The sequence below is a fragment of the Hemicordylus capensis genome, chromosome 5 (assembly GCF_027244095.1).
Source record: "Hemicordylus capensis ecotype Gifberg chromosome 5, rHemCap1.1.pri, whole genome shotgun sequence".
Classification (NCBI taxonomy): Eukaryota; Metazoa; Chordata; class Lepidosauria; order Squamata; family Cordylidae; genus Hemicordylus; species Hemicordylus capensis.
In genome coordinates, this window is record NC_069661.1 from 172,418,114 (window position 1) to 172,490,202 (window position 72,089).

At 42.3% G+C, this 72,089-nt stretch overlaps 2 protein-coding genes across 3 annotated transcripts; one reads left to right on the top strand and one right to left on the bottom strand.

The window, feature by feature from the left end:
* Window positions 1-1,238: 1,238 nt before the first annotated feature.
* On the bottom strand, window positions 1,239-43,917 carry TES (testin LIM domain protein). Its single transcript, XM_053256966.1, has 7 exons — window positions 43,459-43,917; window positions 26,746-26,831; window positions 18,431-18,683; window positions 16,877-17,212; window positions 14,540-14,755; window positions 12,466-12,624; window positions 1,239-3,440 (listed from the first exon to the last, which is right to left on the bottom strand). Exons 1-7 carry the CDS (start codon window positions 43,483-43,485, stop codon window positions 3,249-3,251), a joined length of 1,269 nt encoding a protein of 422 aa, XP_053112941.1. The 5' UTR covers window positions 43,486-43,917; the 3' UTR covers window positions 1,239-3,248.
* On the top strand, window positions 43,771-60,279 carry LOC128327750 (uncharacterized). Of its 2 annotated transcripts, XM_053256967.1 has the most exons (3): window positions 43,771-43,989; window positions 57,864-58,551; window positions 60,180-60,279. In XM_053256967.1, the coding sequence occupies exons 2-3, from the start codon at window positions 57,869-57,871 to the stop codon at window positions 60,247-60,249; spliced, it is 753 nt and encodes a 250-aa protein (XP_053112942.1). In that variant the 5' UTR covers window positions 43,771-43,989; window positions 57,864-57,868; the 3' UTR covers window positions 60,250-60,279. The 2 variants fall into 2 exon arrangements, with proteins under 2 accessions (XP_053112942.1, XP_053112943.1); XM_053256968.1 differs by lacking the exon at window positions 43,771-43,989 and having other exon boundaries at window positions 57,814-58,551.
* The last annotated feature ends 11,810 nt before the right edge of the window (window positions 60,280-72,089 follow it).

Here is a 72,089-nt window from a genome sequence, read left to right on the forward strand (position 1 = left end):
CCAATACTCTGAAGTACTGAACCAATACTGGACTATTACTCTGAAGATAATGCTGGAGTTTCTTAAATAGCAACATGAAGTCTGGATTCATGCAAAGTGAAATGATAAGAACATTTAATGTTTGAAAATTTGCAGGTTAGAAGAAATGTTTTAAAAAGTATAAATATCCCAAAATGTACAAAAAATTATAGAAACATCTTAACAGAAAACATACACACTAATACATACATAAAAGGCAACAAGGATTAACAAAGACAAAGCTTTTATAACAAGGATGTTTCCCTCAGAATTCCTCCTTGATGTGATGCTAAGTGTCAAATATAGCATCCTTTCAACAAGTGATTCTCTGTTGTTTTTGAGGGCAGGGCTAGAACCAATGGGTTGAAATGATAAGGAAGCAGTTTGGAAGATCAGGAAGAATTTCCAAATAGTCTGCTTTGTGCAGTGATGGGCTCTGCTTCTCTACAGGTTTTCAGACTAGAGACTGGATAGGGCCATCTGTCATAGATGCTGTAGCATTTCCTGTATTAAGCAGTGGGTTAGACTAGAGGGCCTCCTAGGTAACTTTCAGCTCTTATTAGAGAACATGACTCTCTCTCAATTTGAGTCAGACTCAGTAAAGTATTTCCAGTTTCAATGGATTCTTCTTCACTGGGGACAATCTAAATTCCACATTGTGACAACACACATGCATAGGAACTTCTAGATTCTTCTAACTGGGTAAAAACATGTCTTTTAAAGTAGTGGTATTAGAGGGAGAGGGAGAGAGAGAGATATTATACACACACACACACACCTACCTCTTTAAGAAAAACAATCTGCATATGCACAATATTATCCCAGTGGTGTGCTTTCCTGCAGTCACAGAAGAACATGGGAAATCCACAACACACATGCATTTCTTAAGGCATATTTTCGAGCCACTGACTCACAGCCATGAATTAACACCATTAATGCAGCATGTAAGCTAACCCACAAATAAGGAGTGTTTTGAATGCAAACCTCCAAGAACGGATCTATTTGTATTCATCCAAGGAGCAAAAATGTTATTAGACTCCTTTACACAGTTTCACCACTAAGTGCTTAAACTATGGCACAGCTTTCTTCACATCTGCATGCTGAAAGTTAAGAATTACTCAGATTGTTTTTTACTTTGAAGCTATCACCCCCTAGTGGAATAACACAATTATTACAATGACCAAGGCAAAAATCAAACATTCAGTTTAAAAGACAGAAAATGGTTTTCAAAAGTTTTATTTGAGAGGATTAATAGTAATATAGGTATACAGGACCTTTTAGTCTCAGAAGAGTGGAACTGAAAGTTTGCATAGTTTACAAAGCCAACAGCTTTTGCATTCATTTGCCATGTACCTTCTTACATTCATGGTTAAAGTACCAGCATGCCACTATTCTACTTCCTCAGTTACTCAATATATTGCCAGACCTCTAAAACCCCAGCAGTGTGCTGATTTGGGAGTATATTAAGAAAAACTAGTGCTGAAATTAATTTGCACCCTCCAGAACACAACACAATTTCTGACAGCAGAGATATCTATGCCAGATATAATTTGTAACAGTTTTAGCAATTTTTTTGTATTTATTTTACAGCTGATTCTATGGCAAGATGTGGTAGCAAGCATGACTTGTCCCCATAGCTAAGCAGGGTCTGCCCTGGTTGCATCTGAATGGGAGGCAAGTAGGCCAAGTAAGACTTCCAAGTCTTACTGCATTCCAAACAATGCAACCCACATTCCATGAAGCAGGAAGTAGGGGCTGAATTGCAAAACCCTATTGGTCAGGCTCAAATCTGCCAGGAGGATGGAGCACTTGACTACGGAGTCCACTTCTAGTGTGCAACACAATGATGGTGGGGGGTTAGGCCTTCTTGCAGCTTGCCGAGAGGCAAGGTAGGAGAGCCAAGAAATAGCAAGTCCACAAGAGCTTTCAAGGGATCAGGACACAGCCATGGGGGAAGCTGGAAATCTCATACGAGATTGCTGGGGATGCACAGTGCTATTTAGGGAGCAAAGGAGGAGAGAAGAGATGTGGGGAAAGCACCACTTTGGCTCAGGTGAGGAGCATATGAACAAGCTGTCCTCGATAACTACCACCAGGGTGGAAACAAACCCCCTCCATACTGAGGCTCTTGAGGGAGATAAAGAGAAGGGCCCCATGCTCACAATATGACACCCATTTCAAAAACTGTGCAGGAAGTGATTATTTACAGGGAGTGGAAACCATCTGCCAGCCTCTTGGATACTGCTCACCTGTATTAAAATCATTCGTATGAAGGGGTATTTGCAAATAAAAACATTCCCCATTGCCTATTATTGTGGACAACTGACAATAACTCAGCTGAGGGGTCAGCTGACTGACCTCACTAAGCAACAACCTTACTGGGAGAAGCCAGACAGAAAGAGGTTTTTGGATTCTGACATAACTTACATTTAATAAGCAGCTAGTCCCACTCCAAACACAAATTCAGATTTTTTTTTTAGCTTTGTATACAGTCTAATGAAGACCGAAAGTGCTTGTAGGCAAATATCAAAGGCTGAACCACCGCCTTTAGGACTTTTTGCCCAAGTGCTCGATGAAAGTAAAAAGGCTTCCACCTCATTATAAATCATCACTGTTCATAAGCAATGGGCTGATACAATGAACCTTAGGTTCATATTGTTCTGTTCAGATAGCAGTTGGAGATTCAAATAGAGTGCCAATTCACACCTTAAAAAAACAACAACACCAAACTCTCCACATGTAGAAAAATAGCACTAAGTGAGAAGGTTCCAGGTCAGCATACTTCCTGACATGCTAGTTTTTAAGATGTAGGGAGATTTTTAATGGGAGCACTGAATTAACCCTTGCTCCAATTTGAAGTGGTACAGTTCAGTAAGACATATATAATGTAGGGCTGTCAACAGTATGCTTTGCCCTGTATTTGAGGCTAAATTGTACCCAGCTAATATTTTATTCTAATTTGTACCATGAAAATAAAGATTGTAAGGTTCATGGAGTCTTCAAAATACATGATGAATATCGAGCCTCCTACACTTGAAAAAGGTTTTGCAACAAGTAATTGAAGTAGTACTAAAAACAACAAGCAATCAAGTTAGTAAAGTAAAAAAAAATCTTTGGAATTTGCCATTTAATACTTTCAATTGTGTTAAAAATTGGCGAACACCATATCTTTACAGTAGAAAAGCAGAGGACTTTGAAAGAAGCTCTGTTTCATCTGGGTCTCCTTCCAATTAGGACATCATCTTTTTCTTACATTCTACTGAACAGAAGACCATCCCTTCTACTGGCATAAACTTCTGGCCAATGAGACACTTGCTGCAACAGGAACACAGAAAGCACTCTGTTGAAGCATGCCAGTTGAAGTTGTTGTAGCTCACACGTTGAACTTCTGGGTCAATAGCATTGTGGCAACCTTGGCAGACCTAGTGAGTAAACAAGAAAACCAAATGATTTATTTCCAGTATTAGGAGACAGTGAAGTCTTTACATGTTCAACACAGGATTGTGTTAGGGTGGGAGCCATAGCATCACTTACCATAATGGCCCCACTGGTATTAAGTCAGTGCGTTCTAGAGTTAGGTCACGACTCAAGAGAGATGCTTCTGATTCATGCTTAGTAGGGATGTGCACGGAACTGGTTCCGAGGCCCTTTATGGGCCTCCGAACCTGTTCGACAGCGGGGTATGCAGCTTTAAGGGCGGGGAGGATGCACTCCCCACCCCCCGGTCGTGTTTCCCCCACCGGTGCTTGGTTTTCTAAATGCCCATTGGGGTGGCAGTGTACCTCCCTGCCGCCCCGTTCACTACATTTTCCCGATGTACCCAGAAGTAGAGAATGTGCCTGCATGCATGTGGACATTACACTTAGGCGCATCCGCTACTTCTGGATACATACATAAAATGTAGCGAAAGGGGTGGAAGGGAGGTATACTGCCACCCCGATGGGCGTCTAGAAAACAGACCGACAGCGGGGGGAACGGGGGGGGGGGAACGTACCCCCGTCTTAAAGCTGCATCCCCCCACCAGTTCCACGCACATCCCTAATGCTTAGCAGGGCATATAGCAAACTGCCATTTAAAAAAATTATTCCAAATGTAAAACTGCCACTTACTGTGTGACTTCTAGAACCCAGAGTCCTAGCAGACACCTGAAACTAGCTGCACGATTCTCCAGTTTTTGTCCTATGTGCTTTGCAACCCACTGGATCTATGCATGTCGCTTTGAAGTAGCTTGTAGGAAACTGAATAGAGTGAACAACTAGAGGAAGTTTACAAGGATTTGTAAACTGCTGGATTTGTAGCTTGCATTCTTGTCTTTATACATCTGCCATGCACATTTAATCTTGTGATCAGCTTCAAAAGCTGAGATTGACAGCCAATGCTGTTCTTTATTTCGCCTGTATATTGGTCCTGCTCTGTATTTGCTTCTGAAGTCAATCTAGATAGGCAAAATGGCTGGGGAATGAACCTTCCCTTGTTGGGAGGGAGTATGACACTGCATGCATAATATGCAAAGTATCATTTGTCCATGCTGCTTAAATGAGTGCCCAATATTACCAACATAACCTTTCATTAATTAAATTACTTGCTCATTTGCTTATTGGACTAATTTTGAAAATGACTTCCAAGTCCTGACAGCATATGAGGGCTCAGATGGATGAATATCTTGCACACAAAAACTAAATCCTGTTCATAGGAAACTAGGATGACTAGTTAGAGCCCCTCTTACCAACAGATTCTGTATGCAGAGAATTCTTTGCATGGGGGAATCATTCAATCATGTGAGCTCCCATCTGCAGCAATTTAGCTAACTCAGAAGTTAATCTCTTCTGTTTATGAGTACCAGGTCACTGAAATGCTTCATTCATCCGCTTAAAGTGCATATATTGCTCTGTCAGAAGTGCTTGGCTGTTGCTGTTGTGTGGCTAGTTAGTCAGATAGCTTATTATTTAATCAAGACTAAGACAATGAACATTCTAGGTCTTTAACCAACTTATGCAAGCAGTATAAATTCACTAGCCTTGTTGGCCATTAAGGTTATAAGGTTAATGCAATCAAAGAATCTCAAAGCATCTCAGAAAACCCAGCACTTCTATATCACCACCAGCCAAGTAGCTTTTCTGAAAACCATTAGACTGTGCTTCCTCTCTATTTTCATCTTTGGTTAATTCAGTGCAATGCACCAGTAAGTTCCTTATAAAAAGACACACTGAAGAAATACAAGGAAGCATTTCTAGACAGTTCATTTCAGAGAATGGTCAAAACAAAGCGGGTAACAAACTGCCACATTTGATAATAGCATAATTGATGGGAAAGGAGTTACAATTTAAGCGTTACAGCTAAAAAACAAAAAGCAAACCAAACAGACACAAAGTTGAGGAAAACCAAACAGTAAAAATACTTTGAAACCTACTAAGCAGCTTTCTTCTTTGTTTTCTGAAACACAAGTGTACTAAAAAAAACATCCTGTAGAACAAAGAAAATCCAGGAAACTGAGGAAGTCATTAACTTTGGGCTAATTGATGTGGACTGTAGATAAGCCTTTTTACATACAGACTAGCTCTTCCTTTTTCAATCTGTATTATTTACAGTATATATATTTTACATATAATGCACCCCCTCCCCTCTAAAAGGTGGCACTCAGGGCCCTTCACAAGAACCCCAAGCTGCTGCACAATACAGTAAAATACCAAAAACAGAAAGGTCAGTCTAGGAGACAGCAGAGGTGACATGATTCTAAGAGTTAAATAAGGAAAGCTGCCCCTGAAAGAGGTAGGGTTTCATACCCCAAATATTTTAGGCCCATTTCAATACATGGTTTTCTAACAAAGACTGTTTCTCCCTTCTCGCTGGTTTTTGCCCAAGCTCATACAATGCATATAATCTTGCTCTACAAGTAGATTTCCAACTTAGCCAGAACACTTAAAGCCAAACACTATCTTGAGAATTCATTCCCTCGTCCTACAGAAAGGTTTAGCAGGTCAAATGCAAGGTGAATGAATATTTATTTATTTATTATTATTTATTACATTTATAAACTGCCCCATCCAGAGGCTCTGGGCAGTGTACGACAACTTTTTTAAAAGACATAAAACCCACAATTCAAACACAATGCTAAAAACAATATAAAAACAATTCAAGAATGATTAAAACCATTCAACAACACTTTACAAGCCTTGGAAGGCCAGGGCAAACAAATAGGTTTTTAGGGCTCTCTTAAAGGCCTACAGTGAGCCTAAACTGTGGATATCTGCCAGGAGTGCATTCCATAGACCAGGAGCAGCTACAGAAAAGGCCTTGTTCCGAGTCGCCACCAGACGTACCGGAGGTAACTGGAGACAGACCTCTCCAGATGACCTCAACAAGCAATGAGGACCATACCCAAGAAGGCGCTCTCTAAGGTAACCCGGACCCAAGCCATTCAGAGCTTTAAAGGTAATAACCAGCACTTTGTATTTTGCCCAGAAACATATCGGCAGCCAGTGCAGCTGTTAAAAGACAGGCATAATATGGTCCCTATGGGTTGCCCCAGAGACCAATCTGATTGCCACATTATGAACTAACTGAAGTTTCTGAACTACGTACAAAGGCAGCTCCACATAGAGCACATTGCAGTGGTCAAGCCTGGAGGTTACCAGCTGAAACACCACTGTTTTGAGATTCAAGGAATGGACGCAGCTGTTGAATAAGCCGAAGCTGATAGAAAGCGCTCTCGGCCATAGCCTCCACCTGAGATACTGCTGCATACCTGTTCCTTCTGGGGGAGTGTAACCCCATCCAGCACAGGGAGATCTAACTCATCCCTTAAATTCCGATCCCCCACAATGAGCACCTCCGTCTTGCTTGGATTCAGCTTCAATTTGTTATTCCTTATCCAGCCCATTACTGCCTGTAGGCAGACATTTAGGGAGTAAATGCCATTTCATGATGATGATGATGATGATGATGATAAGGAGAAATAGATTTGGGTGTCATCAGCATATTGATAACACCCTGCACCAAATCTCCTGATGACCTCACCCAGTGGTTTCATGTAAATATTAAAAAGCATTGGTGACAGAATGGAGCCCTGAGGGACTCTATATAATAGTTCCCATTTTAAAGAGTAACTGTCACCAAGCTCCACCATCTGGTTTTGTATTCAGTCTTCAGCAGAAGACCATTCACCTTCTTAAGCCACCTGGAGCACTTTGCAGGTGATAACTCCAGCTGCTTTTACATTTTCCTTGTTAACAAATTGCTGGAAGAATATATTTCTAACTGAATCTACATTACAATTAGTAAGATATTAGTGGATCTACTTGTCTAAATTTGTATCTTAGAGCAAAATAAAACTCGTTGGGTGAACCTGCGATTAAACAAAATGGCTGGCATACCGAGCAAAATCACTCAAAGTCATCCTTTTGATTTCAATGGGACTACCCTGAGAAATTTTGCTCAGCATGTCAACCAATGAAACAATGTATTTACTAGCAGTTTAATTACTTTATAATATAGGAGATGGCTTTGTAGGCTAGACAGTCTTGTCAGAATTGCTTAATTTTCTGTTTCCAATCCTTTTAACACTCTCTTACACTTCTAATCCCTCCACAAGCCTTCTTCACATGTTATTTACATAACAGCAGCCCTGTTGGATCAGGTCCAAGGCCCAGTTAAGTCCAGCATCCTGTTTCACACAGTGGTCCACCAGATGTCCCTGAGAGGCAAGAGGTGAGGCCATGCCCTCTGTTGCTGTCGCTCTCCTGATACTGGGATTTAGAGGCATTTAGCCTCTGAGGCTAGAGGTGGCCTATAGGCACCAGCCAGTGATAAACAATAAGCTAGCGTGGTGTAGTGGCTAGAGTACTGGACGAGGACCGGGGAGACCCAAGTTCAAATCCCCATTCAGCCATGATACTAGCTGGGTGACTCTGGGCTGGTCACTTCTCTCTCAGCCTAGCCTACTTCGCAGGTTGTTGTGAGGAGAAATCTAAGTATGTAGTACACTGCTCTGGGCTCCTTTGAGGAAGAGTGGGATATGAAATGTAAAAATAAAAATAAAAAACCTCTCCTCCGTGAATCTGTCTAAGCCCTTTTTAAAGCCATCAAAGCTAGTGGCCATAACCACATTAAATGGCAGAGAATTCTATAGATTACACATGGTGTGAGAAAAGCCCTTCCTTTTGTTGGTCCTAAAATTCTCAGCCTTCAGTTTCATGGGATGACCCTTGGTTCTAGTGTTATGAGAGAGGGAGAAAAATTTCTTTGTCCACTTTATTTCATGCATAATTTTGTACACCTTGATCATATTTCCCCTAGCTGCCTTTTTTCCAAACTAAGAAGCCCCAGATGCTGTAGTCTTGGCTTGTAAGCAAGGTGCTCCAGGCCCCTGATATTCTTGGTTGCCCTCTTTTGTACCTTCTCTAGTTCTATCATATCCTTTTTGAGGTATGGTGAACTGCACACAGTACTCCAAATGTGGCCACACCAAAGATTTGAATAAGGGCATTATAATATTAGCTGGTTTATTTTCAAACCCCTTCCTAATTATCCCTAGCATGGAATTTGTCTTTTTCATAGCTGCTGCACAATGTGTTGACACTTTCAATGACCCGTCAACCATGTCTCTTCTGGTTAGTCAGCAACAGCTCAGACCCCATCAGAATATATGCAGTTGGTGGTTTTTTTGCCCCAATATGCATCACTTTAGACAGCCTAACATTGAGCATTTGCTATTTTGTTGTCCACTCTTCCAGTTTGGAGAGATCCTTTTGGAGCTCCTAGCAATCTTTTTTGGATCTCACTACCCTAAATAGTTTGGTGTCATCCACAACATTTGGCCACCTCACTGCTTACCCCAACTTCTAGATCATTTATGAATAAATTAAAAAGCACTGATCCCAGTACAGATCCCTGGGGGACCCCACTTCTTACTTCCCTCCATTGTGAAGACTGTCCATTTATTCCAACCCTCTGTTTCCTGTCCTTCAACGAATAATCAATCCACACATGAACCTGTCTCCTTATCCCATGACTGCTAGATTTACTCAAGAACCTTTGGTGCCTCTTTGTCTAGTTAGCAGGGGATATCTGAAAACTCCAAAAGTTTAGTGAGGCAAGACTTGCCGTTGCAGAAGCTATGCTGGTTCTCCTTCATCAAGGCTTGTTCTCCTATATGTTCAACAATTTTGTCCTTAAATATGCTTTCTATCAATTTACCCAGCACCAAAGTTAAGGTGACCGGACTGTAATTTTCCGGATTTCCCCTGGATACATTTTTGAAATCTGGACTTACATTAGCTAATTTCCAGTCTTCTGGTACAGAGCCTGATTGAAGGGACAAGTTACATATTTTTGCTAGGAGATCAGCAATTTCACATTTGTCACCCAAGAGTTCCTTCAGAACTCCCGAGGGGATGCCACCTGGCCCTGGCGATTTGTTATTTCTTAGTTTTTCAGGACAGTTTAGATCATCTTCCCTTGTCAGCTCAAATTGGCCCAGTTCTTCAGCCTTCAAGCCTGAGAATCTCAGTTCTGGAGCGGGTAACTGATCAGTACCCTCTGCTGCAAAAACACTCATTCAGCTTCTCTGCAATCTCCTTATCCTTCTTAATAATCCCTTTCACGCTCACATGGTCTAAGGGTCTGACCGCCTCCCTGAGAGATTTCCTGCTTCTGTTCTGATATATTTAAAGACGTTTTTGACACTTCTAGCTATATGCTTTTCAAACTCTGAGCGGGATCTAAAATTAACTGAGTGGGCATCAAAAAACTTGTGTACATGTGCACGTGCACACCTTAAACGGAAGACTGTTAGCGATACTGACATCCTCCTGAACTTGGTAGTACCTTTCCTCCTCCTCAGTGTACATTCCAACTGAGCTTCTATTATTGTGGTTTTGAATAAGTTCCATGCTTTCTGGAGTGATTTGACCCTCCTGACTTTCCCTTTCAACTTCCCTTTTACCAGTCCCCTCATTTTTGAGAAGTTTCATCTTCTGAAGTCCAACACATCTGTGTTGGATTTCCTTGACAATTGTCCACTCACATATATATTGAATTGGATCACACTATGATCACTGCTCTCCAGTGCTTCTGCAACTCTGGCATCTTGCACCAGGTCCTGGGAACCACTCAAGATTAAGTTCAAGGCTGCTGTTTCTCTGGTTGGTTCCAGGATTAACTGTTCTAAGGCACAGTCATTTAGCATGTCTAGAAATGTGGCCTCTCTCATTACCTGAATGCGAATTTACCCAGTCTATGTGTGGGCAGTTGAAGTCACCCATTCAGCAATCTCTCTCTTTGATGCCTCTCTGATTTGCTTCTGCAACTCCAGATCACTCTCAGCATTTTGATCTGGAGGGCAACAGCACATCCCTAGTAACACATTTCCTTTCAGCCCTCATATTGTCACCTATAATTATTTTATGGAGGACTCTGGTCTTCTTAGGCTTTCTAAATTTTTGGATTCTATCCCTTATTTAATATACCATGCTAATCCACCCCCCAATTCTCCCCTCCCTGTCCTTTCTGAAGAATCTGTATCCAGGATTAACAGTGTCCTACTGGTTTTCACCATTCCACCAGCTTTTTGTTATGCCCACTATATCTATGTTTTCATTAGCAACCAAGCACTCCAACTCACCCATCTTGGCTCAGATGCTTCTGGCATTTGTAAACACCTGTACACCAAATCTCTTACCTGGCGCTGGCATCTGCTTTCTCCCTTACTGTCACTTACCCTTTTTGACTAGCTGTCATGTGTATCTATCTGCTCTACTCCTGGTTCTACTCTGTTACCTTCTGATTTATCTGAAATGTTTGCACCCTCAGGGGATTTTGTTTGCTGGACCAGATACCACCCAGTTCCTGCCAGCAATCCCCCAGGCTTCATTTTAAAAGCTGCTCTGCACCCTTTTTGATTTTAAGTGCTGGCAGTCTGGTTCCATCTTGGTTCAAGTGTTGCCCATCCTTTTTGTATAGGCTTTGCTTGCCCCCAAATATATCCCCTGTGCCTAACAAATCTAGACCTCTCCTCCCAGCACCGTCTCATCCATGCATTGAGACTCCTCAGTGCCACTGTTTCACAGGTCCTGCACACAGAACAGGTAGCATTTTGTAAAGTAGGGATGCTGTACTCATGTACAACATCCTCGCGACGCATCCTGGAGTCCTGCCCCCATGCTCCACCTTCTAATTATGGAAGGAATCTGTCCATTAGTACAGTGCTCATCTCTGCAGACAAGTGCTGTAACTTTTGGCAACAGGAAGGTGGAGTTTCTGAGTGCATCAGTGTAGAGACAAGGCTTCAGGGTGCATTATCAGGGTGTTGTACATTGTTCCTGTTTTTTTAAAAAGAGTCTAAAGAGGACTGCAGTCAATGCCCCAAAGCACCACTCCACTTGTATACAATAAAATCAGAGTTAATAAGAATCAATGAATTTCCCCCTCAACAAAATTTTTTAAATCAGTTTTGATTTAGTGTAATTTTAAAGAAAATTCACAAAGAACCTAGGTCAAATATAGCATCATGAATATTAATTCTAACTTCTAATTATATCTATGAACATGTGTATATGGGGATGAGAGATAACAGATCTGATCTATTCTGCAGGTGGTGTACATGCAGCACCACACACAGACAGAGACACAGTCAAGCCCTTGCTCCCCGCTTCTCAAAAAGTACAAAGAGGATTTGGGGGGATGGAATAGATCTGAGCAAGGAAGCAGAGTCTGGATCTAAATGCATGGGATGGGGATGGGAAGAGAATCGAGAGTGAAACCAAAAGTCAACAGAACATATTCATGCAGTCCTGAGGAAACATTTTCCATGTAAATCCTCCATTGTAGAAGGGAAACACTTGTCATGGCAGCAGGCCATAAAAGAAACCTCATTTGGGAATGTTTTAAATGAAGTTCCTCTACCTGTAAGTAAGAAAGGCATGTGCGCGAAATGCAAAACTGTGCAACAATGAAAAGCAAGGCCTGGTTGCCCAAATGAAGCAGCATTATGAGAAGTGTGTACCTACCTTCTAAAAATGAAACCTACATCTCTGAATATGCATTAAGGTTATATTAGATCAGACAACAAGAATGTACTTTTACTAGAAAATGATGATGAAATAGAATCTTCCCGGCTAGTAATTTAAATCATTAAAAATTGAGACCTGTGAATGATTTAAACAGTGATTTAAATCAGATCAATCCTGAGTAAAATCCTGCAATTTAACTTCAACAAGATGTGATTTATTTGCCCCTACGACTCCAGCTCGGTGGCACACTTTACCTTTACTCTCTTGGAGCTTGTGTTTGACACGTGCGAAGAGTCTTTACACCAATCTCTGAATCAACAGAATCTCTGTTTTTTTAATCGACTGGGCCTTTGGTAAACCACTGCTTTAGGCAAGATATGGGAAAACGTTTGTGTACAAGTAACTTTACATAGCTATTAGAAATAGGAGGTTCTCTTACCACAGCATGGTTCTTCACATAGCACGGTTTGCAGACAGGCTTTTCATTTACCATGACGTAGATCTCCCCAGCCAACACGCAGTCACAGTCAAAGCAGCAGAAGTGCTTCAGATGCCAGCTTTGACCCTCTGCTTGGGTGTACTCATTGCTGAATATAAGCTTTGGGAGAAAGACAAAAGGTAGCAGGTGCACATTAATCTACATCACATAGGTATGTGTTTCTAGCACACTTTATAAAGGAAAAGTTCTAGTTTTAAGAAGTGGCTGAATTCTGCTGCAATGTCAGCATGTTCTTTTTAACCCTTCCAGCCCCTTTGAGGGAGCTCTTTAAAAAGTACTGAATATTGGTAACAGACCTCTATCTCTCTATAAAAATACATTTCACAATACGTAATTGAATCAGGAGTGAGCCACATCATCTGTTGTGGGGTGGGGGACATTATGTATGACCCTCCATAGCATACTCTGTAGCAAGTATGCCACACGTGGCTAAGGTCTGTGGTACATCCAGTTGAGGCAGAAAAGATTCATTGGCTCATCTGGGGGCCTCGAGTCATCTCTGCATTACAGTCTCTTCCATGGCTCATGACATGACAAAGTCATCTTGTCTCTAACCCCTTGAATCTAACAACTTGAACTTACTTCAAGTTGAGTGGCAGGACGTTTCTCCATCTTCCCCCTTTTTATAAGCCTTTCCCACAGCACCTCTCCAGGCAGTGCTGCCTAGCTAGCTGCTGCAGGTTGCCATCTTTTTTACTCTAGGGTAAGGCAGGAAATTGCCCAGCATCACAGCACAGGGCCATTTCCTGACTCATCTTAGTCTAAAAAAGAAGAAGAAGATGGTGTCAGGATCTCTATCAGCATTTCAAGCACTGTTGAATCTGCTGAAGCATAGCAAGAGAGAGAGAGAGAGAAAGGCCCTGTCACCAAGAAATTAAGCTTCGCCACCTCTGGAAACAGGCAAGTAAAGTCAGCAGCTACATTTTGAGAATTTAATTACAAGGCTGGGCAAAGCCACACTGAGGCATGGTAGTGGGAGGGAGATGTCAATGTATGGTGATTCACACTAGACTGGCCCATTCATCAAACAGTAGGCTTGAATTATGGCACATTTTCAAAATATTGTTGAATACTTCCTACTGTATGGTGGTCAACCTGACTTGATTGCAAACTTTGGGCTTTCCGATTTGTTCCTGTTGTGCAAACATGCATACCATTTAAATCGAGAGGTTCATATACTTTCCCACTAAAATTCCCCAAGATGACCAAGAGCATGTCTTTAAACTGAGCATCCAGGCACTAACATCCAGATAGCAACGCCTGTAGAGAGGCCTTTGTATTCTTCTTTGTACAACTCCCTTGGTGGTAACTGATTCACAACTATCAAATTCCCTAAACTGCAGATACTTTAAAAGCCTGACAATAATGACGTTGAAAGAAGAACTTTTTATTCAGGTTATGTTTTGGCTAAGCTGGGATTAAGCACTTTAAAAAAAGGATTTGTTTGTTTTAAAAATCCAATATTTCAGGCCTTTGAGGTTTAACAGAAATTGAAAATCAATGGCAGACTAAAGTTCTCTGCAAAGTCTCATGAAGCATCCACAGTAACACATTTGCAAGAGGAGCATCTGACCCACAGCCATATGTGTACACATAAGAGAACCTGGGGTCAGCTAGTTAGACTGCTTGACTTCAGTTTGGTACAGTGTGGGGAAAGAAGTAGTACTTCACATAAGAATAGCTTACAGAATTAAAAGCCATGTTGTGGGAATGGCTTAGATGGCTCTTTTCTTTTTTTTTAAAAAAAGGACTAAATACATTCATGGCTTGTGGGTGGCTATTAGAAATGACAGCTAAGTGGAACTGCCTTGTTCTGAGGCTTAGTCTTTTATATCCGGTGCTTAGGACTAACAGAGAAGAGCCATCACCATTGTGAGCTTACCAGAAGCTTCTGGTTAGCCATTGTTAGATACAGAAAGCTGGACTAAACAGATCCCTAAACTGATCCGTTAAGGTGATTCTTTTAGGAAGGATATGCATGGAAGAATCCTAGGAAGGGGGAAATCTTGCTTACCTCATCACATCCAGCACAGCGGGGTTTCTCACTGTCACAGTAGTGCCTTCCACAGTAAAGCTTTCCATTCTTCCAGAAGTAGATCATGTCTACTAGGAGCTCGCTGCAGGTGCAACAGACAAAACAAGCAGGATGCCAGAGTTTGTCATACCCAGCACGCTCGGCATAGACAGCTGGATCTCCTTCTTTCATGTTCAGCTTGCATCGGAAACAGGACTACAAGGAAATCGGAGCGTTACATTAGGCTTTCTCGATGGGAAAAAGTATGCTTGTAAAGGGCGTTTCTGAAATGTACAAAAGCATTTACACGCAGAAGGTATCAGGTCCAATCCCTGGCATCTCCAGGTAGAGTTGGGAAAGACTTCTGCCGGAAACCTACCAGTCAATATAGACAATACTGAGCTAGATGGACCAATGGTCTGACTCTGTAGAAGGTAGTTTCCCAAGTTCCTATGCAGGTCAATGTCAACTACTCAATAGATGACAGCCTTTTGGCATGAACCTGTTTTCCTAGTAGAACTGGCCTCTTCCCCACAAAGAGTCACACAGAATCTAGAATTGACAGCAACAAGAAAGAGGGAAAAGACTTAATACCCTACATCCCACATGAAGCAACGTCTTATTTCAATATCACAAACTATTAGCAACACTAGTGCTCATTATCTAAGAGAAATTCATGCCCCGCACTACACACAACTGCCATACAATCAAGTGAAGGGAGATCGGATACTGTGAGTAAACAAGCATTATTGCTGCCAAATAAGAATAGAGAATCATCATGACTCCCGCCTTGGGAGCAGGAAAGGATAATGATAGGACACCATTTAGCACAGAGCAAGAAGAATTTAAACAGAGTTTCACCAGACTTGCACCAAATTGGTGGAATGGTTACAGAACAATGATACTGGGGTCATTCTCACAATCAGATCTACCCAGGCTATCACAGTCCTAACTGGGTTTGAAACCCAGGCTAAAAGGGAGGGAGGAAGGCACACACGTGAACCCCTCCCTCATCACCTGTGTGTGGATGCTCAGGCTGCCGGCAGCCTGAGGGTCCAAAGAGCTGGGTGGCAAGAGCGCCCAGAAGCGGGGAAATCCCCCAGTGAACTGCACTCCTCGTGCAGTGTGTTGTGGGATACAGGAAGACCCAGCCTGCATTGTCCCCTAAACCTCACCACCCATGGAGTGCTTGTGTGGGCACGCAGTGCTGTGGAGCCCAGGAGCGGCACCAGTCATGTGGGGGAAGGTAGGAAGGCCCTCCCTAGCCCCAGGGGTTTTGGTCATATGAATGACCTTAACATGTTATCTCAGTTATAGAATTTTGATTCATACCGCAGCAGGATACCTCACCACAAACAGTTTAAGTGCTGGATCTACATGACATGTGCTTCTTTTTGTCAGCTTCCATTCTTCATAGTTATACCATGAAAACAAATATCCTTCTTTCTAATCCAAGTAGCTACTGAAATCCCTTTGCTTCAAAATGATGTACAGACAATAACAGAACAGTTCAACCATGACACTTGGGACAAGAGGTAGGGAGCATTGCTGCTAATGACAGACAATTCTAAACTCTCTGGGGCTGATAGTTTTGCAGCTCTATGGATCTTGACTACTAATTTTTAAAAAAACATTTCCCTCCGCAATAGATACATTTCCCAGTTCTTCCTTTAAGTTGACAGAAAATGAAGCCAAAAGGCCTCTGCCTTTTGCTTTCTAATTCTGATTTCACGCAGAGTCCTTTCCCCACTGAAATCAGTTGTGAGGGTGAGGAGAAGGACACAAGATTGCGTTTCTTTGGTTTTGCTCATAGCATCTTCATCTAAGAGGTTTACTTTCCTGCAAGGATTCATCAGTTTTCACCTTGAAAGGAAAACCACAACACTACCATATTTCTTCTGAGAACCAACAGTCATTTAAATATAGCATACCAGCTGCCTCCAGAAAGTAAAATATTGATCTCAATGCGGCTACAAAACATGGCATATTATAGTAAGGTTTTGATAACAGTTGTACAATTGGCAAGCATGATTAATAGAAAGAAACAGACCATGTTCTTTTTTTCTCCCACTAGTTACCTTCAAGCATGTTACATTTTATAAAAGTCAACTGAAAACCCAGAAGTGTTTTCATTAATTTTGGTTTGCAAAACACACCGCAGCTTTTGAGAGTTAAAAACCAAAATGCTTAATAATGCACTAAAAATGCAGAAAGGACACCGAAATCAAAAGAAGACATACGAAGAATAGAGACGCTGTACTTCTCTCCCTTACCTGTAGTTTTGCGCCACTTTACAGTTTGCTATATATAAACATAGAGGTACACACACACACTTACATACTGGGATCCTTTTTGACCAGCCAGCTTCTCTTCCATGGCTCCCACTGGGGCCGAAGTGCCCCTCTCTTCATTGCTTGGGACACTCTTCTCACCAGCTTTCACTTCCACTTCGCTGGGAAGCTTGACATCTCCCACACCGAGTGCCTCGTTCTTGTATTTCTTCACAAATTGCTCCATCTGCTTCACCTCATTAGGAGTCAGCTCGTGGCATTTGGAAGGATCCTGATCATGAGCAGGCAGCTGCTTTGCCAACTGCTTCTTTCTGTACTGAGCGCCTTCTGAGCCAGCCACAGGCTGTTTCTCTTTCGGAAGCATCTGCATATAGTGTCTTGCCTAAAAAGCCAGGAGGGATTGCCAGAATTAGTTATTGGATGCTCCAAGGAATCCAGCTTTTTAAACAAAAAAAAAAAAAGGCAGGCAACTTAAAAGCAGATCAGCAGCACTTAGCAGAAGTAGTTATTGTTCAATTGGAACGGACACCTAGGTGCGCAAGGTGGAAGCAGAGGAATACAGCTAGTACTGATTCACAGTGGGACAGAAGCTAATTGCAGACATAGAAGCCCTACAACATAAAAGCATATTTACTCCAGTGAAGTAACAGCTCTAACAAGGTTTAGATAACTCCAAATATCTTCAGATGCTTATAACGCAAGAGCTTTCAGATTGAATAAGCTTTGCTTCTTTGCCAAGGAAAGAACACACTGTGTGCTGATTAACTAAGGCTGTTTAAATAAGCTAAACTAAATTTGAAAAAAGGCACAACATAATTTAAAACACACACACAAAACCACCCCTGAAATGTCTTTGCAATTGTACACTAGGTTTTTCCTAAGTTCTGACAACCTCTTACAAATACAAGCTGCACCCAACTCTGTAACCTTCTGCTTTAGATCACACAGCCTGACAGTACATAAACTTGACTCAAGATTGAAACATTAAAATAAAGCCCCACAAGGCTATCCGGCTATCTCATCTAGATGAGCCGTTAATAAACCGAAAGGGAGCTTTTCTTTTGCATGACAACTCTGAATTCATTCTGACCATATACAGTAACAGAAATGTGCAAGTCCAAGTGTTTTTCTTAGTGTTTAAACAATGATATAAATTGTGCAGGTTTTCCAACAGTATGTCCCATTTCTGGATGTCATTTGAGAATGACTCATTTGGAAATCCATAAATCATCCTAAGTGGTGGTGATCCCTAATGCAATGCTTAATCCTAGTTATTAAACACCACCTCTTTCCCAACGCACCATTCTTGCTTCCCCAAACACCCCTCTTTCCCTCTGCTGGCCATCCAGTACTTAGCTATTTTATAGCACTCAAAGACTTGCAAGAGGAGATGGAAGTCAGATCCTACTCCACTGTATTTACGTTTTCAGTGGAAATTGTGGCTTATAACAAGCGAGTCTTATAATTCTGTTTACAGTTATTCTACTACCAAAAAAAAAGGGGGGGGGAGACCCTGATCCTGAATGATCTATAATTCCTAATTTGCCCTGTCCCTTCTTGTTTTTCTAAAAGCCCTCAACACCATATCATGACATCTCACCAGCGTTTGATTTTGAACAGGAGGTGCCCATTCGTAAGTCACAGTATTAATGGACACATTCTTCTTGGCCGCCACTGGATTAGTCAGTATCATTACATTGCGCTTGTACATAGGGATCCCATCCGATTTCAGTTTTGCAATGAGAGTTGTATATTTTGTATCCTCAAAAAGCTTGCCCACTTTACGATCGTCCTCATTACTCGTGGCAACGTCATGTTCCTCTTGGCCACACTTGCAATTTCGGCATATTTTTCTAGTGGTTCAAGGGAAGAGAATAATTAGGTCATATTCATATAAATGGAAATTGAGCAAAATACTGCTGTCGGGATTATGCAGAAGGGCAGAGTCCCATTTGTAATGCTTATGTAAGGTTAATGAGTACAGGAGAACCTAGTTACTTGTGGTGGTTCCATTCCTCACCTACTACCATGAGTAACAGAACCATGAGTAATGAGGCATTATTCCTATGGGGAAAAGGGGGGTTAGGTTCCATGCTGGTGGCAAAAATCCTTACTTTGGCATGTGCCGTGGGGTCTCCATATGTCCAGGAATACCATGCACCCAGGAATGCCCCCAAAGGATGCAGTGCCCCCCTAAACCACAAAAAATCGTGAGAAAGTCAATTTTTAAAAAAGAAATGGGACACAAAATGGCTCCTCCTGTCTCCTGCAAACAGAGGATGCTTTGGCTTCCCAAAGACTGTAGCTGGCCTTACAGAAACCAGCACTTCAGCAATAGCACGCTGTACTTCTTTCACTGGTATGCATTTCTGTTCCCTCTTTATTATAAGCCTTGCAGGCAAAACTTTGATTTAATATTTATCACACATAATACAAATCATACATCACCAGCATGGCATGACTGCCACTTTACCACATGATGGATAGATCAAGTAGGAAGTAGCCCATCAGCACTGTACCTCTTAGAGGGCTGTCGGCTCAGGCATAGTTACTTCCCACATGTTCTGCCCAGCCATTACAAATCTTCTATTAAAATGTTACCTGAACATTTGGAATTCAGCCATGGAAAGTGGCAGATGCCACACTTGTATGAATTAGGCCTTAGTAAAAACAGTACAGGAGTTTAAATGCATTAAGGCAGGGTTTCTTGGGCCCCCAGATGTTGTTGGACTACAACTCACAGAATCCCTAGACATGGCCTTTGTAGCTGGGGATTCTGGGAGTTGTAGTCCAACAACAGCGAGGGGCTGAAGGTTAAGAAACCCTGCATTAAGGGTTTGCTAAACTGAAGACACTGTTCTTGTGAACATGGCCATAGAAATATGCTGCGAAAAAAACCTCCATGGGGTCATTCTTCTACAACTATATTTTCTCGGTTTTTTGTGCCACTGCAAAAAAAAAAAGGCCCAAGTTTCCAAGAGAACTTAATCAACATATATTTTAAGAAGACATTACATTTACTTTATGTCTGTACATATGCCAAATGATAGTGATGATTCACAAATGAATCTGGGGGTGGGGGGGTCCATGTTCTGTAACACAGAGAAAGACCAAAATGCCCTATGTCAAATTAAATCAGTCTTGCAAATAAGTCCACAAAAGTTTTTCTTACTGCCAATTTGTACTAGAGTAAATAAAGGTCCCACACATGCACCTGTGTGCTTTTATGCAGAAAGCTCCAAGTGCCTTCCCTGACATCTCCAAGATAGGGCTGAGATAGGCCCTACTGAGATATGGCTCCTGCCTGCAACCTTGGAGAAGCCACTGCCATTTACTGTGTATACAATACAGAGCTAGATGGACCAATGGTCTGACTCAGTATAAGGCAGCTCCCTATGTTCCTACGGAGGTGAAGCCTTCTAACACTAAGTGTGCTGAACTCCTTACCATCTGTTAGAACCTAATCCAGTTTTTGTCCGCATATATCCAGGAGGCTTTTGACCCTGGCCAGGGAACCCTGGCACCTAGAAACTTAACTGTGGCATATGGACTAGGATAGCCAGAGGCAGATTTATTTAGTAACATCTTTATTTTTCTCATGCATATTCGTTTCTGTGCTAGGCAGAGCACTAGTGAAGAGGATCAAAAGAAGTCCATTGACACCCCCCCTCACAATGTGTCTGGTAGTTTTGTCAAGGGTATGTTGTCTGGCTCCTAAATTTTGGGGCTGGCTCCTAGACCCAAAGAAAATTTGTCAAGACCTGCATTACTGCTTGAAGTTCACAGACAAATGGCAGTCTAAAGGAATTGCTAGCAAAACTTACATTAATGCCTCAAGCCTTTCTGGAACTCAGGGAGCAGTATACATAGAGCAGATGAAGAGTTCGGTTCTTAAAGTATTCATTGAGATGTAGACAACTGCTCCAACTGCAAGTGGTATGGGGGATTCAAATTTGTGCCTCCCTAGCTATGGTAGATGCAACACATCAAAATTTGATACAGAACCTTGCATTAGACACGTCAAGGTCACTTGCAAAAAGAGATCATCATCTTGGCAATACCAGTGTCAATTCTTCCAGTAGTATGCCAAGAACTTTCCCTATAGCACAGAGCCTTATAACCCTTCCCTCACTGCTGGCTTTTGATTGTCACAGATGTTACACTCCCATCTAGTGGAAAATAATGGAACTGGACTGTAGACACTGAAGCAAAAGCCAATATTCCAGATTATAATTTCTTTAGAGAATTATGTAGATATCAGTAGATGGATCCATATATTTTAAAGCGACTACGTAAATCTGGCAAACACGTGGCAAAGAGAAGCTTTCTAAGTTAGGACATGCTAAATGAAAATTGTAAGACTCCAGTCAATAAATCCTTCTTAAAGTTAGCAAACCATGGGTTGCATCCAGAGGTGCCTTGTGCAAATAATATTTTTTTTAAAATTTCTCTTGCACAACAGGATCCCCATTATGGTGTGGAAAGGTTGCAGTGGGCCCTGGGACAGAAAGTGAAGGTGGGCCCCATCCTCCTCCAACAACCTCTACTTCAGAGAGGTGTGAGGAGGAGAGCAAAGGGCAAACTGTCACCCAGTCATTGAGGGCCCCCCCCCACACACACCCAGCTCGGGCTCCAGGAACATCCAGGAACAGCTCAGGGTCCACCTTATTCAATTGTAGCTATGCCCCTGGTCCCTACACCTTCTGCCAAGTCTTCCTCCATCCTCAGTCATTGCCTCGTGCCATATGTCATACTACTCCTGAGGGTCCCTTGAACTTCAGGATTGGCTTTTTGTGGAAAAATTTCCCTATGCCCTCCTCCTCCCAGCTACAACCTCCACTGCACATGGGCAGAGGGGATAGGGAAAGCCCCATTCTGCTCACAGAACACAGTGCTCTGGGCCAATGTTGTTTATTTAGAAGTTTACACTTTCAAATTGAGAGTACGCTCAGGAGAATTTGGTTTCCCTAGACACAATATGCCGTCAGAACTCTGATGATTAAGTTCAGAATGTATCAGTACAATCTCTTTGAAACTAATAGCATACACTGACAGGAGAGAGATGTTACACTAGCCATGTGCCTAAAGTATCACATTCTTTTCTCGGGCTTAGGTACAACACATCCAAGGGCCTGGTTAGACAACACTTTTCTGGATATAAAAAGGAGAAACCTCAGGAGCTTGCACACTCTCCCTCCCACCCCCACATGCAGGAGGTAACATTTTAACCAAACTGTATTTATGTTATTCTTACATTTACATCCTGCTTTTCCTCCAAGGAGCCCAGAGTGGCATACATGGTTAAGTTTATCCCCACAACAACCCTGTAGGGTAGGGTAGAATAAGAAAGAAGTGACAGGGCGATCTCAACTTTGCAGTGACCATACTTGAATTTGGAGGGCTGAAATCTTGGCAGTCAGGGAGATAGCACAGTGCTTTTTAATTTATTCATAAATGATCTAGAAGTTGGGGTAAGCAGTGAAGTGGCCAAACTTGCAGATGATACCAAACTATTTAGCGTAGTGAAATCCAAAACAGATTGTGAGGAGCTTCAAAAGGATCTCTCCATACCGGGTGAGTGGGTGACAAAATGGCAAATTCGGTTCAGTGTTGGCAAGTGTAAAGCGATGCACACTGGAACAAAACCCCCAAACTTCAAGTATATGCTGATGGGATCTAAGCTGTTGGTGACTGACCAAGAGAGGAATCTTGGGGTCATGGTGGACAGCTCATTGAAAGTGTCTACTCAACGTGTGGCAGCTGTGAAAAAGGCCAATTCCATGCTAAGGATCATTAGGAAGGGTATTGAAAATAAAACTGCTGATATTATAATGCCCTTATACAAAACTATGGTGTGGCCACACCTGGAGTACTGCATACAATCCTGGTCAACACATCTAAAGAAGAACATTATAGAACTGGAAAAGGTGCAGAAGAAGGCAACCAAGAAGATCTGGAGCCTAGAGCCCCCTCCTTATGAGGCAAGGCTACAGCAGCTGGGGCTTCTTAGTTTGCGGGGGGGAGACTGTGGGGAGGCATGATAGAGGTCTATAAAATCATGCATGGTGTAGAGAACGTGGACAGAGAGAAATTTCTCTCTCACACACATATCACTAGCACGAGGGGTCATCCCATGAAATTGGTTGTCAAGAAATTTAGGACCAGCAAATGGAAGTACTTTTTCATACAACGCATAATCAACTTGTGGAATTCTCTGCCACAAGATGTGGTGTTGGCTACTAGTTTGGATGGCTTTAAGAACTGTCTGGATACATGGAGGAGAGATCTATCAAAGGCTACTAGCCTGAGGGCTATAGGCTACCTCCAGCCTCAGAGGCAGGATGCCTCTGGATACCAGTAGCAGAGGAGAAGCAGCAGGAGAGAGGGCATGCCCTCAATTCCTGCTTGTAGGCTTCCAGCGGCATCCGGTGGGCCACTGTGTGAAACAGGATGCTGGACTAGATGGGCTTTGTGCCTGATTCAGCAGGGCTGTTCTTATGTACATTGCTGGCACTGGGAGCCAGTTGTGTGCACAATTACATGCATAGTGTCCTAAACTGAGGGGACATCTCTTTAGTTCATATTAGTCCTTTATCTTATTTTTTAAATATAGTAGAGCAGGGCTGCTCAGGCCATCCTGCAGATGTTGGCCTACAATTCCCATAATCCCTGGCTATTGGCCACTGTGGTCCAAAAACAGCTGGGGTGGGAGCCTAAGTTGAGCAGGCCTGTAGTAGAGTGTCACCCAATTAAACCAGTCTTATTTGATTTATCATATGGGTTTTAGCTTAATCACTAACATTTACATATGAGTAAAAGGAACCGTCTTGACTAAGTGTTCCCATTAGATATTTAATAGAACTGACTCATCCTCTTACAGTAATTTCAGTGGGGCTTCTGTCAAGTAATTTAAAGCACATTTATATACTGCCAATTATTAGATCTCAAGGTGGGTTACAAATAGATACAAACAATTAAAACAAACTTATTTAATTCAGTCAGGGTGCTGGTCTTTGTCTTTAAAATGATGCACATGTACAGACAAGTGTTGTCTGTAGCTGATAACACTTTGGCATGCTTCCTGAGTGAGAGAAGAGGGAGAATGCCTCTTAAAGAGGACACTTTTCATCTGCTGTCCAGTTAAGACACATTTTTAGCCTATTTAAAGCAATTTTTAAAAATAATACTAAATGTAGTAGTCTTAAAATTAAAAGTCAAAACAGATTCAGTCTAGCACTCAAAAGTTTGTGGGAACTTCAAGGGGAAAAAAATATTTATCTTATTTGTTGAAAAGTAGTAGTAGAAGAATATTTTTAGTCCAGCAGCAGAGGTCAATACAGATAAAACACTAAATCATTTCTTAGTTCTCTCAGCAAAGAATGTCAAAGACTGTGTATTAAGTTACCACATAGCAAGCTGAAACCATAATGCTGAAACCCTGGTTAGCAGCTAGGTTTATGAGTGAGTCTCTTATGTAGGGGTTGGAGTGTGGTAGACCAGCCCCTGTCTAAGTGGATCCCCAGCAAACCTCACTGTTATACCTGCCTATATACAGTTTGCCACTGCGATTAGCAACTTGTGCAGAAAGAGCCAAAATTCAGTCTAATTGGCTGTAGACTCTCCCCACCCTCAGAGATTTACAAAGCAGGATAAGGAGATTAGCATCAACACTCTGTTGTCCCCATAGGTTTCTTAGTAGGGGGTGAGTGGGGCTGATGGAATTGAGTTTTTTTGAGCAAACTGAAATATATATGAATTTACTTCCTTATGAAATCTAAACTGACTTTCCGACAAGAACATGAAATGTACTGTATAATGTGGCTCATTAAGTGATTATTGCTTGGTATATTTCAAGTATGGATGTCTTCATTTTATTTAGAATTACAAATATGCTTAGTGTTTAAAAATGGAGCTGTAAGCAGCTGTACAATTACTGTATGCCTTGGTATTTGTAGCTAAGAAAATGGGGGAAGGATGTAGTAAGCAAATGTAAAGTTTTATGATTTGGCTTTAGAAATCATAAGTTGTCTGAGATGCAACAGCAAAATTATGATCGGGTTGCCAGGGCGAAGCTTTGGGTTCAAACACTTCCTCCTCCTCCTTGTGTGCTCCAGTTCCCTCCTCACTTCCTAGTTCAGGCAGGCAAACCAGAGTTGGAAACCACAATTTGAAGTGGGTTGCAAGCCCTGGCTTGGAGCATTTGCTCATACCAAAATTTGCATATCATGGCAAACTGTGGTTTGATGAAACCAAGAAATAAATCATGGATCTGAGCACACAAAAGGAAGAATGAGAAAGAGAGGGAGAAGCATATGAACACACACCTTGTTCTTGACCTTGGATCAAGAGGATCAGGAATATGATGTCTGAATACAGCCAAACTGTGATTTGCAGGAGCTGTAGCTTATCCAGTTTGGATGCAATGATAAACGCAGGCAGACAAAACCAGGAAGTGAGAGAGACAACCATGCGTACAAGCTAACGAGGGCTGTGAAAGTTAAAGGTTTGTCCCAATGGTCAAGCCATGATTATGTGTGTTACATACAAACTGGTTCAGTCAGGTTTACTTCTGAACCAGTATGCAGATCTCAGCATTACCACCTTGCACTAACAAAGGAAAGGAAATTTAGAGGGGAATGCTCAGAAAGTAAAAACATTCCTGTTATGTAATTAAGGAATAGCAATACATCTGAATATTCAGTTACAATTGTATAGAAGTACTGACCTCTAATAGCATATCATCATAATAAACAGTAAAATTTGAGTCCCATGATCTAGATCAACTGTGACTGAGCCTCATAGACCACAGCTGAACTTGTTTGAGTAAACATTGGTCTGCAGGTGTCACACTCTACACAAAATTAGCTGTCCTGAACTAATTCATATATTGTTTTATCCCAATGAGTAATATACTCGTGGTGTAATGGTTAGAATGCTGGACTAGGGGAGACGCGATTTCAAATCCCCATTCAGCCATGATACTAGCTGGGTGACTCTGGGCCAGTCACTTCTCTCTCAGCCTAACCTACTTCACAGGGTTGTTGTGAGGAGAAACTTAAGTATGTAGTACACCACTCTGGGCTCCTTGGAGGAAGAACAGGATATAAATGTAATAATAATGATAATGATTAACTTCACTAATTAGAATCAGCATTGGAAAGATCCATAATGTTCAATTCTGAACGTTCACTTTGACCTTAATGGACTTCTCACAATGAAAGGTTTGTATAAACTAAAACAAGCTTTTCTTCTTTTTAACATGGCAAGTGTTCCTTGATTGTGTGTGTGTGCATGCATCCACACTGTTTTATAACTGCTTCCTTCATAAACATGAAGTAGTCTTACGTTGGTTAACTAAGACCAAAGAAATTTAGGAACTCAGTTTTTCTCCTTGTCCTTTTCCTTCATTTTCTTTTTGACACTACCCCCACACTCTCTACAGGATCCCCCCTGGATAAAGTTAAAGTGTGCAGTTGAGTCGTGTTGACTCCTGGTGACTACAGAGCCCTGTGGTTGTCTTAGGTAGAATACAGGAGGGGTTTACCATTACCATCTCCTGCACAGCATGAGATGGTGCCTTTCAGCATCTTCCTATCATTGCTGCCCAATATAGGTGTTTCCCATAGTCTGGGAAACCTACCAGCGGGGATTCGAACTGGCAAACTCTGGCTTGCTAGTCAAGTCATTTCAAACTTCTAAAACCACAAAACATATAAGACTACTAGAAAGAACACCACACACAAACATTCATTCAACTGATTTTAACAGCTGCTGACTGTGTATGTGCTTAGTTTTAGAAGTGGAAGGAGTACAAATTAAGGAAGTCTATCTTATTGATATGCTTAAAGTTTCAAGTAGCCAAAGGTATGTGCTGTGCTAGTGTATCAGTAAATCATATGAAGTATCTCTTCTTACCTCCAGAAATGCAGCTCAAATCCTTCACATTTATCTTTGCATTTTAAGCATGGTGCTCCAAATCCTTCTTCGTGCCCCAAGCCCATCTGGATTAAAAAAAAACAAAAAACATTAACATAACTCAAGCATAATATTTTTCCAAAGCACATGGTATTTTCTTAATGATGTGGTAACAAGTGGCAAACCTCCAAAAAGAAGAAAATTCCACACCACTTCAAAATTACTGCACCAAGGTAAGTCATGCCAAGTTGTTCTATGTAAGCTTTACATTCCCCCCAACTTGATACTTTTGGCATATAACCTAACATTCTAACATATTCTGTGTTAGGAAAAGGTAATACAGATGTGAAGTCATAACATTCCAATAAGATCAAGTACATGATTGGTTAGTGCTTCAGGTGATGCATCTGTTACTGGACTGTACCATGTCATACTGCAAGCAGGGGGTCAAATGTAGCCTGGCAAACCATCAGAGCCTATGCACCAGAAGGAGAGCACATGCAGCCATGAGACACATATGCTGCATTACAGGCTAGAAACAGTAGTGGTGATGGCAGAAATGGCAGTGGGGGGGGGGATAGAATCCATGATTGAAAGACATTTTACACCCAAATAAGGCCTTACACATGCAGACAGAGCTTTCTTCAAAGTTTTTGAGAACCATTTGCATTTCCAAACAAAATGGCAGTTTGCCTAAATGCTACTTGTGTATTGAAAGTGCGGTAGTGACTTGCAAATATTGCCAACTTTCTCATGCACAGTGATGTAAGAAGTCACAAGATATTACTGACTATCAGTGGTGCACTTTGACTCCTTCACACCCTCAGTCCCTGGACAGGAAGGACCACTTGGGGTGCATGGGGTATAGTACTGTAGAGGAGAATTTTGGAGATAAGGCAATCAGTCTTGCTAGTTCCTGCCTGACAAAAGGTTGAATTCTGGTTCCCCTCCATCATTGACTTCAAATCTTGTAGCATAGAATGAACAGTCAGGCATCTGAGAAGTCTGCGCTGCTATATCACCAGTCAGAGCAGATATCTAAATTTAAGCATTTTTATTGAAATGCTTTAGACAAGTAGACAAAAGGGGCAGACAGATATAACAAAAAATGATCTAACTAACATTGCCATATATTTGATAATTTAATATCACTGGAAACCATCTTGGATTTTGAACAGTCAACATCTTCTTGGAGAAGAGCATATGGAGTGTGTGTGCGTGCGTGTGTGAGAGTGATATGATATTTATTTATTCTGCTGCTTAGACTAAGGGGACAATAATTTGCCCAATCAGCTCCAAGGAGCTAGGTCATGAATGGTTCTGATTTCTAACCAAGAGAAAATAATTTCCCCCTAAATATGGGGAAAGAGAAGGTAGAAATCTTCCCTATCGTTGTGTGTGATGTTTCAGCCCTGCCAGTTTCCTCCGCGGCTGTCACAGCTATGCCCATTTCACACCTTCTGTCTATATGAAAGAAACTTATGGAGGCTGAAAGGCAATTTAACCTTTCAGCAGCTAAAATAATAAAAATGGGATTATTTAAGAAGATTGTTTTATAGTTAGAAATGAGGCTTTTTCTTCACAATGGCTTCTACACAATGTGCAGAAACCCTGAGAGAGGAATGTGCCTATAAGATAGGAATGCACACAATTGTCACTGCCTATGGAACTTGTTCCTAACTTACAGTTAACAAAAAATTACTTTTAGCTCAAGTTAATGTCTGAAAATACAGTCCAGAAAGTACTGTACCAAGAAACCCCAAGTTGTGTATGCTTTCCCACTACACTTTATCTTAGTCAAAATGCCAAGAAGTGAGAAGCAAAAGGCTCCAGTACTCCCATACAAGTTCATATATCAAGATATTTCAAGTTTGTTCACATCTGAAGGTAACAATTTCTAAAACATACAATAACCAGCAGTTAGGATTAATGGGACAAATTACCTGATTAACTTATCTCTTACTCAGTCATGACTAGCTTTGCCCAGATTCTACCCAACATATCTATAGTCTAGCTGCCACTGTTCTATTTAGAATAATTTTATAATTAAATTAAGAAACTATACTGTATCAGATTAAAGCCTTCGTCTCAGAGCAAGCTCATGTGAGGGAAAGAAATGCTGAATCATCCCTGCTGAGCTGCCTGGCTAGGCTTCTCCTAAAACTATTCTGTATTATTGGTAAGTTCAAAATGCTGCCACCACCACCCCTTTGGTCTACAGAAAGTCTCTAGGCTTGGGATGGGATAACCCAGAAAAAACCCCTCTTAATTTGGCTCTTTGACAAGTACAAAAATCTTCCACGTGCAAGCCTATACATGGTGAGAAAACTGATAGTTGCTGAATGTTTGAGGATGCGTTTGCACCAGATAAATCCCCCTTTGCTCACCCACCCCTTTTCCTGAGTTAAAAACCAACTTGGAGAGGTTTGTAAAAAGAAAAGAACAAAAATAGTTTTATTCAGTTACTACTGACTGCTTCCGCCTGAGGCTTTCTCAGCTTTTAGATACAGTTAAGAATACTTAGTAGGATTAATAGGTTGTATTAATGTACACTTAATGTACACACTTACAGAGGCTTTTGAAACACCCTTGGTGTATTGAGCATAGGCTAGTGTTTATTTCAATTATGTTGCAGGTAAGCTATAATAGAACAATATCCAGAATATGCAAAGCATACATACCAAAGAAATATAACATACTAACGTGAGGTCTGACTACACAAACTTACCCCTAGACTAAACTTCCTGACTACACAAACTTACCCCTAGACTAAAGTTCCTTGAACTCACCAAACTCCTGATGAAACTCAAAGCCTCTTGTAATCCTGTCTTCCCAGGCTTTACAGTTATCCTCCGGGAGCCACCCTCCATTGCCATATGTCCGCCTGTGCACCTCCAGCCTGGCTTCTTCTAACAAAGAACTCCCTTCTTCCTGGCAACAGAAGTCTAGGTCCCACCCACATGGTGTGCTGATTGGCTGAGCCCTGGAGTTCTCCAGCCTGTCAGTCAAGATAGGATTCACTTTAGAGGGAGGGGAGCCTCATCACTACAGCCTTCAGCATTGGGTGGGCCAGATTTCCAAATAAATACAAGAATATTGCTTAGTTTGGAAGGTATCAAGAAAGATAAAAAAGGGGATTATTATCTTAAATACCAGTTGAGTATTTATTACTCCTATAAAGAGAGACAAGACATAGAAGAAAATTATATATAAGGCATTCCTCAGATATTAGATTTTTGTTCACACAGCATACCATAGCCTTTTCTTTCAAGTTTTGTGCCACATTATATAAAACCAAAAATCCAGTTCTCTTGTTCATTGTTTCACAGCTGGCCAGGAGCATAGAACTAGAGAAAGTCATGGCCGAAAAGCATCCATTTGGCACTTCATATCAATACCATGGTGTTCATATCAATACCATCTGAATCTATAATAAAATGTTTCAAACTACATCTTGTAAGAGTCCTTGGTTTCAATTAACATTGGGAAGTGGAAGAAAAGAAGAAAATTCAAAAGCATCCAAAACTGAGTCATTCTGCAAGGAAAAATGCATCCACATCAGTTTTTAAATATTTTTAAAGTGTTGATTCTATTTACTATTTATTTTTAAAAGAAAATTAAGTTGTTTCTAATTTTCCACAAGTGTTAAAAAAACTACTCCTTCAGATTTCTGGGAATTCCAGAAGATACCACTGAGGTATATTGTCTTTCAATTAGGCAAGCATACTTGAGTCTACATAGCAAGATCAGTAGTACTAAATCTATTCTCCAGAAGTGTGGGTTTTTCTCTTTCCAGGATTAAGCTAAGGGCTTACATGAAGCTAATGCTCTAAAAAGGTGTTTTAGCAGGTAGATGTATTCTGTAGAAAAGAGGTGGACAATTGTCATAGAAATGGGTGATAAGGAAACTTGTGCTCAGCTGCCCAAGTGCATGTCCACTGGAGTCAGCCAGCAAGTTCTATCCCTGCATCAATGGCAGTACTGCATGCCTGGTGTCTTCAGACAAGCCTCAAGAATAACAGACTTTGAACAATAGTGCATGTTCGTTAATGCATAAAAATTCTTCCTACACCCCAAAATGTGAGCTACAATTGCTAAAATGATACCTTACACTAGACCTGTGTAGAGTTCTGACTGAATGCCAAACACGTTTTCCAATATACCCCCAAATATAACAAATTGCCTTGCATAAGTTTTTAAAGGGAAGATGGAATCAATTTCTCCATAAATGGAATTATGGAAGAAACTAAGATACATAGGTCATTTGAAATATTGCCAGAAGAGGTTTCTGTATGTCAGTTGCTAAAAATTCTAAAAAAACATCTGGCATTTCAAACATGCCCAGTTTGATTTTAAGGCAGTCTGCGTATGAAAGGCATTACGATTGTACTGATTGAAGTCATCTGTTTCACAACGCCTTCATGACTAAAATATTACTTCAGAGCCAAGTGTTTTAAATGGTTGCAGGCTAGCCTAATGTTTGAAGAAGAAATCTTGCTTTAATCAACTTGGAATGTTTCTAGGGAATCAAAGCTGGCAATCTTTTCTATTAAAGAGCATCTACCAAATTCCAACCTGTCTGCTACTACTCAGCTTTCCAGGGAAATATATAAATGTTCAGTATCAATTCCCTTTATTGACAATATACCACATAAATTGATAATGCAGCTCTCTTTATTTAGGCATTGCAAACTCGTAGATCAGGACTCTGGTCGTTAATCAGTCAAGGCTCTAACCAAACTATGCCAGCAAATTTGGAGAACAACACAGTGGCCAACAGATTGGAAGAGATCAGTCTACATACCCATACCAAAGAAAGAAGACTTAACAGATTGTGCAAACCATCACACAATATCCTTAATTCACATGCTAGCAAAATAATGTTCAGAATCATCCAATGCAGGTTAGAGCTCTATGTGGAAAAGGAAATGCCAGATGTGCAAGCTGATTTCAGAAAAGGCCGAGGAACAAGAGACATGAGTGTGGTTTTAAAGTTGAGGAAGAAACATCAATAACCTGCGCTATGCTGATGACATCACTCTGATAACTGAGAATACGGATGATCTGCAAGCTCTAGTAATGAAAGTCAAGGAGCATAGTGAAAAAATGGGACTATGACTAAATGTCAAGAAGACTAAACTAATGAAACAGATACAACAATTAGCCTCAAAACTGACAATGAAGACATTGAAGTAGTGGATAGCTTTTGCCTCTCCGGATAGACCATCAACAGTCAAGGATCCAGGAGTCAATAAATACGCTGCAGACTAGCACTCGGTACGGTTGTAATGAAGGCCTTGGAAAGCATATTTAGATACTGTGATGTATCTATACCTACAAAGATCAGAATCGTTTTGGCAATGGTTTTTCCCATGACACTCTATGGATACGAAAGCTAGACTTTAAAGAAGCAAGATAGAAAAAGTATTGAAGCTTTTGAACGTTAGTGCTGGAGAAGACTTTTGAGAATAACATGGACAGCCAAGAAAACAAACAAATGGGCCATAGAACAAATCAATCCAGAATTTTTACTCAAGGCACGAATGACCAGGCTCAAACTATCATACTTCGGAAACATTATGTGAAAACCCAGCTCCCCTGAGAAGTCCATAATGCTGGGAAAAGTTGGAGGAGGACCAGCAACAATTTAGATGGAGTCGATCCCAACAGCAATGAATGCACCACTGAGAATTCAAAGGCCAGGTTGAAGATGGATCATTCTGGAGAGAATCTATGTGGTTGCTAAGAGTCAACATCGACTTGACAGCACTTAATTAATGCTTTTGTTAGAGACTTGAAAGGAAAATTATGCCTGACTGTGGATGGAGCAAATTCTGACAGGAACTGTCATCTGTCACTTAGTATTGTTCTGGTCACCATGTGGAAACCAGCCACAAAGCTATGAGCAACAAAGTACCAGCTAGCGGGAGAAAGAGGCAGCAATGATAATATGCTGGTATCCTGTTGAGGTACATTCTGAGTAAGCTTCCAATAATTTAAATGCAATATGGCACCTGCCATGCCAGCAAGTAAGGAACTCTATTACCAAGGCGGGGGAAGGGGGTATCAGTGTTCTCCCTAATTTTTCTCACCTGTGTGTGGAATGAGTTTTGTTCTGGATGTCAGTTTCAAAACAGTGTGCGCACACATGCATTCAGACTGGGACCTTTCTAATTCAGCCTGAGTGGGATCTAAAATTAGCTGAGCAGACATTTTAAAAAATGTGTGCGCACACGCACGCCTTAGAAGGTACACTGGCGGGTATTATTCATCTAGGAGAGAAATCGTGTTAGGTTCTCATTAAGGTCAAGACACCGTAATATTTGCCACTTGTACTTGACTTGCCCATTAAAAACGTGATCGTTTTAGCCAACCCTTATACATGTAAAACATGCATGATACTGGACAAGGCAGCCATACTGTGTATTAGCAAGAGACAGAGAGATACTTCTTTCACTGATTGTCAAGGCTTCCATACACTTTTCCGAGTAACAATATCCTTGATGAAGGAAGCAATAGCCAATCTGTTCTGGCTTTCTGCTCTGTGTGCTTTTGTCTTTCTTTCTAGACTCAGTTGCCTCTTCCATGTTAGAAAGCTAATAAAATCAATTCAATAATCTTCTAGTTATACACTGATGCATTGGGGGGGGATGTTGGGGCGGGGGGTGGAATTAAGTGAAAATGATGCAACATCACAGTTCACAGACAGCACCAGATACAATACTTTGATTCAGGCAAGCACTTGAATATCAATAGCAAGTAAATGCAAGGAGGCTCTGTACATATGATCCCTAATTAACAGGAAAACATGTGAATCAGCCCCTTCTAACAGCGGTTAGAGCTAGACCATACAGTTTTGCTACAGACATTTAAACATTATTATATGCTTACGTTCCTCCTAGCTGCAAATTCTGTATGCAATTGCAGTTCCCTAGTCTCCATCTTTCATTTGCACAAATAGAAACTTAAGGCTGCTGCCTGGCACCCTCCTTTTAAGCACAGCGGCTCCAATACACAAAGTTCCTCCACAACTGGGCTTTCCCACTGACTTCAATCGGACTGAGGAGACCAGAGTTCAAATCCCTGTTCAGCTATGAAACACTGTGTGACTCTGGCCTTGCAGGATTGTTGTGAGGACAAACATTGCCACATATACCACTCTGGCCTCCTTGGAGGAAGAACGGAATATTATTCCTCCTTGGAAGAAGAGCGGGATATGCAGCAGCTGCACTGGCTCCCAGTCCATTTCCAGGCCCAATTCAGGGTGCTGGTTTTAAAGCCCTAAATGGCTTGGGACCAGGTTACCTGAGGGAATGCCTTGACCCATGCCCCAACTCATTCCTAAAGATCTTCTTTGGAGGCCCTTCCCTGGCTGCCCCTGCCAAATGAAGTGAGGCAGGTGGTTACTAGGGAGAGGGCCTTTTCGGTGGTTGCATCCTGTTGATAGAATAGCCTCCTCGGTGAGGTTCACCTGGCTTCGTCGCTTTGCTCTTTTAGACACCAGGTAAAGACTGTTTTGTTCACTCAGGCCTTTTAAATTTAAGTCTTTAAAAAGTGTGATCTGATTGTAACTGATTTTTAAAAAATGTATTTTCTTCCCCTGCTTTTGGGAGGGGGGTCTATTATGATTTAATGTGTGTTTTTATCTTATGTTTTAATGTTGTGTTGTAAGCCACCAGAACACAATTTGTTATGGGGCAGCTAACAAATAAAGATTATTATTCATTATTATAATAATATAAATGCATATACCGATTTGTTTCTAACAATGAAGAAACATTTGCCTTTGTGGGAACACCATCTGCACATCAGTGCTTCCATATGAGTGGAGGCAACATTGTGATTAAGAACATGGGCTGGGAAAACTTGGGTTCAAATCCAAGCTGGACATGGGGCAAATCACCACCTCTTAGCCTTCATCTATAATATGGAGATAAATAATACTGGGCTGCTTGAGGGATGATTGAGATTGTGTTTATGAGGCCTTGGTATAGGCATTAAAAGGTCTATATGTTCTTAGAGTTAAGTTTAGTAGCACAAATTTTTTCCCATAAAAATGTAAGGGCATGAGATGGGCAGAGACCATTGCATGGTTATCTTGGCTCGTAAGCTGAGAGCTCAGTTTCTCTTGAAACATGCTACAGTCATCTCTCACCAACTGCTAGGGTTCCATTCTGGCAAAACCTCACAGTTGGCAAATTCGTGGTTGGCGAGGCATAAAAGTCTATGGGAAACAGGGGGTTAGGGGAACCATGACTGCAAAAAGACCTAAAAATAAAGGGAAAAATACTGCCCCCCAAATGCTAAAAAAAAATCACAAAAAATCCTGTAACATCTCCAAGAGTCATCAAGAAGAATGAGCAGATCAAATCTCTGGAAATTTTCTGAACCTGCCCCCCCCCCCAATCACTCAAAGGCATTTTAAATTGGCAAGGGACATCAAGTTCAGCAATGGTCACCAAGAGGAATGAGCAGATTGAAATCCTGAATTGCTGAACACCCACGTATCACTAAAAAAAACCTTGCCAACTGTGGATACTCGGGTTGCATATACTCAAAACTGTGTTTTTTGGTAAAACCGTGGTTGGCAAGGTATGACTGTACTTCAAAATACAACAGGAAGTCCTCAGGCTTACGACTCAATTGATTCCTGAAAACTGTGTCTTAAGTCGAAAAACCTTAGCTTGAAACCTATTTTCTCATAGGAAACAATGTTATAAATGGGTGTTTGGGTCTTGAACCAATGTTGGACACTTTTTCCCCCCCTGCTGCTGTCAAAGCTGCTATTCAGTCGCAGATGAACAGATATGCAGCACAGTAGTTGATGGCAGAGAACTGGAAGTTGCTCAGTTTCTTGACTCTCACTTCTCCATGGAAGAAAGGGAGGCAACTAGGTAGCTCACCTCCATCTCCTCCTGAGCAACAGGAAAGAAGGAGAGTGGGTAGGAAGTGGTAGGTGGACCGGAAACTGGCTGGGCTGTCTTCCTCTCATATCAGAGAACAGCAGCTGAGCCTGGAAGCGGAGGAGGGGCCAAAGCAGCAGCATCTTAGATGGGCATCAGCCTCTTCCTTCACAGCCTCAGATACAGCAGCAGCAGATACAGATAAAGCACCAGGATGGCCAGTCTCAATGCCAATATGATCCTGAGCCACCACTGTCCACATCTGAAGTGTTGTAAAGTGAAACAGTTGTAAAGTTGAAACAAGGTGTCAATGTATAAATGTCTTAAGTGTCATTTGTCTTAATTTGAAACATCTTAAGTTGAGGATTTCCTGAATTTTATTGCTTTACATTTTTATAACATAAGCTTAATACTAGAAGGATTCCTACCACACAGAAAGCTCAGAGCTGCTTCAACACAATTCCTAGATATAAAAGTGGATACAGGTGAATATTGCCAATTCTAAAAGTTAATGGAATACAGATGGAAATACTTTTTATTTCCATAGTAAAGAATTCTGAAACTAGGGGAAGGACAGGAGTTTTCCATTCAGTCCCATTCTAGTCCTCCTGTAGAGCTGTTCTATTCAACTTAACATGCATTTATTAAAACAGTGACTGGGCTCAATTTCTGCTTGGAGCTGGTTTCCAAGGTAGCAGCCATAAAAACAAGAAGAACTGAGAAATGCACCGCAAGAACAAATGCCTGAGTGGCGCTTTCCAGTAAACAAATCAAGTAGAAACTTTACTTCTGCATGCTAAATTATTACTTGTAGGGCATGATTTTACCATATTGCTCTTCTCTAAATCTCCTCTAATTTTCATTTTTCAGCCATACACCAGAAGTTACCTGCACTCAAGATCTGTTTTATAAAGGCAATACACACATACAGTTACTGTCTAAAGAATGGCAATCTGAAAAGAAATTTCTCCTTTCTTTTGCAGCAAGAAACCTCACAAATCCTGTACAGTGAATATCCAAGAGAAGCCTCACTACCATGTTCTTCTTCTCTGCAGGCAAACTGTGCAATCACAGCGTGCAAATGCAATGCACGTCTGTGACCTACTGACACATTTTATGGAGTTCACCAATGTCACAGACAGGGCAAAGCGAATTCCAGCTTTAGAACAAAGGTTTAACTAACAGGGGTTTAATAAAGCACCAACTGTAGGAGTTATCTCCATGTGAAATTAATGAAACACAGATACTGGAAAGTTATCCTATGTCATAGTGTATTATATCTAGGGCATTGTTTCAAGGCCTCACATTTTAAAATGCTCTTCAGTTATAAGAGTATAGAAAATCAAGTGCTGGTTAAAAGGTTTGGTATGATAAGAAGTTGTCTAATCCACAATGCATCACAGCAGGCAGTAGTACTATATTTAATATATTTGTACCCATGCTTTCAAGGCCATGATCTCATAAGACTGTTCATTGTCTGATAAAAGAAAAATACAATTATTAATACATTCTTAAATAATGTATTAGTAATATTTGACAGGTTGGCAATTACTGAGCCCGACCTGATCATCTAATCTTTGAGACATTCCAGATTGTGTAAGAGAATTCTAAACAACTGGTTTTTGGTGGAAACAATATTTTCCTCTGTTGATTCCAGAGAATCAAGAGAACATAGGAAGCTGCCATATACTGAGTCAGATCACTGGTCCATCTAGCTCAGTATTGTCTCTACACAGACTGGCAGTGGCATCTACAAGGTTGCAGGCAGGAATCTCCCTCAGTCCTATTTTGGAGATGCCAGGGAGGAAACACGGAACCTATATGCTCTTCTCAGAGCAGCTCCATCTCCTAAGGGGAATATCTTACGGTGCTCACACATTAAGTCTCCCATTCATGTGCAACCATGGCAGACCCTGCTTAGCTAAGGGGACAAGTCATGCTTGATACCACAAGACCAGCTCTCCGATTGCTCAGACTGTCGATTCCAAGTTATTGTCCAAAAACAGTAGGTGTAGAGAGAGAATGAATACATGCGTGAACGCACACATAATTTTGGATGATGCCATAAATAGATAATACCTATTTACCTCAGCTCACATGCCACATGAATCTCTTTGCATTTGTGTTCACTTTGTCATGTACCTACAGATGAAACGAAGGCAACTCAAAAGACTTATTATCCAGGCCCCTTTTCTATCTTATGAGATCAGTTCAGTTTCTGATTAGCTTTTGACCTTCAACAAATAAGGCATTCAGGCAATTAAATGTTTCACTATCTCAGGATCCACAAGGCCTAAGATACAAAACCCTAACATACAAAACCCTAACCCTACATTTTAAACCTTGTGTTGGCTTTAATCTCTCCAGGGCTAGGCATTTAAGGCAGACCAACTCAGAATATGCACTACTGCATAACCTTGCTCCCAGATCTAGTACCCATACACTAGAAGAGATGTGTGGTATCTCCAAATGAATTTCAGATTTATATTTTGTACCCAGCAGCAATGAAATGACACACCTGAAGTTAAGATGAATCAATTTTTTAGAGGTTGAGGTGGAAGAAAAGAGACATAGGAGGAAGTGAGCAAATTACTGAAAGTTACACAGGAAATAAAATAACCTGAAAATTCAAGGCAGTACAAGAAATATTTGAAAAGCTCTCCTGAGACACATCAAGAGGGAAATATAGGTCAATCTACTATATACCATGCAGTCTCATAGGGATATCTTTTGTTCACCTTCACACTGAATCATTCCTTCCAACTCAGCATAAAATTTTCACTAAACGTTTGAAGAGACTTCCCCATCTGTATATACATATTACTTTACAGGTACTATTGGTTTCTGAGGAACCAGAAAGTAAGACTTGGCACACAAAAAAACCCCATACAAAAACACATTATGACTATGGGACAGGTAATAAGAATCCAGAAACACAACTTTTGTACCAAGTCCCCAAAATAATGGCCACTTTAATCTGCAGTGTCATTTCCCAAGATATACACAGTTGGTAAGGCAATGAAGAATTATTTTTTTTAAAGTGTCATCTCAGTCATTTTATAATTTATATGTTTAATATATGTGCCAGCTAGGATGGTCGGTATCATGTGGGGAATTAATGCTCAGTATGATTTTTGACAAGGTCTATACACCCCTGAACACCTTAAGTGGCACAGTGGGGAAATGCTTGACTAACAAGCAGAAGGTTGCCGGTTCGAATCCTTGCTGGTACTATATTGGGCAGCAGCAATATAGGTAGATGCTGAAAGGCATCATCTCATACTATGTGGGAGGAGGCAATGGTAAACTACTGTCTTCTACCAAAAACCACCACAGGGCTCTGTGGGTGCCAGGAGTTGAAATCGACATGACAGCACACCTCTACAGATGGAAAACAGATGATAGCATTGCAATACTTTCAGCTTTCAGTGTGTTAATTTTGTTGTTGTAGTCCTGACCATCGGGCATGCAGTGGCCAAATTCACAATGGTGTTTTAAAAGTTTTGAAAACACAAAAGCTACGATGCACTTTTACTGATGTCAGATGAATAGAAATAAAAATTGTCAAGAATGTCCTCCAAAGGTTATTCCACAGAGAGAGTACAACAGTTTGTTCATTGTTACATGGACACTAACCATTGCCTCTAAGCAAAAATGACTGCAATTTTACCCTAATCATTCTGGGGTAGGGATAAAAAAGGGGTGGTAAACCTCCTGTATTCTGCCAAAGAAAACCACAGCGTTCTGTGGGCGCCAGGAATCGAAATCGACTTGACGGCACACTTTACCTTTAAAACAGAGAAAGCTGTAAATACAACAACGCTACCTCCTATTTTCCATCTCTAGCAGTGTACCGAAAATCACTGTGAGCATTCATCCCCTGAGATGGTACTGATGAGCAAAATGTCGGGGTCAGAGTCTGGCTCATAGACCTGTTGAATAAGGTAAAGTTTCCTCAAGCCAAAACTCAAATTATTAACTTATGACTACTCTAGTGCCTATTTGATTTCTAAAGTCTGATATAACAAATGGAAAGATGCAGATGCATGTTTTCAGATTTGCTTTTCCACAGGATTTCTAATTTTAGAGAAGCTCAAGCGAATACAAGCAAGCCTCAAGCTCTTGTATGTATGGATACCATTACATCAGAAAGCCTGAAATCACTGAGAATCAAAGACCTCTACTGGGCCACAGTTAGCTGAATCAGTTTTCACTAGGATAGAAAGTCATACTCTATATAAAGAAGAAAGTCACCTTCTATCTAGAGTCATCTAAACCTTTTTGGAATATTAGGATATGTTCATTAAGATGTGCTGAGATTGTAATAGAGTTTATAATAAATTTCCCTATAGTTTAGAAACGAGAAGGGTGGGTTAGTAGTAAATAATTACAGGAACACTATTCATGAAGGTGTTGCCACCCTATACTTGCATTCTCTCTTTTTCATTTTTGATTAACAGATTCATATATTATATTGCTACTTTTATAACAACCATATTGTTTATGCCCACACTGGCATAATATTTACCCTTGCTGGATTTTATATTCTTCAGGAACTGGATCCTTTAAACCTTCTATAAACATTTATTTCCACTAAATATCTAAACAGACATTTTGAATGAGTGTATAAAAGAGTAAAGGTATCATTCACAAATTTCTATTCATGGCCAAGGTCTTGCTTCACTTCCCTCCACCACCACACACACTTTTGTTTTTTGACACACAACTTGTGTTCTTGTACGGAAGTATGACGATATCCACTTGAGATCATTTTTCAAATTCAGCTGATCTGTGTAAATGGCAGATATGTAGATCCAACTCTTTCGAAAGTACATTTTTCCATTCAGCTCCTTATCAGAGAAATCAAAGCTGGACCACACATTGATTTATTCTACTTGATATTCACTACAAATATATACATTCATCAACAGATCTAGGTTTCAGGATGCACAACATTCTGAGAAATGCAAGGTGGTGGTAACACTATGTTGCTAAAGGATTAATTTCATCAGAACTTCAAATGGTCTTTAAAAATTGACATTTGATAACTTGATATGCCTTATAGAATGCAATAAAGCACCTGAACAAAAGCTGGCAAATAGCCAGATATACAAGGAGCTGCATGGAATACAAGCTTCAGTAAGTTTCCTGGGGTTTGCTTTCACCTTTATGGTCACTGACAATTATTTCTCTTTCATATATTAAGTGAAAAGCTGTACTGTCAGAACAATTAATGGGAAGAAGATTATATCTGTTTGGACAAAAGCATGAGTATAAAGTTGAAGTCATTAACTACATTCCTTCTCTGATGTAGTTTCCAATGAATATACTCCCTTCATTGAACAGTACCTTTAGAGATAAGCTTTTCTTCTTTCCTCTTTGTGCAAAATCCATCTCATTTATTTAAAAGATTAACTTGCATATATTTATTTATCGTATGTATACCACCCAAAACACAAGTCTTGTGTGTGTGTGTGTGTGTACACACACACATAAATTTTTCCCTGAAGAGTCAGGATACTGAGCAATTTCTCCCTTGTTTCAAAGAGTCATCATGACAGGCTTAAACTGCACAAGCAATTTATACTTATTGCACTTCTGAACAGTGTTGCTGTGGTACAAAAGAATGTTGTGTAATGAGAAGTGTTGTACTATATTTGGACGGTTGCAAAACTTATTGGGTGGCCTTGGAAAAGTTGCCTTCAAGTTATCTGACCTACTTTGAGTGTTTAACACACAAAACCAGACAATGAGGGAAGGGAAAGAGAAGAGAACCACAGTACAAAAACACATTGTATGAAATAGGAGATAGTTTATAACAATATGGAAAACCATACCCAATACATAAATACAAAACAAAGGGGTACAGCAGAAATGGTGGTGCAACACGCATCACCCACTGTAGCCTTACATGAATATGCAATAAAGAAATTGTAAGGAACATATGTCAGTCACAGCAATATGAGAGTCTATGACCTCATTTTATACAATTTTATCAAAAATATCTGGACTAAATTGTTCTTTACAAACATAGATATTGCTTCAACAATCACACGTTTTAGGAGACAGCTAGGTCCATAAGTTTTAATCTCATTTCTGCAACTAGTTCTCAAATATATAGCATCACACTTTTCAATCTCCAACATGCAAGTTACTAAGACTCCAAACAGAAGACAGATGCAGAACACAAAGAGAAAGCTCTACGCTGGCACTATGAAGTTCCTCCATCAGTTTCAAAGTAGCTAACAATATCTTTGTGTGTCCATGTATGATAACATGAAGCAAGAACAACAAACTGGAAATACCCGACATGGATGCCTTAAGCATATCCTTAGATACTGTTTTAATAGTTTGATGGTTTTAAATAGTTTTAACTTTGTAATGTTTTAACTTGTTTTTATTGTTTTGCTGTAAACTGCCCAGAGATTTGCATTTTGGGTGGTATACAAATATGTTAGTTAAATAAAATAAATAAAATCAAAATACCTGAGATGTATATCTTAAGCATACCCTTCTCTCTCATTTATTGCCTTTCCCCCAAAGCAATGGGCCGGGGTGTGGGGAGATAAGCAAATGGACCATCAGTGTGCAGCTGCACATCCTGGTTTTCACTCCATCTATCGGCCCTCTTCCCCCATTTCTGTGGGCTACTATAATCGAGCTTGCTACAACAGGGGAGTGAAAGAACAATTTAAGCACTGAGCTATTGGCCACAGCTACTGCATGTTGTCTCAGTGTATTGGCAGGCTATTGTCCAGGTCTGGACCTAGCAATCCTTTCACAGGATTGTGGTGATGGTCCACCCAAGAGCTGCTGTTGTCTTGTGTGGTTCACTATTGGTTTTCGCTGGTTCACTAGATCCTTGTATATCTGTAGCCCGCCAAGGTGTTTTAAATGTACAGAGCAAAAGGTGCACACTCAGAATCTCTTGGCTGTTAAGTTGTAGGTAATCTCTGTTAAGTGATTCCAGGCACATATATTCTTTGCTAATGAGCATTAAGAAAGGTCTTGCTGGATCAGACCAAACAGGCCTGGTGAGCAACTAAAAACTGATATGCAGTACACTGTAGCCTATCCTCTGCTAAGATTATAGAGTTTAAAAAAAAAACTTCCCCCAGAATATGTTATTTTATTTATTTACAAAATTTAAAGATTGTAGGAGATTAAGAAGGTTAACAACTGCAGTGCTTTAGATTTGAATATTATAGAACTAGGATAGATTTAAGTGAGGTCATCTGGTTCATACATGCCCCACCCTCCAGACAGAAACCAGCACAGCAAGTAGTCATGGATTAACTCCTGTCATTAAAGCTACAGAATGCCCAGGGCACAAGTTTCTGTATTTCTCTATAACCCTACATTAATTTGGCACCAATGTGCACGATTTTTTTTTTTACAAAGTTTGCAATAACTTGTTTCATTTTCCTAACAGCTTTTTTTTTTTTTTAGCCTATTCAGTATCTCAGACCTCTGAGAACAAGACTTTAAAATATTCATTCTAAGTGGCTGAAGTGCTGTACTTCCCATTCTCAGTATTTGATGATGGGAAGGCAGGAAGGAATAATATTACCTAACAGATACTTCCTGAGAATTACCCTCCTTCCCGCAACAGTTCTTCTTCCTCAATATTAAAGAGATGAGGCGTCCGATTTTTCTACGGCTGATGACGGTGCGGGGAAGGAAATCAAACAAGCTTAGAAGTCTACCCGCAGACCAAGAGAACAATGCAGCAACAAGAGGGAGAAGGGCGTTGCTCATCCCAAGCAGGTAACTTATGACCAACTCAAGGAGTTACATGCTCTTTTCTTACCTTCTTGACTTTGCTCTCCAAATCCATGTTCAATTCCCGCCAGACACGCGCGATCCAAGGAGGAAATCAGAGAACAAATGTTCTTCTTCCTCCTTCTCCACCCCCGGTGACAATCGGATGTGGTTAGAAAGGAAACGAGTTTAGGGAGGAGGTTGCTCTGCTAGCTAGCAATCACCCCTTTGCAGCTCCAGCTGCTGCGGAGTACAGTCAAACTTCCGCTCTCCTGCGGCAGCAGGGAAAGGAACAAAGGAACCCCAACAGCCAATCGGAGCTCAGCAGCTTGCAGGTCTGCGAACCAATCGTAGCGCCTCCTCAATACTACCTTTGCTCCTCGGTCTGCGTTCAAAGCTCCTGCGGGCAGCAATAAATAAGCTGGTGGCTGTCACACTGAGGCGCGCCCACTTAGCGCAAGTCGGAGACTTGGCCTCAGCTACTGCTGCCCTAAGGCGGTGCCTGGACTTTCAACGGGACCTTTTGGCACAGTTTCTGAATCGCTCAATGAATGAGGCGTCTGATAAGGTCATGGTAAAGGTATTTGCTGACGCAGCTACCCTCTCGGCCAAATGCCTCTGGCAAATTTGTCTCAATCCTCTCTCTTTTGCTCTGGGAGAAGGGAGCGAAAAGAGCAGTTTATTACAATTATGAGTTGCTGGCTGATAAAGTTAATCCCTCCCTTATTCAGAAAGCGCTTCCAAACTTTAATCGTTTATAGCATTTAGGAAATGAATGGTCTCTCACTTTCACTTTCATTGTTTTCTGTTCTCTTAAAATTTTGCTTTCAAACTTGCTCCCTGATCCTTGGGAATTCTCCTCCCCCCACGAAAATGACTCGTTGCAGAACTTTTCACATCCCCACCCACTGATTTGTACCTGAATCGCACTCATGTTTACTCAGATGTAAAACCAGTGGAGCTTCATCTCCCCCCCCAAAATGTGCATAGTTAAGTTGCAACCCTATGTGCCTGCGTGCGTGCATGCATGCATGCTTAGGAGTGAACTCCAATGGCATCATTTGTTTAAACCATATTATTTATAAACCACGTTTCTGCACAAAAGTGTACAAGTTCAAAATAACCATAAAAACACGTGGAACAAATGAAGTTATAAACATCCATGGGAGTCATAAGATACTGAAGTGGCTAAAAGGTGATACTGCTTATTAATATATTTTTATTTAAGAAGAGGGTGGGGAACAAGTAGAATTCTTTGACAGAGAGCTAATTTATCATGTGAACTGATAAAAAGCACTGTTTCAAAATTGAGATTCTCATTCAAGTAACTCTACAAGGCAAAGAAAATAGCCTTTTCATGATTTAGCATGCTGATATTAACCATTCCCAACACAAATATTACCAGCTACTACAACTACAGGATGTTGAAATATTAAGAAGGCATGTACAGGTTATGTAGCTTAGTTCTTTATTGAAGTAAACTCAGTTGTATTGTGCTAAAACTTCTGATAGAGCTTTTTCAGATGGTGACTTTACCTTGGGAGGGTGGGTGTACATTCACATATCAGCCAGATTTACCCCGGTCCATCCATACAATATTTCAGAGAGCGCTTCTCACATGATTCCATATTGAAACCTAGACCTGGGGTTAAAAAAAATCCTCTTTTTGTACTGGAGTATCTGCTATGCCTTGGAAAGGGTATTTAGATGCTGTGACATGTTTATAACTACAAAGATTAGTTGGACTTTGAAGAAGCAAGATAGAAAAAGTATTGACGCTCTTCAAATTTGGTGCTGGAGAAGACTTTTGAGGATACCAAGAACAGCCAGGAAAACAAATAAATGGGCCATAGAACAAAGCAATCCAGAATTTTCACTTGAAGCTCAAATTATCATACTTTGGACACATTATGTGAAAATCCAGCTCCCTCCCTTGAGAAGTCCATAATGCTGGGAAAACTAGTTGAAGGAAAGAGAAGAAGAGGATGACCAGCAGCAAGGTGGATGGACACGATTACAACAGCAATGAATGTACCACTGAGAGACCTTAAAGGCCAAGCTGAAAACAGATCATCCTGGAGAGAATCTATCTATGTGGCGCTAAGAATTGACACTGACTTGATGACACTTAATCAGTCAATCAATCTGTTATGCCCTGAACTTGCAGTTAACCCACATAGGAACATAGGAAACTGCCATATACTGAGTCAGACCATTGGTCTATCTAGCTCAGTATTGTCTTCACAGACTGGCAGTGGCTTCTCCAAGGTTGCAGGCAGGAATCTCTCTCAGCCCTATCTTGGAGAAGCCAGGAAGGGAACTTGAAACCTTCTGCTCTTCCCAGAGCGGCTTCATCCCCTGAGGGGAATATCTTGCACTACTCACACATCAAGTCTCCCATTCATATGCAACCAGGGCAGACCCTGCTTAGCTAAGGGGATGTCATGCTTGCTACCACAAGACCAGCTCTCCTCTCCCATGGTTAAGCCTGCTTTTTGAAAAGCCTCACGGTGATTAGTAGACCTGGAGTGATGTTTCAAAATATTCAGTTTATTTATTTATTGTTAAATTTATATACCGCCTTTCATTAAAACAATCTCAAGGTGGTTTACAGCAAATTTTTAAAACAAGATTGTAAAAAAGACACAATTAAAATATTAAGCTACAAATATAAAACAAACAGAGAGTTGGTTTGGGAACAAAGCTGTTTGCAGTACAGCTTCTGCGAGGAAAAAAAGTTGTCCATTTGGCTGAGACAAGGAATAGTTAAGGATTGTGAATTATCCCTGGGCAGAGGTGGCCCTTTAATAAAGGGAGATAAGGGCACGTGAGGTGGCAAGTGTCACCCACAGGTTCCACCCTGCATGCTACTACCCCACTGCCACCAGCCCATCTTCTCTCCACTACTTTTGTTGAAGAGTCTCTCCCCAGCACTGTACTTGTCTCCTACATCTCCTATATCTTCTGTTCTGGTTACTGCTGCAGGAGCAGGCAGAGAGAGCATGCCACAGAAGAGTTAGGAGAGGAGAAATGAGGGAAGAGGTGTGTGGGCTCCACCCCAGGGAACATGCTGGCAGGCTCCAGGCCAGGGGGCTGCCAAGTCCAGGGAACTGCCTTGGGCCTCCCCTGGGGCTTTTACGCACAGCAGGTTTTACTGCAAGCTTATGGGGAGGCTTTACTGCGGACTCGATGTTGTCCCAAAAACCCGACACAAAGTGGATTTTTCTACCCTGGATATAAATCATGTTACACCCTAATGCAATTTTAAAACTAAAATTATGTGTGAGCTGCTCCCCGATAACTTGCAGGGACTTCAGGGTAAATCTAGCCAATGTGTGAACGTACTCTCTCCATTCTGGAAGGGTTGCGTGTTAAAGGGCTTCAAAAGCCCCATGTGAAAAGCTTCCAGATCCTACTCGCTTATACTGTATGCTAGTCTTCTATTCAGTGGGGCTTACTAGGTACATGCCTTGAATTGCAACCAAAGTCTTCCTAAGAGCTCAGTGGGATTTATTTCCTAGTAAGTATTCTTAGAACTGAAGCTTATAGAACACTTATAACCGGCACCTATGTAGAGTTAAACATGCCTAAACCAATTGATTTCAGTGGGTTTATGTCTAACCTTCATAGGATTAGACCAGGCATCACCAAACTGCGGCCCTCCAGATGTTGCTGAACTACAATTCCCATCATCCCAGCCACAATACATTGTAGCTGGGGGTGATGGGAATTGTAGTTCAGCAACATCTGGAGGGCCGCAGTTTGGGGATGCCTGGATTAGACTGTTAATAGGACTTACTTCTGAGTAAATATGCTTGCCCTGAAGAACACACATAGAGCAACCTTATATGTTGCTTAGGACTGGGTTACCCGGGAGTGTGCCTCCTTCTGCATGATCCCCACCACACATTAAATATGCCGCCAGCCTGTCTGGTGGTTACTCAGGATTTGGTCTTCTCTGTAGCTACTCCTGGCTGTGGAATGCACTCCCTGTAGACATTTGTGGTTTAACATCTTTTGCCACCCTTCAAAAGAGGCCTTAAGACACATTAAGACAAACAGGGTGAAAGACTGGGTGTTAATTCAGGCTGGACAAAATCCCGACATCATAACAACTGCAAGGTGTTAACCCCTCTGAGGGAAGGCCAACCAGCCCCAACCACCCAGACCACAAAACTCTGAGTGGTGGGTGCCAGCCAGCCTCTGAGTAAGGGTGGATCTCAGCCTAAGGGCCGGGGATCCCGCAAGGGCTGTTCCTCGGCTTGCCTACTTGCCTTAAATGGTTCTCCAGTCAGACACCAATCAAGACAACACCGGCAAAGTGACCAAACCTTCAAATGACAACCCTTCAATTAATTTTAGTGAGAAGTAGGCAAAAAAGGGCCACACCAGAGCCAATAAGAGCCAGAGCCAGAGCCAATTACCTACTTGGCCCCAAAAGGCGACCGGACAGCCTTCACTGAAATGGGATGGGAGGGAAGAGTGCTTAGTCCAAAGCAACTGAGAGAGGACAGAATGGGAGCCAGCTGCTTATGCAGCTGCTCCTGCGCTCCTATTGGACGGCCCAAGACATGTGGCATAGGAGCCAAGATGGTGGCCCCATGTCTGCCTCAAGGGCCAGGAGCACAACCCCCCCCCCAACAAAGCTGTATATGGCAATTGGGAGTGGCATTCACAAACTGTTCAAAAGGGGCTCACAATAGGGGTGTGCATGGAACCGGGAAGCCTGGTTCAGTTTGAATTGAACCGGACTTGAACTGAACCAGGCCCAGTTGGGTTCCGTGCATCTGAAGCTGGGCTCTGAAGTTAGGCTCAATGCCACTCCAGTTTAGGCCCAGCTCGAAGTGGGGTGACTTCTACAAGGGTTGTTTGTTTGTTTTTTAAAATCAAATTTACAGTGACCTCCGGGCGGTGGGGGGGGGGGCTGCTGTGGCTGTGAAAGAGAGTCCCTGAAGGTTTCCCCTCCCCCGTCGGCCTCCCCTCTGTCTTCTTTGAGCCAGTTCAGCCCATTTGGAGACCTTGTTGGTCCTCTCTTGGCTCGCAGTGGTCATTTTGAAGGCCGCCATGCATGCACACTGGCTCTTTGCATGCCTAGGTTGTCAGACACGCAGATAGCCAGTGCACGTTCAAAATGGCTGCTGAGAGAGGGCCAACAAGGTCCAAAAATGGGCCAAACCCATCCAAAGAAGATCAGGGGAGACCGGCAGGGGGTAGGGGAACCTTCAAAGGCCTCCCAGCGGCCCCTGGAGGCCGCCAGACCTGGCCATTAGTTTAAAAAACAAGTTTTTGGACTTATAGACCCCGCGAACTGACCTGGATGAGCCATTGAACAGGCCTGGTTCAATGGTGAACCGGCTCAAGCTCAGGTCAGTTCACACATTCCTAGCTCACAATCTAAAACAAGGCACAAGAGATATCAGCAAACAGCCAGTGGGAGGGATGCTGTGCTCGAATGGATAGGAACTGTTAAACATGTGCCTGACCTGCCTATTTGCATGTATACAGGGATAATAGCTGGGTGATGTAATGATGGCTGTGTTGTATGACCTCATACACATTTGGCATGAAGTCCCATTGAACACACTCCATGGGAATTATTTCTGGCTGAACATGCTAGAAGGCTGTCATACTGTCATCTGAGAGGTTTTGCTATTTACAGGTTAATTGTGCACGAAGGCTACAATCCTATCCATCCATTCATACAGACATACTTGAGAGTAAGCCCCATTGACCCCGACAGGGTTTACTTGTGAGTAAACATATGTATGGTTGCACTGCCTATAAAAAAGAGTTAGTGCATAAATGGAAGTGGAATCTTCATTTAAAGAAGTGACATTTTAACATGATGACAATCAGAGCAGGCTGTGTATATAAGCCCCAAAGTGAGGAACGTGGCAGCTGCCAAGTTTGCAAGTCACAATGCAACTTTTAAAGGGGCAGAAGCCCTGGGCAGGTTGGTCAGCTCCGATTACATTCAAAGCCTCATTTCGACATTCTAGCATTGTGTGGTCCTTTAGGTTTCCAAAGTTCAGCAATTTCAATTATTGCTGCTAAGTACGTTGTCAATAAGCATCCAAAGTATGTTTGGATTATTTATTTTATTTAGTTCCTGTTGCCCAGCCCCTTCTCCAAACAGTTTAGGGTGGCAAACATAGTAACCCCGCTTTTTTATTTCATGGATCTTGCAAAGAATCCTAAAGCCATTCAAGGATATGCCAGTGCATGCAGGGCCCCAGTTACGCCAAAAATGCATCCAATGCTCCCCTCTGTGGGGATGTGCCAAAACATGATTTGGCATCTGAATTGCCAGCACAATCCTTTTAAATATGAGGGCTTTCACAGCTCCTTTAACCAGGAGGAAAGCTGGTCCATACCTCCTGCTCCTCCCACTTGCCACCACCTCTGTAATTCACCATGGTATGCACGGCGGTCATGTGCATGTCAGTGTCGCATGCAGGGGCAGCTGAGAAATTGCCCCACTGAGGCATGAAAATATCCAGGAAGAGCACAGGGATTGCAGAGGTGGCAGTGACTGGGGGAATGAGCAGGTATTGACCTGCTCTCCTTGTTAAAGGGGCTGTGGAAGCCCTCATTGTTAAAAAGATGGTGCCGGTGATTTGGACACCAAATCACATTTCAGCATATCCCTACCCCTCTGGGACTTCAGGCTGCAATGGGAAGGTGTGTGTACACTGCAGCTTTGGAAGTTCTCCAGTAAAAATCTAGCATGTCAGGGAAACACTAGGTTGAACTTTCCTCCCTGGCATTTATTTTTTCTGTGTGGGGATACTTGCACAGGTAGATACTTGACATTCACCACCACCCCCTGGTGCAACCTATGAAAATCTTCACCACTTGATTTTGCAAACTGTTTAAACTGGTCTGAAGTTCCTCAGGGTGACTCATGCCTAAACTTGGAGAATTCTCTTGTGTGCATACACAGTACCTGCATAACAGGGAAATATATTACAGATACCACTTTCCCCGTTCACAGCCTCCAGTATTGCTGGGATAGGTTAAACAGGTTTTCCATTCTTGCCACACTCATTGGTACAACTTTCTTTATGAGTTACCTCTTTGGAGCAAAATGCAAATCTCATCAAAGCAATGGCATATTCTTAAGATTACATATACAGAGAATTTTTTAAAGTGCTGTTCTTGACGTCCAAACATGCACAATACTTTGGATTTATTTCGTTGTTAGGCTGCTTGAACTCTGATGCCACAGTAAGCTTCTCAGTTAGATGCATTAGAATGATAGGGAGGCTAGATAAAAGCATGTATGAATCCAGCTAAGAGCCCAAGACCAGACAAGGTCATAAGATATGTGCAAAGTTTAGCATTCCTTTCTAGCTAAGGTGATGTTTATTGCTAAGCAGAACTTTTATTTGGGTAGATCAAGTGTCCTGTGAACTTGAGACTAAATTCCCTTGGCTATATTGTTTAGCTATGGCATCATATGTTATAGTTTAAAAGCACAATGCTGTCATTAGGGGTTTTTTAAATGAACAATCTTAAGTGTAATATAAATACAGAAGTCTGTTTTGCCTCACTGTGGATTAAAAGGCATATTTAAGTTTTTCAGAAAACCAGTTCAGACCCAATAGGGATTAAATCTGCTGTCTTGTAGCTGTTCGGATATAAGAGTCGATACAGTGTCCCTCCCTGAGAGCTGAACAAGACACTGCTTTACTGGGCAAATTGATAGATTTCTTTAATTCATTTATTTGGACTCTTTGTTGATCTCGAATAGTAAAAATAAATAAAATCCATGTATTCGTGTTGCCTATAAAATCAAGCTGAAAACAATATTTCAGGCAAATGTAACATGCCCAAATGAACAGATTGGGAAAATACCAAATAAGGTCAGATACATTTTTTTGGCTCTGTGAAGAAACATCAGTTGTGCAATAAATTATTTCCTTTGGCAGTTCAGAGTAAAGTGGTGTCTAGTGCCATCATTAAAACTAAGCAGTCCAACCTAATAGAAGACAACAAAGTTAGTGTTTTAATACCACTTGTTGCTGCTTCCCTTTACAGGGAGCTGGCCTGCCCCAAAAACCCACCCAGCAGATGATGCTTTGCAACCAGCTAACAAATGCCTCTGGTACTGCCATCACTCAGACACTTCTTATTGCCTTTCCAGGTACATTATCCATGACTGAGCTATGAATCTTGGGATGGATTCAAATATCTGCTCACTGTGGAGACAATCAGGGCTCAGATGCCATCAGATAACTGATTGAACTTGATTCTCAACACTTAAGAGCCTCTTCTCATATTATGTTGGTACTGCAGTGTGGCAGCTTCTATGCCACTAGGGTAAATTGGGAAGCCCCTGGTCATATGGGAGGATCCCATGCTGCATCTCCTCCCTACGTCATCACTACCCCACTTTCCAAGAGGGCCAATGCTGGTATGGTTGCATGGGCTCTTCCCAGGTGTCCAGGGACTTCTCCGATTACTTGAGGGCCATGCCAAAGTGCCTCCCACATTGTCAACATAGCATAAGTTGCTAACTGGGCAAAGAGGCACCTTTTACTGTGGTGATTCTCTTTATTTAGCAGGGGGAGAGTAACTGGCCCTATCCACCCCCAACAAAGTATCTCCAGTGACTGTTGCTGATGTGTGTCTTATGTTTCTTTTTAGAATGTGAGCCCTTTGGGAACAGGGAGCCATCTTATTTGTTTGTTATTTCTCTTTGTAAACCGCCCTGAGTCATTTTTGGAAGGGCGGTATAGAAATCGAATTAATAATAATAATAATAATAATAATAATAATAATAATAATAATAATAATAAAATAAATAATGTGGTGACTGCCAAGTCCTGATGGGGTAGGACTAGGGTGGGAGAGGGAGGTGGCTTGACTCTCACATTACCTTTTTAATCATACTGGGGAGCTCTTTCTGTGTAGTCTGGTCTCATGTTGCACTGATAATACCTGTAATGGAAGCCACAAGGGCAAAGCGTATGTGGTTCCTTCCCATGCCAAAATTAATCTTAGGTGGGGTGCAGGTGACATGGTACAGCCTGTCACAGCTCCCACTTGTAGTAGTTATTGAGTCAGATGCTGAGGAAACAGGACCAGCACTAGCTGAGGCCACTACATACATGCCATTGCTGCTGCATATCGGCATGCCATTGCTGGCAACAAGCTCATCATGAGCAGACAGAATGGAGAACAGTCAGTCTCAATAAGGCGGCCTCTAAGTCTTCCACTCCACAGGCAGGCTGGTGGAGCACAGGAGGGGTAGCTTGAGCTCTGAGGTACTTAAGAGCTCCGTCTGCCTCTGAGGGGTACTGAGTCAACTTGTTTTCCTGACCTCTCTGAGGTCCTGTGGCCAGAGGCATATTTAGCCATGGACCTTGGGGATTAGGTCTGTGGCCTGTCTTGGGGGCAGGGGCTCCCCAGAGCCCTGATGCTGTCCTGCACTCGTTCCACCGCTGCTCCATGCCCGCCACACTATTTATATCTCTTTAAAAGAATCTTTTAACCTTCCGCTGCTGTGCTTCGGGGAGGGCCACTTGAAGTGAGACCAAGGCATGGAAGGCAGAGGCGGCAGCAAGAGCTCCCTCCCTGAGCCTGCTTGTCTCCTAAATTTAATTTTATTTATTTATTTATTTATTTCATACATTTTTATACCACCCCCAACCAAAGTCTCGGGGAGGTTCAGATATCAAATGACAGACAGGGCCATTTTGGGCCCATTTAGGGGCTCTCTGCACACTCCCCTCAAGTGGCTATCCCTGTCGCACAGTGATGGATGGTTAAATGTTTTGTTTTTTTAAATTAACACCCCCCAAGCCCTCAAGTTGCAGATCCTCCAAATTACCTAAAAATCACCTAGAGTCACCCCTGCCTGTGGCCTTGCCTTGTGGGTAACCAGGGCATGACACTAGTGGCCCATGACATTTGTCTGGCCCATAAGCTCTCTCTTTCAAGATATTACCAGAGCAGCATAAGCTTGGCTGACGCAGAAGCACTCTGTATGTTGCAACAGCAATTTTGAATCAGCAAAGAGAAGGAAGGGAAAATATGGCTGGGTTTGCTAGAAGCATCGCTGCAGTTGCCAATCACCTTAGGGTCATTCCCAGGAAGTCTGGTGGTTGGGCTGAGTAAGGTAAGGGAAAGAAGAAGGGCCTGGAAAAAGGATTTGCAGAACCGGAAAATAACATTGAGAATATTTCAGTGTGCCAAACGCTTACTTCCTGCTTTTATACAGGATGCCTTACTACTATTCTATACTGTGGAAAGTAATCAAGTATTGGCATAATGTCAAGCACCACCAGATTTCATATCTCAAGTGGAGAACTATCATTACCAGGCTGCTTCTGTGCTCGATGTTAGCCTACTCTGTTGCCAAGAGAAGGGGCTGCAATGCTAAAAAAATTTCCCACCCCAGTATTCTGTTCATGTTATACTTGGGTGACTCCCCAATCACGAGCTTCTCCCAGCAAGCTATGCTTCCTGCTATACATTCTTTGTATTTGCAACTCATCCACAGGCTGGCTAGATTTCCGAATTCACTGTCTCCTCTCCAGCCTGTCCACCCTTCCCAAATGGGGAGATAAGTAGCACTGCTTCACATGCAGAGTGTGCTGCATGCAGTTGTGAATCAGAGATTTTCTGTTTTCTGGTAGACCTCTCCTGTGTACATTCAGAAGTTGCTAATGAAAATGGGAGGGGTACATCATGGGACAGGAAAGATAACAACCTACGTTGTTTGGGGAGGAGCCATAGCTCAGTGGCTGATCACATACTTCGCATGCAGAAGGTCCCAGATTCAATTCCTGCCATCTCCAGGAAGGAATCTTAAAGACCTGGCTAAAACACTGGAGATTTGTTGCCAGTTGCCAATACTGAGTTTAATGGGCCAATGATCTGACTTGGTATAAGGCAGCTTCATGTGTTGCTTAGAAGCTGCTATTGAGGCAGCCCAGAATGCTGTTTGCCTTGTGGAGGCCTAATCCAGAAAAGTTACATAATGAACTGCGACAAGCTGTGCTGCCAGCAGAGTCAACTTGGGCGATAAAATGGCTACCACCTAAACTCCCTTCACTGAAGAGGTGGTCAGAATCATAGCCAGGGTGTAGCTAGGGCAGGCCTGCCTCCTCCCTCCTGATTTTTTAAAAAAACTAATAATTTTATATAACTGAATGTTGCTTGCACTTAGGACTGATGAGGAACAGATAAGCTGGCTCCCCTACTTTTTTTTGATGCCCCACAGGTGTTTTGAATGGCTATGGGACTGTTGCTCATTGCTGACTGCCCAACAGTCTACCACTTAGGAACTGTTACGAACTGCAGTTTTATTATTACTTTTAAGAAACTTTAATTAAAAATAAAGTGGCCCTAATGGCTACAAAGGATTATCCTGGCACAAAAAATAAGCACTTGTTTAAAATAATGGTGGGAGAAACCGTCTATCTCCAGGCATCGTGAGAAATGTCACTAGACTGATGTAATTAGGCATACGGTATTTCTAGTGTTGGACACAAAGATACCTGTGACAGTGAGGATATTGCCTGTTGGCCCCTGCAATAGAGACATCTCGCATGAAATGATGCTTGAAGGCAGAGGCTTTTTATTCCAGACAGTGTAAGCTCCTTTAATGCACTCTCCCAGTCAGTGAAATATTGAATTCTTAGAGTTCTATTAAGCTTCTCTTGGGGCTCCAGAGAGGATACGTTTCTCCACAGTGAGCTGCCTAAGCTGCTTATCAGGCTATGCCTTAGTCTATCCGTGTCATTTTGGATGATATTTCCATTTACTTTTGTGTGCAGATGAATGAATTTAAAACCTCCCCTGTGTTCTTTCAAGCAGTGTTCTTTTGAGCTCTTTTTTCCCTCTTCTCAAAAGTTGGTTATTAACCTTGGTTCTCTAAAGCTGCAATCTCCATATGCGTACTTGCTTTTATATCAATGGGACTTGTTTCCAAGTCAATCTGGTTAGGTACGTGCGCTAAAAATTGGTGAGAGAGATATTTCCAGGCCAGTTGCAACAAGGTGCAGTTTGGAGAGTGTTTTTCATGCCAGTGGCATAAGAAACTCCGAAGGGCAGCAACTGATGTGGACTTCCAGCACTCTTGGATTCCTCACCCAGCAGGCAAGATCGTGCGAGGCTTCTGTGTGTCTTTATTTATTTATAATATTTTATTTATATATATATTTGTCTTTGCTGCAAAAGAACTGTAAGAAGAGGCTGAAAGCCAAAACAGAACTTTATAAGACAGGTTCTCAAACTACACAAAACAATACCCCAAGGATTTATTTTCACCTGCCACCTCCCCCCACCCTCGGTCACTGACAGGAATCTAAGAAGTGACAATACCAGGGCTGAAGCCATTGGAATAACTTCTCTATGGCACCCAATTAGGCTCCTTCCCCAATTGGATAGGCAACATCACTAATCAAACAGTGGTTAATGGACATAGAGCGCCAAGTCGACGTACACAGGGCCCCAAACTTCCTCATCAACGAAAGTCTAAGATATACTGCATCCCCCGCTGCATATCTAATGCAGCTGGAAGTCCCAAATTACAGGAGGGCCTTCACCCTGGTCCGAAGCCATGCCCTCCCATCAGCCGTGTTAGAAGGCAGATACAGAAAGATCACACTCTTGGAATGGCTGTGCCCTGTAATTCTGGGCAAGTTGAAACAGCGCACATTTTCTTCTACTGTCTGTTTCACAGAGACATTTGTACCACCCTGTAGCAGATTGAAGCCCAGCCTTTGTCTCAAAGCAAGCCCACATGGGGGGGGGGGGGAGAATGCTGAATCATTCCCTCCATGTTTGCTCAACAAAGGCTGTTCCTTTTAAAAACTTAAACTGCTTCCTCAGTAGCTGATTCACTGCCACCACACTCTAATTATTACAGGGTTTGCCCCACCCCCCAGATTTGGGTGAATATCCAGGGAGACCCTCCTTCCCTTTTTCTGGGGGGAAAGTCCAAAAACCCTTCCATGTGCAGCCTACATGTGATGAGCACACTTGGTAGAGTGAGTTGCTCAACAATCAAACTTGAGACATGTTTGCACCAAAGTAAAAACCCTTTTTTCCTGAGTTAAATATCTACTCAGAGGCAGGTAAAATACAAAGAATAAAAAGAGATAACTTTATTCAAAATACTACAGACTGCTTCAGCCTGATGCTTCCTCAGCTTTTAGTTATAGGAAAAAGGAACACTCAGTAACTACAAGAATACTTCAAAAAGCACCTTCAGATGATATTGGGGCAGCACACTTTAAAAATCATGGTTCCCCAGTTGCAAAGAACACAAATGTAAGAAAATGCAAAAAGCACCTTTGAGAGTCTACAGAGACTTTTGCAGCACCCAGGATGGACTTGGGCACAGGTTTAGCATTTCTATTGTTACAGATAAAACTCAGTAAACCAGTTGTAAAGATATGCAGAGCACACCAAAGTACGCAGGCTAACTGACACACTGTTTTCTGTCTAAACCTCTCTGAAACCAAAAGCCCTTGGCTTCTTTTTCCCTTGAAATCACCCCAAACTCCAGGAGAGATTTCAAGCTTCCTGCAATCCTGTCTCTCAAGGATCTGCAGATGCCCTTCCATGAGAGAATTCTTCAGGCTGGCTGTTGACCATGAGGCAGCAAGATTCTATCAGTCTCATTAAGCCTTCCTCCCATCCTCACTCATCTCCCTCCTAGCTCCTTCTGAGAACAAAAACAAGCTTCTCTTCCTGCCACATGGCCCTCTAGGTCCCACCCACCTTGTGCTGATTGGCTGTTAGCAGTTTAGGAGTGTGGCTATAATTCATGGTTGTCAAGCAGGTCCTGGAGGCCACATTGTAGGAAACGATGCTGTGGGTGTAGTGAAAATTGGCCAACGTGATTGTCTGACATCGATTTCAGGCAGCCCAAGATCTGCTTACTGCAGAGCGGTGTACTTTACTTCATCATCTGAAAGTGGGGAGGAGGAAGCCATGGGTATAGGTACCCACCAGCTGTCAAACTCCATGTGCTTTTGTTTACAAACAGAAGCACACGGCTGGGAATGATGTCATAGCACCCACATAGGTGCTGACATCATGGGAGCTGTCAAAATGTGCTTACATCACCAGAAATGGCCAAAGGAGAGGCTTACATCAAAGGAAATGTTCAGAGGAGACCCCCACATCACCGGAAAGGTTCAGAAGTAGGGGTATGCCCTCACTCCTAGAAGTTTGGCCCCCGCCCACCACTCCTACCGCTAAATATGTCCAGGCATGTTCTGAAGGTGGGCATGTGATCCCTCTATGAACATGTCTAGCCATCCTGGACCAATTGGAACAGGTTTCAGACCCCGGAAAGGGCTGTGTGCGCAGGCGTGATAATGGTTGGGTGGCCATTTTGTGTAGCTTTATTGGGCAAAATGGGGTCAAGTGATCCCTCTACAAACAGGACTAGGGGTTTGCATGTTTAGAGGGGGCCATTTTACTGTTTTACATAGACGATGGCTGATTCTAGGACTCTGCAGCATCCCACAGCCCTATCATTGCCACAGACACACTTGAGCATTAGGCCTATGACACCAGTGAGTCTGTCCTACCCTCCTACTGGCCTGAAAACCTGCCAGATGGCTGACCTTATTGCTGGTGAGGTTCCTGTTGCAGAAACTAACTTTGCAGCAGTCCCAATGGATGAGGATGATAAACTAGAATGTGATTGTGGATGCTCTAACACCAAACCTGCAACCCCCATGGAAACTGAAGATGGAGAGCCTTCAGCTACTGCCTCCAAAGAGGGAAACATACGTTCATCAGATTCTGAAACAGAAGCTCCTGTGAAACAAAAGCTGCGTAGGAAGAAAAAATTGGTGAAGAAGAGACCTCAGTATTTTTGGTGCAATGACAACTGTTGCCACAATTCAGAGGAGAACCTTTCTGAAGATGAGGAGTGTCGCTACGATTCATGGTTGTCAAGCAGGTCCTGGAAGCCACATTGTAGGAAACTATGCTGTCTGTCTAGTGAAAATTGGTCATCTTGTGATTGCCTGACACCAATTTCAGGCAGCCCACTTACTGCAAGGTGGTGTGCTTTACTTCATCATCTGAAAGTGGGGAGGAGGAAGCCATGGATGGCCTTGTGCTTACAAAACCTGAAGAGCCAGCCCCAGCTGAGGAAATCGACAAGCTGGTAAGTTGGAGGGGATTTAAAGAAGCCTAACTTGGATCTCTCGGAAATGAGTAACTATAGGTCTGAATCCAACCTTCAATGGCTGGGCAAGGTAATTGAGAGGGTGGTGGCCTCTCAGCTCCAGATGGTCTTGGAGGAAACTGATTATCTAGACCCATTTCAAACTGGCTTTCCGATGGGCTATGGGGTGGAGACTGCCTTGGTCGGCCTGATGGATGATCTCCAACTGGGAATGGACAGAGGAAGTGTGACTCTGTTGGTCCTTTTGGATCTCTTGGCGGCTTTTGATACTATCGACCATAGTATCCTTCTGGAGTGTCTGAGGAGATTGGGGGTGGGAGGCACTGTTTTGCAGTGGTTCTGCTCCTCCCTCTCAGGCAGGTTCCAGATGATGTCCCTTGGAGACTGCTGTTCTTCAAAATCTGAACTTTTGTATGGTGTCCCTCAGGGCTCCGTATTGTCTCCGATGTTGTTTAACGTCTACATGAAACCACTGGGAGAGATCATCAGGAGATTTGGTGCAGGGTGCTATCCGTATTCTGATGACACCCAAATCTATTTCTCCATGTCAGCATCATCGGGAGAGGGCATTACCTCCCTAAATGCCTGCCTGGAGCCGGTAATGGGCTGGATGAGGGATAACAAACTGAGACTGAATCCAGATAAGACGGAGGTACTCATTGTGCCGGGTCAGAACTCGAGAGAGAATTTTGATCTGCCTGTTCTGAATGGGGTCACACTTCCCCAGAAGGAACAGGTACACAACTAGAGGTGCTTCTGGATCCAAGTCTCTCCTTCGTGTCCGAGGTTGAGACAGTGGTTAGAAGTGCCTTCTATCAGCTTCGGCTGATATGCCAGCTACGTCCATTTCTTGAGTCACACGACCTCAAAACAGCGGTACATCTGCTGGTAACCTCCAGACTGGATTACTGCAATGCGCTCTATGTGGGGCTGCGCTTGTACGTAGTCTGGAAACTACAGTTGGTCCAGAATGCAGCAGCCAGGATGGTCTCTGGGTCATCCAGGAGAGACCATATTACTCCCGTATTGAAGGAGTTACACTGGCTGCCAATATGTTTCTGGGCAAAATACAAGGTGTTGGTCATAACCTATAAAGCCCTAAACAGCTTGGGCCCTGGGTTTTTAAGAGAACATCTTGTTCGTCATGAACCCCAGCACCCATTGAGATCATCAGGAGAGGTCCGTCTGCATTTGCCACCAGCTCGTCTGGTGGCTGCTCAGGGACGGGCCTTCTCCACTGCTTCCCCGAGGCTTTGGAATGTGCTCCCTAGTGAAATAGGAGCCTCCCCATCTCTGACATCTTTTTAAAAGTCTCTAAAGACACATTTCTTCACGCAGACTTTTAACTGATATTGTTTTGATTGTGTTAATGTTGCTTTTAGAATATTGTTTTAAAATTTTAAATTGTGTTTTAAATTTCTTGCTTTTAAATTTTTTTGTTTTTGTTTTTAATTACTATTTTACTTTTAATCTTGTTGTAAACTGCCCAGAGACATAAGTTTTGAGCAGTGTAAACATATGATGAATGAATAAATAAATACATCTGCCTTGCTTTGTTTGCCTGTGTTTTACCCATCAGTATTAAAATATTCCCCTCTTTTGTGCAGGTACAGGCCTTTGAGAACATGCACCTCCGAGATGTCAACATGTCCTGCATTTCCTGTGTGTGTACACTGATGGTAACCAATAAAAGACATTTGTTTTAAATGTGTGTGTTCATACCTGTGTTAAGCAGAACCATGGCAAGGCAGAAGAAAATCCTAAAGAAAATATATTACACACCTGGGAGAGTGGGGAGTTTCGGGGATGTAAATCCATTATTTCAAGAGGCCAGACAGCACAGTAAAGTGCTGAATAAAAGGCAAGTTGAGGCCTGGCTATCAGAGCAGGATGCTTACACTCTACACAAACCTACAAGGATTCATTTTAAAAGAAACCAGACTGTTGATTTAGATTTAGTGGACATGCAACAGTATTGTAAATACAACAAAGGCTACAAGTACATTTTTACAGTAGTGGGTATTCTAGCTAAATATGCATCGGCTGTACCTCTAAAAGACAAAACAGGGAGGGAAATGGCCACTGCTTTTAAAACTATTTTCAGAGAAGGCCGAGAGCCTGTTTCGCCAAGGTTTCACCAAATTTCACCACATTTTCACCAAAGCTTCACCAAAGTTTTGCAAAGGTTCACCACATTTTCACCAAAGTTTTACCAGTTTCACCAAAGTTTTGCCAGGCTTCACCAAGTTTTGCCACATTTTCACCAAAGTTTCACCAGTTTTGCCAAGTTTCACCACATTTTTATCACATTTTCACCAAATTTACACCAGTTTCACCAAGTTTCACCAAGGTTTCATGAATGTTTTGCCAGGTTTCACCAAAGTTTCACCAAGCTTCACAAAGGTTTCACCAGGTTTCACCAAATTTCCCCAAGTTTCACCACATTTTCACCAGTTTCACCAAGGTTTCACTAAAGTTTCATCAGTTTCAAAGTTTTACCAAATTTCACCAACTAGCTGACCCTGCAAAGAGCATCTGTGCCCTCTTTGGGGCCGGCAGTTACCTCTCCCCCCCTTCTGCCCCAGTCTCTGCTTCCGGGCCCAGCCACCTCTCCTCCCCACTGCCACTTCTGCCCCCTTTCTTTCCCCCCTCCTGAGCCTTGCCTCCATGGCGTGTCCAGGTCTGCCACCTCGGGCCTCCATGGCTCTCCCGCGGCAGCGGCAACCAATCCTTCTGGCTGTGCCTCAGCCAATCAGGCGTCTCCGCCGTGCAGCCAATCAGCTGGGTGCTGGGATGCACATTCCAAGGCACACCCAGGAGAATTAATATAATAGAAGCTTCACCAAAGTTTTGCCAAGTTTAACCAAATTTTAACCACAGTTTCACTAGTTTTGCCAAGTTTCACCACATTTTCACCAAAGGTTCACCAAAGTTTCGCCAAGGTTCACCAAAGCTTCATCAAACTTCTCCAAAGCTTCACCACATTTCTCCAAAGTTTCACCACATTTTCACCAAAGTTTCACCAAAGCTTCATGAGGTTTCACCACATTTTCATAAAAATTTAATTGGTTTCACCAGTTTCACAAGGTTTTGCCAGTTTCACCAAGTTTCACCAGTTCACCAAAGTTTTGCCAAGTTTCACCAAGGTTTTACCAAAGTTCACTTGGTTTCACCCAGTTTGGCCAAATTTCACCAAAGTTTTGCTAGGTTCATTTCACCAAAGTCTCACCAATGTTCCACGAGGTTCCACCAAAGTTTCACCAGAGTTCCACCAGTTCCACCAAAGTTTCACCACATTTTCACTAAAGTTTCGTCAGTTTCATCAAAGGTTCACCAGGTTTCACCACATTTTCACCAGGCTTCACCAAGTTTCACCAAACTCCTTATGGCATGGATGATCTGATATATACAAAGAAACCTCTTACCTATATTTATTTAAAATATATCCGGCCCCTCCAGTGAAATGCTACTTGGGGCACATTACAGAAGTAATAAATAACAATAAAACATCATGCCATTCAAGGCATAACAATATCTTGGGCCAGTTCAGTCCAACACCCCCTCAAACCCCTCCCAGTCCGGTCCAGAGGGGTTTGCGATCTTAAATTTATTTATTTAATTAATTGATTGATTGATTTTCTTCTTATTTCCTCTGGGGGCCTTCTCTAAGGTCACTGGGGGGGGGGTCTCTGGAAGTTCCCCCTTCCCCCGCTGGCTTCCATTATGTTCAGGCAGTATTCATGACCCAGGCCATGTAGAGGCCCATTGGGCTTGTGCGGTGGCCTCCAAAATGGCCACAGTGATGGGGGGGCGAGGCTGACTGAACAGGGCAGTTTACAATGTAATAGACACTGGTCGGGGTAGGGGGGATCTCCAGAGACTTTGGAGATTTTTTTTTAAGGTCATGAAGGGTGGGGGGTTAAGTTTGAAACTGGACCATTGAACTGAACAGGTTCTATGTTGAACCTGTTCGAAACTGAACCTGTTTGCACATCCCTATTTATTAGGAGAATAAACTGAGACCCTTCCATGATTCTCTAACAGCTGAAAAGCTTCTTTCTACATTGAACCCAGAATAATTGTGTTGTAAATTTCCTATTCACATTTGAACATCTGACAGTGGATTCTTATCTGCACTTCAAGGTCTGGGCAAGAAACAGGAACATGGAGGAAAACTTTTCCAAGTGTATCCTCCATTTTAGAAGGGAAACACCTATCATGGCTGCACGCTTAAAAGAGACCTCACTCGAGAATATTTTGATGAAGTTTCTGTACATGTGAGTAAGCCAGACATGTGTGACAAAAATGCAAACTGTGCAACAAAGAAATACAATGCCTGATTGCCCAAATGAAACAGCATTATGGTCTGAATATTTATTACATCTCTGAATATGTATTAAGGTTATATTAGACAACAATAATTTACTTTTACTAGAAAATGGAAAATTAAATAGAATCTTCTTGACTAGCTATTTAAATCATTAAAACTGAGTTCTGTGAAGTGATTTAAATCATAATTTAAATCATAGCAGCCCTGATTGCAACCATTCTATACAGCTTCTAAGTCAAAGCCTTAATGAACTTGTGGGAGGGGCTTACTCCTAGGTAACTGTTGTGTGCATAGGCTTGCAGCCTAAGGATATATCCCAGAAATGTTTATATTGTGAGACAGAGAGGGGGGAAAAGTCCTGCTTTTAAAAAAGTGTGCATGTGTGTATTTGTGAGAAGAAAGGAAATTAGTGGGCTTTGTTGGAAACATCTCATCATCAGAACTTGTGATGATGATGAAAGCCAGGGATTGAACCTAGGGCCTACTGCATACAAAGCAGATACTCCAACACTGAGCTATGGCCCTACCTCCTTTCTTAAACAAACAAAGAATCCTGAAATCAGGGGAGAAATGGAATGAGGAGAACTTCAGAAACATCTCTTCAGCCATCCAGTGCTAAATATGCATGTGGTTCACATATGTATCCACGTTAAGTAACCACTCCTGCAGATGTGGATCAGTAGACTGATTAAATGCATATAGCAAGGCAGTGACTTTACCTGACCTTCTACTTGTTGCTATTTGGCAATAGCAGGGGCAGGGCAATCCTGGGATTGCAACACATCCTCCTCCTGACCACTAACTAGGTGAGTTTAGTGCTGCAAGAACTGACCTCAGTGCTACAGAAACACTGTGGCTGGTTTAAGTCAGACTGGTTAGGTCAGCTTCCTCTGGACTGGGGTCACATCTCTGTATACAGTGATATTTTTGTACAAGGGGCAGGGTGGACTAATCGTCTAGCTTAGGAGTGGTGCCTTTGGCAATGGCAACAGTGGGAGCTTTGGTTACAAAAAAGGCAGCTATTAGGAAGGAGGATGGAGGATTGTGAGTCACTGAAGACAAACAGGAGGGTCATGCCCACTCTTCCCTCTAACAGGGATTCCCAGAAGTTGTTCACTACAACTCCCAGCATCCCCAGCTGCCATGGCCTTTGGCTGGGGGTTCTGGGAATTGTAGTCAACAACATTTGGGAATCCCTGTTAGAGGGAACACTGGTCATGCCCTGGTGTGTAGGGAAGGGTTCGCTTCTTGGGGTTTGCTAGAAGTGCTTCCAGGTTAAGGTTGCTTGCTAATGAGCTTTTGGTTGTTCCCTAAAACTGCTTTCAGCTAGCTACATCGAAAGTGGGAAATACAGGATGCAAGAGAGGCTTGTAGAAAGTCTTGAGCTGGTGGAACCTGAGCTTGCTTTACACATTGAAGCTCATGGGAACAAACAGATGTATCAATGGCCTTGACCTTCCCCTTTCTTCCATAAGATGGAGTGTGCAAAGAGAGACACATGCTTCTCTCTCTGGGCATAGATGCTTGGCAAGAGCTTGCATATGCCCCTGTGGGTGAGACAGGCAAATTCCACTTCATGCATTACATAGGAAGCTGCCTTATACCAAGCTAGACATTGGTTCATCTAGTTCAGTATTGTCTACACTGACTGGCAGTGACTCTCCAAGGCTTCATGCAAGAGTCTTTCCCAATTGCACGTAGAGATGCCAGGGATTGAACCCGGAAATTTCTGCATGCAAGTGGATGCTCTACCACGGAACTATGGCCTCATCTCATATTACAAATTATGGTGGAAAGTGCAAGGGTGAGCCTGTGCTTCCATTTGCTCCCATGAGCTGTGTGCAAAGTTGGGATGTATACAACAGTAACTTTTTGATTCAAAATGGGCTGTTTGGAGCTCGAAACAACACATCTTTTAAATAAAGGGCCTTTTTCGAGCTCGAACCCCATTTCAATTTGAAATGTTTTGATGTTTCCAGCACCATTTTGGAGGCCTGTTTTCCCCTTGCTGATTGGTTTTCTTGTACTGGCTTCTGATTGGCTTACAACTCATTGCTTCTTTAAAAATTGTTTTAAATTGCCTATTTGCCCATTTCTTTTGTGGGTTGGGTGGTAGGTAGCACCCATCATGCCCTACCACCCTATCCATGGTGTCCCTAGGAGCTACCCATGGGGAACAATGGAGTGTTTCAAGTTTTCCCCTTGTTCCCTATGGCCAAAACATTTTGAGCTCAAAACAAAACAAAATCCATTTTGTGCACATGCCTAGTGTAAACTGGCCCTTAGCCAGGGTCTTAGGTTTGGTTTGGAACTGGACTGGATGAGCATGAAATGTTTCAATGTTTCACCCCGACTCCTAGCAGGAAATGAAGCTTCTTACACAGAAAGAGGAAGGTGTGGTTAGTCATGCCTGTTTCTAAATTGGGCAGAAAACCATGCAGGCTGATCTGCAGGCCTGAAAGTCAGGGGGAAACATCTGGAACGGTCCTTAGAAAGATGGATGATGGGCTAGTCTGGAATTCATCCTCTGGTCCTAATTGAATTCCTAGACCTACTGAGTGGCCAGATGACTTGTGAGCATAGCAGGCATCTGGACAACAGTTTGTGCATATCAGCATGTGCATATTTGTGTGTGAGAGCAATCTGAGTCCTATGTCTTCCTAGCCATCATATTATATAGGTTGGCTTATAAATAAGTGGGAAACCAATATGTCAAATCCACCCAGCTACACTGTGCTTCCTTTGCAAACTTATTACAAAATGTAACTATCACATATTAAGCATGCCGGTTTTCACTGACATTCATGGTAGGAATGCCCTGTAAGTGGGTTATCCCATCTCCCCGTTGCTCAGCATCCTTGTTTGAATACGAATATGACCAATATTATTTATATACCACTTTTAAGCAAAAGTTCCCAAAGTGGGTTACAAAGTGAGCGAAAAAGCAAGCAAGCAAGAAAGGGTACCCCAGAGGGATCACAATCTAAAAAGAAATCTAAAATAGCCACTCGAGGGATACTGTGCTGGGGATGGATAGGGCCAGTTACTCTCCTGCTGCTAAATAAAGAGAATCACCACTTTTAAAAGGTGCCTCTTTTATTCAGCATTACATCTGCTGATGGTGACTATTATTATAGTTATTGTTATTATTAAAATATTTATACCCTGCTCCTTCAGTGCACTACTGCTCGATGTGGCTTACAAGATTAATAAAATAGATAAAATATAGAATAAAAAATTAATACAGTTAAACAGTTAAAAGACCAAGTGAAAACCACACTTAAGATAAGTTTTAAAACTGAAATTAAAAGTTATCAGTAAAATGCTAAACACTAAGAAACCTACCAGGTAAAAGCAGAGGATAAGATATTAAAAATCCTCTTAAAATGACCTTGTCAACATTCCAGCAACAACTACCACAGGCACTTGGTGTCTCTCCATTCCACAGCATCATGTTGTAATCCTAAATACAAATATTATTATTATTATTGTAGCCCAGTATTAGCTCACAGGATCTGCCTGTAAGAAACTTGAAATCATTTTTAGCCTACTTTCCAGTAGGCTTATGAGATCACCCAGCATTCTGTGTATGTGTCCTTGTGTCTGTCCCTCCATCTGTCAACTTGGCAATGCCTGCGTCAATATAAACCAAATCAGGTACAGTTGTAGGGACACATAGGGACAGCTCAATGGCGTAATTTGTGATGATGTCATCTACACCGATTCAAGATGACAGATGCATAAACTTTTGAGGCGCAAGTGGGCTAACTTGTGAACCACTAAAATGATTTGAACCAGATTTGCTACAACTGTGGGGACACATAGGGATGCCCTAATGGTGTGGTGTGTGATTATGTCATGCTCTCCAATTCAAAATGGCGGATGCATGAACATCTGAGGAACAAACAGGATGATTTGTGGACTGCCTAACCCATTTGAACCAAATTGGGTACAGTTGCAGTAAGTTACACACAGGGACACCTCAACAGCATAGTTTGTGATGATGTCATCCACACTGATTCAAAATAGAGGACATGTAAACTTTTGAGGCTGAACTGGGCTAACATGTAAAATGCTTAACCGATTTGAACCAAATTTGGTACAGCTGCAGGGACACATAGGGACACCTCAGTGCCGTAGTTTGTGATGATATCATCCACCTCAATTCAAGATGGTGGTTGCGTGAACATCTGAGGAGCAAGCTGGCTAATTTGTGAACTATCTAACCCATTTGAACCAAATTGTGTACAGCTGCAGTGAGTGGCACACAGGGACAACTCAATGGCATAGTTTGTGATGATGTCAGCCACACTGATTCAAGATGGCGGATGTGTAAACTTTGGAGTTACAAGTGAGCTAGCTTGTGAACCACTTAACTGATTTGAATAAAATTTGCTACAGCTATAGGGACACATACAATGGCGTAGATTGTGACAATGTCATCCAGCCCAATTCAAGATGGTGGATAAGTAAACATTTGAGGCACAAGTGCACTAACTTGAGGACTGTCTAACCAATTTGAACCAAATTCGGTACAGTTGTAGTTAGTGGCACACAGGGACACCACAATGGTGTAGTTTGTAATGATGTCATCCATCCTGATCCAAGATGGCGCATGAACATTTGAGGTGCAAGAGATCTAATTTGTGGAACTCGATTTTAACCAAATTTAGTCCAATTGTAGAGACAGTGAAAGAAAAGTAGGCTGATTAGTTCTTACAAGAACAATTTGTCTTTCTTTGCATTGAAGATCTGAATTTGTTTTTCCTGTAACAACAATATAGCTTGTTACATTGAAAGCTCTGTTATCCATGCTCTAGATCCCTTGATGATAGTTTCATTCACTCCATGTCATGTTCTTGTTGCTTGAAAGTGAATGTGTCTTCATGCAGATGGATAAGCTACGTTGGTGCAGCAGCGGGGACGCAGCTTGCCTAGGGAGCATGAGGCTGTTAGTTTGAATCGCCACTAATGTGCTTCCCAGTCTGTGCTAAGTAAATATATATTTGTAGTCATCTATATTGGGCAGCAGTAATATAGGAAGATGCTGGAGATTTATACTCACTTCAGTGACAAAGGCAAAGGCATCATCTCATACTGCGCGGGAGGAAGGCAATGTTAAACCACTCCTGTATTCTACCAGGAATACTACATGGCTTTGCGGTCGCCAAAAGTCGACACTGACTCGACGGCACAATCTTTCTTTTTAAGTACCAAGGTGCTAAGAAGGGCGCTTTCTTTCTTCTCTTGACATCCAGACCATAATTGGGAATCTGGTCCCCACTCTTGGAAAGACATCCTTTAAATAACTTGAACTTTGTGCTGGTTGATGGTGACTTCTTAGAGAGAAAGATATATATTGCTTCTGTTCATGTCCTAACTATTAAAAGCACCTTTCAGGATTGATATACTGCATTTTTAATAGTTTGTTTAAAAGCATGTCAAAAATATATATTTGCTGTTAGTGGGAGTTTTTCTAGTCCTTCAAGAAGTTACATTTTGTTATACAAGCAAGAAATCTTATTTCTTACCCAGATCCCCTGCAAGGCTCAATATTTGCTTAGTTAAAAAAAGATCTAGTGTATACAAATGAGAAGAAATGTAAGGGCTGTTTTAGTTTTTAAAAAATCTCCATATTTCTTTCTTTGGCAAAAGCAAATTAGTTCCGGACTATCAAGTTAAGTAGTTTAACAGATGTAAATAATCTTTTTTTAGCTTTAAAAACTGGTGCCGTGTTCATGATAAGGTAAAAAATGATGATGATTGCATCTACCTTAAATTACAGCAGAATAAAAGCCAGATGTCTTGTGGTGCTGCCCAGCAAAAAGCGGTTTACCTTAATTTGGGGGAGGAGTTTTTTTCATGTGTTCCAGCATTTTTCATGCACTCTTTTCTCTCCCCCAGCTTTCCCGTTTCTTTGCCCCTGTTTGGTCTTCCTGAAAGACTGTGCATACCATTCAACAATTGTCTGCTGGAAAGGAGGAAGTGGGACAAAAGTAGGAGTCCTGAGCTCCATAAAAACAGGAAATCAGTAGAAATCAAGGTATCGGAAGCACCTGTATAAAAGTCAGGAAACCATAATTGTGTTCCTGATACCCTATGCAGTAAGCCAATTCATATTGATCTTGTTAAAAGTCAGAGTTCACACATGGTATTTTTTTCCTACAGGGAGAAATATACAAGGTTTTAAAGTGTGGTGCAAACGTTAATTTTTTTACAAGAACATTTATTTTTTGTTTTTCATATTTATATACTGCCAGATATCTATCTATCTATCTAGGCAGTGACTTCAGACAAGAAGATTGTCTGGAAACTGAATCCAGAGCACACAGAGATTATATATATCCATGGAGGAAATGCAATGTGTAATGCAGCCTTTGTAATCCATGTCAGGTAATTTTCTATAAACTAGGGTGACTGGGACACCACTATTTTTGTTGGCTTGGGAGCTTTAATACCAAGATACATGCACACGATAGCAGTGTGGCCAACAGCGTAAGGAATTCAGTGGATGATCTTCAATCGTTTCTGTGGCAGCTATTACTGTAGTGGTGGGGAATAGAAGAATTGGTGCTGGCAGAGCAGCTGGCCGTTACAGGGGAAGGGAAATTAGTAATCTAGTAACTGTTTCCACTTCCAACTGCTCTGTCAACTCGCAGGCCTCGGGGAGCAGCTCCAGTGACCCACAGAGTCTGGCCTTGCTCCTCTGTAATGCCAGGTCAGTTAAGAATAAGACCGAAGTTGTCCACAATTTGATCGTGGATGAGGGAGCTGACCTGGCATGTATAACTGAGACCTGATTGGGGGAGGCGAGTGGTCCAGTGTGAGCTCAGCTTTGCCCACCAGGTTACTCTGTCGTGGAGCAGGCCAGGGGAAGTGGGTGGGGGGTGGGGTGGAGTGGCTGTGGTCCATAAGAATACCATTTCCCTTACCAGGGCCCCTGTGTGACAGCTGACTTATATCAAGTACGTATTTTTGCAGCTGGGAACTAGGGATAGATTGGGGATTCTGTTGGTGTACCGTCCATCCCGCTGCCCAACCGACTCCCTAACTGAGCTGACGGAGCTGGTCACGGAGTTGGTGTTGGAGTCTCCTAGACTTTTAGTGCTGGGGGATTTCTATATCCACTTTAGGACTGGCTTGTCTGGTGCGGCTCAGGAGTTCATAGCGGCCATGACAACTATGGGCCTATGCCAATTAGTTTCTGAACCAACTCACGTTGCCGGCCACACACTTGATTTGGTCTTTTGTTTGGATCAGGGAGTTGTTCTGTGGGTGAGGGATCCAGTGGTTTCCCCATTGTCATGGACGGACCACTACCTGGTTAAGGTTGGTCTCACAGCTGCAATCCACCCCTGCAGGGGTGGTGGACCTATTAGGATGGTCCGTCCAAAAAGGCTGCTGTACCCAGTGGGATTTCAAAAGGCCTTGGAGGATTTTGACGTTGGTGCGGCCGGTGATTCTGTTGATGCCCTGGTGGGAACCTGGAATAGGGAACTCATCAGGGCAGTAGACATGATTGCTCCTAAGCGTCCCTTCTGACCTGCTTCAAAAATCATCCCTTGGTATACTGAGGAGTTGCAGGGGCTGAAGCGGTTGGGTAGGCAACTAGAGCGCAAGTGGAGGAGAACTTGGTTTGAATCTGACAGGGTTCAGCATGTGACCCATTTGAGGACATATGCGGTGGTGCTGCACGCAACGAAAAAGTGATTCTGGTCTGCGTGCATTGTGGCTGCAGGTTCATGCTCAGCGGAGCTGTCCTGGGTTGTGAGGAGTTTGATTTCTGCTCCTTCTACTTCAAATCAGTCCCCGGGGTCATTCTGCTGTGATGCCTTTAATGGTTTTTTTGCAAACAAGATCTCCTGTATTCGGGCCAACTATGGAGGAGGTCTATGGAGGAGGTGTCCAGCAATCCCTCTTGCAGTATTAGATTGGATCAGTTTCAATCTGTGACTCCTGAGGATGTGGACAAGCTGCTTGGGGCAGTAAGGCCTACCACTTGTTCTCAGGATCCTTGCCCGCTTGGCTGCTTCTATTTTAGAACAGCACCTTTAGGGCTGGCTATGGGGTTGAGACAGCATTGGTTGGCCTGATGGATGACCTTTACCGGGAAATCGACAGAGGGAGTGTGACTCTGTTGATTCTTCTGGATCTCTTGGCGGCATTCGATACAATCGACCATGGTATCCTTCTGGATCGCCTGGGGGAGTTGGGGATAGGGGGCACTGCTTTGCAGTGGTTCTGCTCCTATCTCTTGGGTAGATTCAAGGTAGAATATGGAATTGGTGCCAGTTTGGCTTGGTGACAGTTGCTCTTCAAAATGGGAGCTGCTATATGGAGTCCCCCAGGGCTCCATTCTGTCACCAATGCTTGTTAATATGTACATGAAACCGCTGGGTGAGGTCATCAGGAGATTTGGTGCTAGGTGTTATCAGTATGCTGATGACACCCAAATCTACTTCTCCTTTTCATTTTCAGGAAATGGCACTCATTCTCTAAATGCCTACCGACGGGCAGTAATGGGCTGGATGAGAGAGAACAAATTGAAGCTGAATCCAAGGAGGATGGAGGTGCTCATTGTGGAGGCTCAGAATCTGAGGGATGAATTAGATCTCCCTGTGCTGGATGGGGTTACACTCCCCCAAAAGGAGCAGGTATGCAGCTTGGGAGTATTCCTGGACCCAGGCCTTACCCTGGTATCTCAGGTGGAGGCCATGGCCAGGAGTGCGTTCTATCAGCTTCGGCTGATTTGACAGCTGCGCCCATTCCTTGGAGAGGATGACCTCAACACAGTGGTGCATCAGCTGGTAACCTCCTGGCTTGACTACTGCAATGCACTTTACATGGGGCTGCCTTTGTACATAGTCCGGAGACTTCAGTTAGTTCAGAATGCGGCAGCCAGGTTGGTCTCTGGGGCAACCCAGAGAGACCGTATTATGCCTGTTTTGAAACAGCTACACTGGCTGCCGATATGTTTCCAGGCAAAATACAAAGTGCTGGTTATTACCTTTAAAGCCCTGAATGGCTTAGGTCTGAGTTATCTAATAGAGCACCTTCTTTTACATGATCCCCACTGCACATTAAGATAATCTGAGGAGGTCTGTCTCCAGTTGCCACCGGTTCGTCTGGTGGTGACGTAGAGACAGGCCTTCTCTGTAGCTGCTCCTGGGCTGTGGAATGCACTCCT

Coding starts and splice junctions, on each gene's coding strand:
- LOC128327750 (XM_053256967.1), top strand. CDS start 57,869: ATGGCTGATTCTAGGACTCTGCAGCATCCCACAGCCCTATCATTGCCA. Junction 58,552..60,179: donor CTGAGGAAATCGACAAGCTG/GTAAGTTGGAGG, acceptor TCTTTTGTGCAG/GTACAGGCCTTTGAGAACAT.
- TES (XM_053256966.1), bottom strand. CDS start 43,485: ATGGATTTGGAGAGCAAAGTCAAGAAG. Junction 17,213..18,430: donor CTGTTCAAAATCAAACGCTG/GTGAGATGTCAT, acceptor CTGGCTTTTTAG/GCAAGACACTATATGCAGAT. Junction 14,756..16,876: donor GTCAAAAAGGATCCCAGTAT/GTAAGTGTGTGT, acceptor ATTTCCTTGTAG/TCCTGTTTCCGATGCAAGCT.